Genomic DNA, 72089 nt, shown 5'->3' on the forward strand with positions numbered 1-72089 from the left:
TAGGCTGAGATAAATATACAATATCATGGGAGTAAGGACCATAGACATTTGGACCACTTAACTCATGTAACTCACCTGTACCTCCATGGCCTGCTTGATCCCGATCAGCTACACAATATATTTATTTGGTGATAGAGTGATGTTATGTGAGCCCAGGTGTATGACTTTGTGTGGATAATAGTTTATAATGGCAGCTCAGGTCACATGTATCTGGTTGTCTATTGTCAAGCATTCAGACTCTCTAAACCCAGTGAAAAGACTATGGCTGTTTCTCAAAAGGAGAGTAGTTATCTTTGGGTGATAACAGGACCTGGGATCAAATTTTGAAATCCTGCACTGCCATTACTTATACAGGCTGCCAAAGGCTCCAAACATGATCCATAGCTGTCTATGAAACTTCAAGAACCGTTAGATTTCCTCTAATTTATGGCTCAAATATTAGAACACTTTGCACAATGTACTGAAATTGTGCAACTTTCTCTCATTTCTCTCATGTCCCACACAAAACTAGAAGCTTTTTTGAATTAGTAAATGCATGAGTCAAAGTAATACCCCAAATGAGAAATATTTTGTCTCCAAAACCCAAAGGAATCCACCAGATTTTTTTTTCTTTCTGAGTTGTAGAAGAGGCCAGATGCAACAACCTCTCCTTCACCTTAAAAATGATATCTGGACAAATTTTAGTACTCTGTCTTTAGATTTTACTAAGATAGAAGACCCTGGATTTTCATTGGATTCATTCTCCACCCTCTACTATGAAAATGTATTACCAATAAATCTGTAGTGGTTGCTATTCTTTCTTACTAGGCCCAGTCAGCATAATGTCATGAATGTAATGGGTCAGTGTCATAAGTAATGGAAGAGAAAAGCAATCAGTATAACTGTAAACTAAAAGGTGACATAGAATTAAAAAGTTTACAAGCCCCTGACAAAGTATCTTTAATTTGTTTACTACCTTTTTTAGCTAGGGAGAAACACTTCAGTGAGCACTGTGGATAGGTAAGGAGCAAAAGGCATTTGCTAGATCAATAGCTTCATACTGGGTACTAGGGATGTGTGAATTTGTTCAAGCTATGAAAATACATCTACTACAACAGCTGCAGTTTAAGTCAATACTAAGTTAAGCTTGGAATAATCCACTTTCTCTGAGGTCTATCTGTATTCTGCATGGGCCAAATAAAAAAGATGGCTGAGGATGTAATGAGAATCAGCTCTTCTGCACCTTCAGGTCCTTGATGATATCACTAATATATGCAGTTCCTTCAGGAATGTAGTTCTTTTTTTGAATTACTAATTTCACAGGCAGAGAAAGTTCTGATAGTTTCTATATGCCCTTTCTCACTACAGTATCCATAATCCCACAGGCCAAGGGATCATTGACAGCTTCTTTCATTTTCTGTTTATCTCTATTACAATTATGCATCCAAGAACTGGGGAATTACAGGGATGCTTGGGTGGCTCAGTTGGTTAAGCCACTGCCTTCAGCTCAGGTCATGATCCCAGGGTCCTGGGACCAAGTCCCGCATTGGGGTCCTTGTTCAGCAGGGAGCCTGCTTTTCTCTCTCTGTCTCTGCCTGCCACTCTGCCTGCTTGTACTCTCTCTATCTATCTCTCTCTCTCTCTCTCTCTCTGACAAATAAGAAATCATTAAAAAAAGGAACTGGAGAAATACCACACAATGTTTCTTTAGAACACTGGACACACTGTGAGACTGACATGAGTTAAAGGGTATAGATCACTTGAGCCCCCCAAACCCCTACTCTGACTAAAGGGCTACAATGACATTTTGGTTCCCCTAGGAACAAAGTTAGCTCTTAACTGGTCTCCAGTAGTCTCTAAAAAAAGTCTTATTATTTTCTTACCCAATGCATATTAACCCTGGTAAATAGTTGTAATTCATTTTTGGATGGCTAGGAGAAAGTTTAACTCTGTAACCATTTGTTCATGTACTGGTTTGCTGCATCAAGGGGACCTGATCTACCCTTAATTCAAGAGGTCTTGAATCTGTAAATTGTCTTAGGTCTGGGTATTGTTTGAGGGTCTCTGAAATTCTTTTTTTTTTATCATTTAAGTTGGGCTTTTGTTCAACTTACCCTAGCCTTTTACTATTTATACATATTAAGTAGGAATTTAGCAAGCTCTCTGCCTCTTTCATTTATAGGCACTGTGATTAGTTACCAAAGTCACAGGCTGGTGCTAGTCAGACTATTCTGAATGCTTTCACTCTGCTGTCAATTACCATAGCCATACTTATTTTTTTAATAATCAAAATTTTAATTTTTGTTATATCATACAAAAGAAATAAGTTTTACAAGTAGATATTAACATCTGGAAAAACTATCTACCTAATTAATATTTCATTTTTATTATGTTCAGTTAGCCACAGTATAGTGCATCATTAGTTTTTGATGATTCATTAGTTACATATAACACCTAGTGCTCATCACAACACATGCCCTCCTTAGTACCCATCATCTTGTTACCCCATCTCCCCCACCTCTCCCCCTGATATCCTCAGTTTGTTTCCCTGGGTCTTACTTTGACATTAGGAGGTGAGAAAACTGCTTTATCCTTTCAAATCTATCATCCATTTACTCCCACTGCATTTAGATATTCCATCTGAGTGGCTGCCATTCTTACTATTAGGTCTTGCCTAGAAAGAAGAGCAATCACAGAGCACTTCCAAAATATTTTTCTCCATTCCTTAACTTATTTCTAAGAGTAATGAAAGGTATGTCTTCTTGTCCATTCTAGTGTAGGTGAGTAGGTCATTAATGAAAAGTACTATAACCTTCCAGTCTCTATTTTGAATCTACACCAACCAAAGAGACATCCAACATATTTATTTTGTTCCTGGTAGGTCATCTTTTGATCCATATTTCTACCAACAAACCCAATGAACTGTTAAAGGCACTTTCTCTTCCCAGGTTGCAAAATTAAATGCAGAATATCTACTTACTGGCACTAAATCAATAAATTCAGCCTGATCCAACTTTATATTCCTTCTTTCATTATTTCACACCTTTAATATACATACCAGCACATATTTGTTAGACTTTTGCTTGTACCAGTTATCAAACTCAAATAATTCTTTTGGAGTGTAATGCACTTCCTTGTGGGACACACTATGCACCTCACCTTAGTGGCCTTTAGGACTTGGCTCTAGTTATAGGAGACAACTGTCTCAATGGAGATCATTGTCATTTTCTAAGGCAATGCAAAATTAATCCCTTCAGACTGAGATGGAAAGGCTGATACTACTGAAGAATCAGATACTGCTATCACTGAAGTTGAGGAGGTTGCTTTTTCAGGGAGTAGGAAGGCCACTTCCAGTAGTGATTGGGAGATCTCTTCTACTGGCAGAGAAGACTCAGCAAAATTTAGGTAATGACTATCCCCAGGATTTTCAGAATCATCCCACAGTACTCTTCCACAATACAGGATCCTACTGTTTCTGAATCAACTCCCTCACTTTTAGAGTAGACACCCTAGGAGTGTTAGGAGCTGTGAGTTCCACGATGTGGAATTCAAACAGTTACAGATTGATTTACAGCCATTTTGGTCCTTCTATGAGATAAAGCTCTCCTTCAAGCATATCTACAAGCTCTTAAGTCATTGATGTAAGCTTGAACTTTTAATTCAAACCAAGAGTTCCTTTTTTTCATGACTTCATCTAGAGACATAAGGAAGAACCAACTAATATCATTATATCCTTAGTTTCCCAAAAATGTAGAAAACATAATATAGTTATTTAATTCTTTTTTATTTTTTATTTAAAAATATTTTTATTTAAATTTAATCAGATATGTATAGTATATCATTAGTTTCAGATGTAGTGTTCAATAATTTATTATTTGCATATAACACCCAGCACTCATCATACCATGTACCTCCTTAATGTTCATCACCCAGTTACCCCGTCGCCCTGCCCATCTCCTCTCTAACAAACCCTCAGTTTGTTTCCTATAGTTAAGAGTCTCTCATGGTTTTTCTCCCTCTCTGATGACTTCCCATTCAGCTTTGCTTCCCTTCCCCTAGTATCCTCTGTGCTGTTTTTTTTTTAATACTCCATATATGAGTGAAACTATATAATAATTGTTTTTCTCTGATTGACTTATTTCTCTCAGCATAATACACTCTAGTTCCATCCATGTCGATGTAAATGTTAAGTATTCATCCTGTCTGATGGCCGAGTAATATTTCTGTGTGTGTGTGTGTGTGTGTGTGTGTAACATCTTCTTTATCCATTCATCTGTCAATGGACATCTCAGCTCCTTCCACAGTTTGGATATTGTGGATCTGAACAGTGGGCTGCATGTGCCCCTTCTTTTCACTACATCTGTATCTTTGGGGTAAAGACCCAGTAGTGCAATTCCTGGGTCATAGTGTAGCTCTATTTTTAACTTCTTGAGGAATGTCCATACTGTTTTCCAGAGTGGCTGTACCAACTTGCATTCTCACCACCAGCATGAGAAGGTTCCCCTTCATCTGCATCCTCACCAATATTTGTTATTTCCTGTCTTATTAATTTTAGCATTCTGACTGGTGTAAGGTGGTATCTCATTGTAGTTTTGATTTGTATTTCCCTGATGCCAAGTGATGTGGAACATTTTTTCATGTGTCTGTTGTCTATTTGTATGTCTTCTTTGGAGAAGTGTCTGTTCATGGCTTCTGCACATTTTTCAACTGCATTATTACTTTTTGAGTAAGGATTGTTAACTTTGATAAATTCTTTATAGATTGTGGATACTAGCCCTTTATCTGATATGTCATTTGTCAATATCTTCTCCATTCCGTAGGTGCCCTTTTAGTTTTGTTGACTGTTTCTTTTGCTGAGCAGAAGCTTTTGATCTTGATGAAGTCCCAAAAGTTCATTTTTACTTTAGTTTCTCTTGCCTTTGGAGACATGTCTAGGAAGAAGTTGCTGGAGCTGAGGTTGAAGAGGTTGCCTGTCTTTAGGATTTTGATAGATTCCTGTCTCAGATTCAAGTCTTTCATTCATTTTGAGTTTGTTTATGGTGTAAGAAAAATGTCCAGCTTTATAAAAAATATTTTAATTGAGGTATAATTGATATATAATATATTAATTTCAGGTGTACAATATAATAATTAGGTATTTATAAACATTGTGAAATGATTACCACAGAAGTCTAATTAACATCCATCACCTTATATAGCTAACAATTTTTTTCCTTCTGATGAGTTCTGTTAAGATTTATTTTCTTAGCAACTTTTTAAATATGCAATAAAGCATTATTTACTATAGTCACTATGCTATACATTACATCCCCATGACATATTTATTTTGTAACTAGAACTTTATACCTTTTGGTCTTTTTCCCTCATTTCTCCCACCTGCAACCCTGCCTCTGACAGCCACCAATCTGTTCTCTGTATCTGAGCTTGTTTTGTTCTATTTTTATATTCAAATATAATTTAAATCATATGATATTTGTCTGACTTATTTTACCTAACATGTCATTGAAGTTCATCTCTGTTTTCATAAATAGCAAAATTTAATTGCTTTTATGTGTGAATAATATTTCCTACACATCTTTTCACAATAGTGTTTTCATTTTCTTCAGATAAATACCCAGAAGTGGAATTGCTGCATCATGTAGCAGGTTTATTGGGTTTTGGGTTTAGTTCACTTTAGTTTGTTTGTTTGTTTGTTTGAGGAACCTCTGTACTGTTTTCCATAGTGGCTGCACCATTCTATATCCCCACAAGAGAACACAGGATTTCCTTTCTCCTTTCCTCATCCTTGTCAACACGTATTTCTTCTCTTTTTGATAATAGCCATTCTACAGGTGGGATGTGATATCTCCTTATCATTTTGATCTGCATTTCCTTGATGATTAGTGATACTGAGCATCTTTTTATGTACCTATTAGCAATTATGTCTACTTAAGAAAAATGTCTATTCAGAGCCCCAACTTATTTATAATTGAATTGTGTTTTTTCAATTTAGTTGTATGAATTATTTTTTGGATATTAATTATTTTGGATATTAATTATCAGATATATGCTTTACAAACATCGTATCCCATTAAGTAGATTGATTTTCCTTTTGTTTGTTTGTTTGTTTGATCATTTCCTTTCCTCTGTAGATGCTTGGTTGGTTTATAGTATTATGTGATTACACACTTATTTTTGCTTTTGCTACTTTTGCTTTTGGTGTCATGTTCAAAAATAATTGTAAGCCTAATGTCAAGGAATTTACTGCCTATGCTTTCTTCTAGGAGTCTTATGTTCAAGTCTTTAACCCATGTTGAGCCAATTTTTATGTATGCTGTAAGATAGAGATCTTCCATTCTTTTGTATGTTGTTGTTTAGGTTTTTTTTTAACAGCATTCACTGAAGAGATTGTCTTTTCCTTATCATATATTCATGGCTCCTTTGTCATGCATTAATTGCCCATATATGTATGGGTTTATTTCTGGTCTCTCTGTTCTGTTTGGCTGATCTATGTGTCTACATTTGTGCAAGTACTATACTGTCTTGATTATTATAGCATGGTCATATAGCTTGAAATTTGGGATTATTATACCCCCAGCTTTGTTCTGCTTTCTCAAATTTGCTTCAATATTCAGGGTCTTCTGTAATAAATATCATTGGAATTTTAATAAAGACTGCATTGAATCTGTAGATTAATTGGATAATATCACTTTTTAACAATATTAATTCATCTTATTTATGAGCACAAAATACCTTTCCACTTGCATGTTTCTTCTTCATTTTTTATTAATATTTGTAGTATTGGTTGTACAGATTTTTTAATTCCTTGGTTAAATTTATTATTAGAAATTTTATTCTTTTTTATGAAAATAAACAAATGGATTGTTTCCATAACTTATTTTTCCAACAATTTGTTGTTAGTTTTTAGAAATGCAAACAAGTTTTAGATTGACATTGTGTCCTGCAACTTAACTGAATTAATATACATTGTAACAATTTTTATGGAGTTTTTAAGATTTCCTATATGTAATATTATGTGATATGTAAATAGAAACAATTTTACTTCTTACCGGATTGGATGCCTTATTTTTCTAATATAATTGCTCAGGGTGGGAACTCCAATAATATATGCTGAATGAAAATGATAATAATAGGCGTTCCGACCTTTGTGTTCTCTAAGATTCATCATTTCACTACTGAGTTGTGGTAGATTTGTATTTCCCTGATGCCAAGTAATGTGGAACAATTTTTCATGTGTCTGTTGTCTGTATGTCTTCTCCCTTGTATTAGGCTTATATTATATTGAGATATGTTCCCATTATACCCACTTTTTTATAAGTTTTTATCAAAAATGGATGTTGAATTTTTGTTTAAATGCCTCTGTGAAAGAAAAGCTGGAGACATCATAATTCTGAAATTCAAGTTCTATTGCAAAATGATAATAATCAAAACAGTATGATACTGGCACAAAAATAGACAGATAAATCAATAGAACAGAATGGAAAATCCAGAAACAAACCCACAGTTATATGGTTAACTAAATTGTGAAAAAGCAGGAGAAAATATTCAATGAGAAAAAGACAGTCTTTTTAACAATGGTGTTGGTGAAACTGGACAGCAACACGCGTAAGAATGAAACTGGACTATTATACCATATGCAAAAATAAATTCAAAATGGATTAAAGACCTAAATATGAGACACTAAACCAGAAAAATCCTAGAAGAGAGTACAGGCAACAACTTCTCTGACATCAGCCATAGCAGCTTCTTTCTAGATATGTCTCTTGAGGCAAGGGAAATTAAAGCAAAAATAAAATATTGGAACTTCATCAAATAAAAATCTGCAGAATGAAGAAAACAACCAACAAAACTGAAAGGCAACCTATGAAATGGGAGATATTTACAAATGACATGTCTGATAAAGGATCAGTATCAAAATATGTAAAGAACTCATAAGGGGCACCTCAATGGCTCAGTGGGTTAAGCCTCTGCCTTCAGCTCAGGTCATGATCTCAGGGTCCTGGGATCAAGCCCTGCATTGGGCTCTCTGCTCAGCGGGTAGCCTGCTTCCCCCTCTCTCTCTGCTTGCCTCTCTGCCTACTTGTGACCTCTGTCTGTCAAATAAATAAATAAAATCTTTTAAAAAAGGACTCATAAAACTCAAAACAACAACACTGAATAATCTAATGAAAAATAGAAAAAAGACATGAATATATATATTTTTTAGGAAGAGAGAGAGAGAATCTTAACCAGGCTCCATGCTCAGTGCAGAATTTAATGTGGGATTCCACTTCGCGACCCTGAGATCATGACCTGCACTGAAATCAAGTCAGACACTTAACTGACTGTGCTACTCAAGTACCTCATGAATAGACATTTTTGCAATAAAGACAAACAGAAAGCCAGCAGACACATGAAAGGATGCTCAATATCACTGATCATCAGCGAAATACAAATCAAAACTACAATGAGATATCACATCACACCAGTCAGAATGACTAAAATCAACCACACAAGAAACAACAGGTGTTGGCGAGGATGGGAGAAAGGGAAACAATCTTGCACTGTTGGCGGGATACAAACTGGTGCAGTCACTGTTGAAAACAGTATGGAGGTTCCTAAAATAGTTAAAAATAGAACTACTTTATGATTCATCAATTGAATTACAATGTATTTCATCAGAGAATACAAGAATACTAAATCAAAGGGATACATACACCCCAGTGTTTGTAGCAGCATTAGCTACAACAGTCTCCATCTACTGATGAATGCATAATCAATATATATGTATGTATGTAATGAAATAATGCTTAACTATAAAAATGAATGAAATCTTTCCATCTGTAATGGCATGAATGAGCTAGAGAATAATATACTAAGCAAAATAAGTCTGTCATGGAAAGGCAAATAGTATATTATTTTGCCATATGTGGAATTAAGAAACAAAACAAACAAGCAAAGGGAAAAAGAGAGGCAAACCAAGAAACGCTCTTAACAAGAAGGAACAAACTGTGGTTTCCAGAAGACAGCTGGATGGGAGGATGGGTGAAGTAGGTGATGGGGATTAAGGAGAGCACTTGTGAAGGCACAGGTCTCGTATGGAAGTGTTGTATCACTCTTGTACACCTGAAAGTAATATTAGACTGTATGTTAACTAACTGGAATTTAAATTTAAAAACAAACAAACAAAAACCCACTTGACCATATTTTTTTTATTAGAAAAAGTGGTCAAATTACACTTAAAGTAAGTATTGATGGGTATGTACTTATTGCCATTTTGTTAATTTTTATATAAGGCCTTTATTATGTTGAGATATATTCCCATTATACCTCCTTTGTTATAAGTTTTTATCAAAAATGGATGTTGAATTTTTGTTTAAATGCCTTTGTGAAAGAAAAGCAAAGCTGGAGACATAACAATTCTGAAATTCAAGTTATATTGAATTTTAAAATTCTCTTAGTTCCTTTTCTCCCCTGTTCTCTTATTTTCTCATTGGATTATTCTCTTCGATGATGTGTTTCAATATTTTACTTTTTGTATTTTGTGTATCTACTATAAGATTTTACTTTATACTTGTCATAAGGCTTACATACAACAATTTGTATCTAAGATAGTCTTATTTAACGTGATAACATAAGTTGATTGGATTCTAAAGCTCTACATTTTTAACATTCTCTAAAACTTTTATTGTTTTGATGACACATTTTACACTTTTAATCTTGTGTTTCTTTTAATTATTTTAGTTATTGTCCTTTTTACTACCTATTTCTTTTAACCTCTATATTCACTTTCTAAGTAATTAACTACATGTATGATATATTTACCTCTCTAATTAAATTTATTCATCCTTGTGTTTTCCTGTTACTGAGTAGTACCCTCTATTTTTAAATTTAAAAAGTCCCTTTAACATTTCTTGTAAGGCCAGTTTAGTGGTGATAAATTCCTTTAGTTTTCAACATCACTAGCCATTATGGAAATGCAAATCAAAACCACATTGAGATACCACCTTATACCGGTTAGAATGGCAAAAATTAACACGATAGGAAACAAGCATTGGCAAGGATGTGGAGAAAGGAGAAACCTCTTAAACTGTTGGTGGGAATGAAAGTTGGTACAGCCACATTGGATAACAGAATGTAGGTTCCCCAAAACGTTAAAAATAGAGCTACCCTATGACCCAGCAATTGCACTACTGGGTATTTACCCCAAAGAAACAGATGTAATGAAGAGAAGGGGTACATGAATCCTGATGGTCATAGCAGCAATGTCCACAACAGCCAAACTGTGGAAGGAGTTGAGATGCCCTTCAACAGATGAATGGATAAAGAAAATGTGTTTCATATACACAATGGAATATTACTCAGCCATCAGAAAGGATGAATACTTGCCATTTGCATCAACATGGATGGGGCTGGAGGGGATTATGCTAAGTGAAATAAGTCAGTTGGAGAAAGTCAATTTTATGGTTTCACTCATATATGGAACATAAGAAATAGTGTGGAGAGCCACAGGGGTGGCTGAACCACCTGTAACCAACTGAAGGTTACAGAAGGGAGGGGTGTAAGTGGATTGGGTAAGAGGGTGATGGGTATTAAGGAGGGCACCTGTGGTGATGAGTACTGGGTGCTATATCCAATTAATATATTATTGAACACTATATCAAAAACTAATGACATATTATATGTTGGCTAATTGAACATAACAAAAAATATCAGAAAATAGAAATAAATAAATTCCTTTAGCTTTTGCTTTTCTAGAAGGCTTTTTATCTCTCCTTCAATTCTGAATAATAATTTTGCTAGGTAGAATATTTTTACCTAGAAAGATTATTGTTTGTTTTTCTTTTTGTTTTCTGCCAGCAGTTTGAATATATCATTTCCCTCCCTTCTGACCTGTAAAGTTTATGCCAAAGAAATCTGCTGATAGTCTTAAGAGTGTTTTCTTGTACATAACAAGTTATTTCTTGTCTTTCATCTTCAAATTTAATTATAATGTACACTGATGTGGGTTTTGTTGAGTTCTTCTCATTTGGAACTCTCAGAGATTCCAAGATCTGGATGTCTGTTTTCTTCCTTAGCCTGGGGAAATTTTCAGCTTTGTATTTCTTCAAAAGTTTTCTGGACAAGATGGAGGAGAAGTAGGAGGTGCTGTTTCAACCTGTCCCCTAAAGTGAGCTGATTACTTACCAAAGAACTCTGATCACCCATGAAATCAGCCTGAGATAAGAATTATACACTTCTGGATCTCTACGGGGGCAGAAGATGCCAGTGGACATGTAAAGCAGAGTGGGAACATCAGACTGATATCAGAAGATAAACAAAAGGAGGAGGGAGCCAGCAGAAGCGACCCATTGGAAAGTAATACCCCAATACGAGAGTGTCCTGTGATTGAGGACTGGCATTAACTTGGATTCTGGTTGAAAGCACTCAAAAAGAACAAAAGATCTTAAGGGGAAATTGGTGAAATTGGGTGGTTAGGGACAGGGACTTAAGTCCACAGACCCAGGACTGTCACTGCCAATGAGGAATCAGAGAGCACAGCAAAGAAGCCAGGTCTTGGTCCCTGAGCCATCAGCATGCCTGAGAGCATCTGGGTGGTGGCGCCCGTGAGGGTGAAGGAGCCTGCTGTGGATACCAGCCAGCAGAACCACAGCCTTTTGCACTCTGCACACACACTGCACGATGGGGGTCTGAGTCATGCCCCACACCCCTCTCTGAGAGAGGTCCATGCAGGCGCTAGCCAGCACTCTCCAGGACCTGGAGAGTCTGAGCACTCCAGCCCAGGCTGGCGTGAAAATCTCAGTGCGCCATCTCTGGTTGGAACCTCTCTGGCAGTCTGGAGCTGCCAAGACAGCTACAGCTAGTATTTCTCATGGTTTTGGAAACAAGCAGGAGTTCGTGTGACCTGAGAGACTGTTACTAGGGAACTCTGCCAGCGGCAGAGGGGAATTTATGTGCTCTGGAGCAAACAAAGGGGAATAGACTGAGCCTTCTCACTGAGATGGAGGTCAGGATGCACTGAGATGGAGGTCAGGGTGCAGTTTGCTTTACTCTAAACCTCCAAAGAACTACCAAAAGCCACCAAGGGAAAAAAAAACCTAACAAACAAACAAACAAAAAAACCTCCAGACAACAAAAGCCTAAAAAACGGGCTTCCTCAGAGCCCAGCCCCCTGATGGGGGCAGGAGGACTCAACTCTAGCAAGACTCCCTGAAAAACCACACAGCAGGCCCCTCCCCAAGAAAGCCAGCCAAAACAACGACAACAACAACAGAGGACAGTCATCAATACTTCATAGATACAACTTTTATTTTTCATTGTTCTATTTAATTTGTTCCTACTATTCTGGTTCTTTTCATTTTTTAATATAACTTTTTAACCTATTTGCCATCACAATGAGATATTCAGTACATCAAATTCCATAATAACCATTTAACCTGGAATATTTTGATACATATACCTGTGTTTTTCTTTTACTTTTCTATTTTTTAATTTAATTTACTTTTATTTTATTTATTTTTTTTTAAATTCATATAGAAATAAACTTCAAGGTAATCCTCTTTCCCCCATCAATGCTACGCCTATATGTAAAGAAATTTTAATCCCCCTTTATTTCAGGAAAATTGAGTCTTTTTTTTTCAAGATTTAATTTATTTGACAGACAGAGATCACAAGTAAACAGAGAGGCAGGCAGAGAGAGGAGGAAGCAGGCTTCCTGCTGAGCAGAGAGCCCGACACGGGGTTCGATCCCAGGACCCTGAGATCATAACCTGAGCCAAAGGCAGAGGCCCCAACACATTGAGCCACCCAGCCACCCCAGGAAAGTTGAGTCTTTTAACAAAGATATCAAGAAACATCCAGGAAGAATCAGAATAACCTTCCTCGACCACCCTGGGAATTTATAACCACCCTCCCATTTTTACTTCTGTCAGTGTTTCTGTGTATTTATTTTTTTTCTGGTAGTACAAAAATCTTATACTTGTGGTTCATTTTGACAGTATTCTTTAATTATTTATTTTTCTTCTCTTGTCATTTACCTTTTCGGTCCTTTTGTTTGTCTGTTTTTGTTTGTATACTTTATAAATCTTACCTTTGGGGCCGATTTGGGATGGGCCTTCTCCTTTATTTTATCTTTCTTTCTTTCTTTCTTTTCTTGTCTCTCTCTCTCTCTCTCTCTCTTTCTTTTTTCTTTCTTTTTGGTGGGGACTCCCAATTTCTCAGAAGCATTGCAGAGTGCACCTTGCCTACAGCACCATTGATACATACAGCTACACATCCCTTCAGCCATCTCTCACCAAAATGACTGGGAGAAGGAATGTCCAACAGGGAAAAATTCAGAGCCTGGGCCTTCTCTATGAGAGCTTTCAGATATGGACATAAACAGTATGTTGTAAAAGGGAATTCAGGCTAACAATTATCCAGGCAATGGCTAGGTTGGAGAAAGCCTTTGATGACAAAATGGAATTGATTAGGGCAAAAGTAAAAGCCACCAGGGATGATGTTAACAGTGCTCTCAATGAGTTCCAACCTAACCTAAATTCTCTAACAGCTAGGGTAACTGAGGCAGAAGATAAAATTAATGATCTGGAGGAAAAACAGATAGAGAAAAAGGATCAGGAGGAAGCCTGGAAAAAAACAGCTTAGAATCCATGAAAACAGAATTAGGGAAATAAATGACACCATGAAAAATTCCAGCATCAGAATTATTGGAATCCCTGAGGGGGAGGAGAAAGAAAGAAGACTAAAAGATATAGTTGAACAAATTCTCCATGAAAATTTTCCCAATCTGGAAAATGGAACCAGTGGTCAAGTACTAGAGGCAGAAAGGTCTCCCCCAAGATCATAGAATCTAGAAGACCTCGAGACACCTGATTGTGAAAATGATGAATCATAATTTTAGACCAGAGCTCTAAAAGTGCTTTTAGACCAAAGCAGCCAGGGGGAAGAAATTCCTTATGTACAGAGGAAAGCCCATAAGAATAACATAATACCTGTCCACAGAAATCTGGAAGGCAGAAAGTGCTGGCAAGATGTATTCAGGGCACTAAATGAGAAGAACATTCAGCCAAAAACACTTTATCCAGCAAGACTGACATTCAAAATGGATAGAGAGATAAAGAGCTCTAAAAGAATGGCAAGGTTTAAAAGAGTATGTGACCACCAGAAAAACAAGAAATATTAAGGGGGTGTCTATAAAAGAGGAAAAAAACCCAAAAATATCACTGAACATAAATATATGGAGACAATGTATAGAAAAAAAGACGTCACAGGTAACATGATGTCAATAAAAACATATCTCCCAATAATCACTCTCAACGTGAATGGCCATAAAATGGCACAGGGTTGCATATTGGATAAAATGACAGGACCCATCCATATGTTGTCTACAACTTACCCATTTTGAACCTAAGCATACATCCAGACTGAAAGTGAGGAGATGGAGAAGCATCTTTCACCCCATTGGGCCTCAGAAGAAGGTTGGGTCGTGATTCTCATATCTGATAAATTAGATTTTAAACTGAAGAACACTACATCATTCTTTTTTTTTTTTTGCCTTTTTTTATTTTTAATAAACATATATTTTTATCCCCAGGGGTACAGGTCTGTGAATCGCCAGGTTTACACACTTCACAGCACTCACCAGAGCACATACCCTCCCCAATGTCCATAACCCCACCCCCCTTTTCGCAACCCCCCTCCTCCCAGCAACCCTCAGTTTGTTTTGTGAGATTCAGAGTCACTTATGGTTTGTCTCCCTCCCAATCCCATCTTGTTTCATTTATTTTTCTCCTACCCACTTAAGCCCCCATGTTGCATCACCACTTCCTCATATCAGGGAGATCATATGATAGTTGCTTTCTCTGCTTGACTTATTTCACTAAGCATGATACGCTCTAGTTCCATCCATGTTGTTGCAAATGGCAAGATTTCATTTCTTTTGATGGCTGCATAGTATTCCATTGTGTATATATACCACCTTTTCTTTATCTATTCACCTGTTTATGGACATCTAGGTTCTTTCCATAGTTTGGCTATTGTGGACATTGCTGCTATAAACATTCGGGTGCACGTGCCCCTTTGGATCACTACGTTTGTATCTTTAGGGTAAATACCCAGTAGTGCAATTGCTGGGTCATAGGGCAGTTCTATTTTCAACATTTTGAGGAACCTCCATGCTGTTTTCCAGAGTGGTTGCAACAGCTTGCATTCCCACCAACAGTGTAGGAGGGTTCCCCTTTCTCCGCATCCTCGCCAGCATCTGTCATTTCCTGACTTGTTGATTTTAGCCATTCTGACTGGTGTGAGGTGCTATCTCATTGTGGTCTTGATTTGTATTTCCCTGATGCCGAGTGATATGGAGCACTTTTACATGTGTCTGTTGGCCACTGGATGTCTTCTTTGCAGAAATGTCTGTTCATGTCCTCTGCCCATTTCTGGATTGGATTATTTGTTCTTTTGGTGTTGAGTTTGCTAGTTCTTTATAGATTTTGGACACTATTCCTTTATCTGATATGTCGTTTGCAAATATCTTCTCCCATTCTGTAAGTTGTCTTTTGGTTTTGTTAACTGTTTCCTTTGCTGTGCAAAAGCTTTTGATCTTGATGAAATCCCAACAGTTCATTTTTGCCCTTGCTTCCCTTGCCTTTGGCGATGTTCCTAGGAAGATGTTGCTGCGGCTGAGGTCGAAGAGGTTGCTGCCTGTGTTCTCCTCAAGGATTTTGATGGATTCCTTTCTCACATTGAGGTCCTTAATCCATTTTGAATCTATTTTTGTGTGTGGTGTAAGGAAATGGTCCAATTTCATTTTTCTGCACGTGGCTGTCCAATTTTCCCAACACCATTTATTGAAGAGGCTGTCTTTTTCCATTGGACATTCTTTCCTGCTTTGTCGAAGATTAGTTGACCATAGAGTTGAGGGTCTATTTCTGGGCTCTCTATTCTGTTCCATTGATCTATGTGTCTGTTTTTGTGCCAGTACCATGCTGTCTTGATGATGACAGCTTTGTAATAGAGCTTGAAGTCTGGAATTGTGATGCCACCAACTTTGGCTTTCTTTTTCAATATCCCTATTCGAGGTCTTTTCTGGTTCCATATAAATTTTAGAATTATTTGTTCCATTTCTTTGAAAAAGATGGATGGTACTTTCATAGGAATTGCATTAAATGTGTAGATTGCTTTAGGTAGCATAGACATTTTCACAATATTTATTCTTCCAATCCAGGAGCATGGAACATTTTTCCATTTCTTTGTGTCTTCCTCAATTTCTTTTATAAGTACTTTATAGTTTTCTGAGTATACAATCTGTGCCTCTTTGGTTAGGTTTATTCCTAGGTATCTTATGGTTTTGGGTGCAATTGTAAATGGGATTGACTCCATTATTTCTCTTTCTACTGTCTTTTTGTTGGTGTAGAGAAATGCAACTGATTTCTGTGCATTGATTTTATATCCTGACACTTTACTGAATTCCTATACAAGTTCTAGCAGTTTTGGAGTGGAGTCTTTTGGGTTTTCTACATAGAGTATCATATCATCTGCAAAGAGTGATAATTTGACTTCTTCTTTGCCGATGGATGCCTTTAATTTCCTTTTGTTGTCTGATTGCTGAGGCTAGGACTTCTAGTACTGTGTTGAATAGCAGTGGTGATAATGGACATCCCTGCCGTGTTCCTGACCTTAGTGGAAAAGCTTTCAGTTTTCTCCATTGAGAATGATATTTGCAGTGGGTTTTTCATAGATGGCTTTGATGATATTGAGGTATGGGCCCTCTATCCCTACACTTTGAAGGGTTTTGATCAGGAAGGGATGCTGTACTTTGTCAAATGCTTTTTCAGCATCTATTGAGAGTATCATATGGTTCTTGTTCTTTCTTTTATTGATGTGTTGTATCACATTGACTGATTTGTGGATGTTGAACCAACCTTGCGCCCTGGAATAAATCCCACTTGGTCGTGGTGAATAATCCTTTTAATGTACTGTTGAATCCTATTGGCTAGTATTTTGGTGAGAATTTTTGCATCTGTGTTCATCAAGGATATTGGTCTATAGCTCTCTCTCTTTTTTTTTTTAAAGATTTTTATATGTTTATTTGACAGACAGAGATCACAAGTAGACAAAGAGGCAGGCGGTGGGGGGGAAGCAGGCTCCCTGCTGAGCGGAGAGCCCGATGCGGGACTCGATCCCAGGACCCTGAGATCATGACCTGAGCCGAGGGCAGCGGCTTAACCCACTGAGCCACCCAGGCGCCCCGGTCTATAGCTCTCTTTTTTGATGGGATCCTTGTCTGGTTTTGGATCAAGATGATGCTGGCCTCATAAAATGAGTTTGGAAGTTTTCCGTCCATTTCTATTTTTTGGAACAGTTTCAGGAGAATAGGAATTAGTTCTTTAAATGTTTGGTAGAATTCCCCCCGGAAGCCGTCTGGACCTGGGCTTGTGTTTGTTTGGAGATTTTTTTTCAATTTTTTTTCAATTTATTTCTTTTCTGAAAAATAGTATTCATTATTTTTTCACCACACCCAGTGCTCCATGTAATCCATGCCCTCAATAATACCCACCACCTGGTACCCCAACCTCCCACCCCCCCACCACTTCCAACCCCTCAGATTGTTTTTCAGAGTCCATAGTCTCTCGTGGTTCACCTCCCCTTCCAATTTACCCCAACTCCCTTCTCCTCTCTAACACCCCTTGTCCTCCATGCTATTTGTTATGCTCCACAAATAAGTGAAGCCATATGATAATAGATTCTCTCTGCTTGACTTATTTCACTCAGCATAATCTCTTCCAGTCCCATCCATGTTGCGACAAAAGTTGGTTATTCATCCTTTCTGATGGAGGCATAATACTCCATAGTGTATATGGACCACATGTTCCTTATCCATTCATCCGTTGAAGGGCATCTTGGTTCTTTCCATAGTTTGGTCGACCATGGCCATTGCTACTATACTGTTTGGAGATTTTTAATGACTGTTTCAATCTCCTTACTGGTTATGGGTCTGTTCAGGCTTTCTATTTCTTCCTGGTTCAGTTGTGGTAGTTTATATGTTTCTAAGAATGCATCCATTTCCTCCAGATTGTCAATTTTTTTGGCGTAGAGTTGTTCATAGTATGTTCTTATAATAGTTTGTATTTCTTTGGTGTTAGTTGTGATCTCTCCTCTTTCATTCATGATTTTATTTATTTGGGTCCTTTCTCTTTTCTTTTTGATAAGTCTAGCCAGGGGTTTATCAATTTTATTAATTCTTTCAAAGAACCAGCTCCTAGTTTCGTTGATTTGCTCTATTGTTTTTTTGGTTTCTATTTCATTGATTTCTGCTCTGATCTTTATGATTTCTCTTCTCCTGCTGGGCTTAGGGTTTCTTTCTTGTTCTTTCTCCAGCTCCTTTAGGTGTAGGGTTAGGTTGTGTACCTGAGACCTTTCTTGTTTCTTGAGAAAGGCTTGTACCGCTATATATTTTCCTCTCATGACTGGCTTTGTTGTGTCCCACAGATTTTGAACCATTGTATTTTAATTATCATTTGTTTCCATGATTTTTTTCAATTCTTCTTTAATTTCCCGGTTGACCCATTCATTCTTTAGAAGGATGTTGTTTAGTCTCCATGTATTTGGGTTCTTTCCAAACTTCCTCTTGTGGTGAGTTCTAGCTTCAGAGCATTGTGGTCTGAAAATATGCAGGGAATGATCCCAATCTTTTGATACCAGTTGAGTCCTGACTTAGGACCGAGGATGTGATCTATTCTGGAGAGTGTTATGTGCACTAGAGAAGAATGTATATTCTGTTGCTTTGGGATGAAATGTTGTGAATATATCTGTGATGTCCATCTGGTCCAGTGTGCCCTTTAAGGCCTTTATTTCCTTGTTGATCTTTTTCTTGGATGATCTGTCCATTTCAGTGAGGGGAGTGTTAAAGTCCCCTTCTATTATTGTATCATTGTTGATGTGCTTCTTTGATTTTGTTATTAATTGGTTTATATAGTTGGCTGCGCCCATGTTGGGGGCATAGATATATAAAATTGTTAGATCTTCTTGTTGGACAGACCCTTTGAGTATGATATAGTGTCCTTCCTCATCTCTTATTATAGTCTTTGGCTTAAAATCGAATTGATCTGATATAAGGATTGCCACTCCTGCTTTCTTCTGATGTACATTGGCATGGTAAATTCTTTTCCACCACCTCACTTTAAATCTGGAGCTGTCTTCAGGCTTAAAATTAGTTTCTTGGAGGCAACATATAGATGGGTTTTGTTTTTTTTTTCCATTCTGGTACCCTGTGTCTTTTGATTGGGGCATTTAGCCCATTAACATTCAGGGTAACTATTGAGAGATATGATTTTAGTGCCACTGTATTGCCTGTAAGGTGACTGTTACTGTATATTGTCTCTGTTCCTTTCTGATCTACCACTTGTAGGCTCTCTCTTTGCTTAGAGGACCCCTTTCAATATTTCCTGTAGAGCTGGTTTGGTGTTTGCAAATTCTTTCAGTTTTTGTTTGTCCTGGAAGCTTTTAATCTCTCCTTCTATTTTCAATGATAGCCTAGCGGATATAGTATTCTTGGCTGCATGTTTTTCTCGTTTAGTGCTCTGAATATATCATGCCAGCTCTTTCTGGCCTGCCAGGTCTCTGTGGATAAGTCAGCTGCCAATCTAATACTTTTACCATTGTATGTTACAGACTTCTTTTCCCGGGCTGCTTTCAGGATTTTCTCTTTGTCACTAAGACTTGTAAATTTTACTATTAGGTGACGGGGTATGGGCCTATTTTTATTGATTTTGAGGGGCGTTCTCTGAACCTCCTGAATTTTTTTTTAAAGATTTTATTTATTTGTTTGAGACAGAGAGAGTGTGAGAGAGAGCATGAGCGAGGAGAAGGTCAGAGAGCGAAGCAGACTCCCCATGGAGCTGGGAGCCTGATGTGGGACTCGATCCCGGGACTCCAGGATCACGCCCTGAGCCGAAGGCAGTCGTCCAACCAACTGCGCCACCCAGGCGTCCCTGAACCTCTTGAATTTTGATGCTCGTTCCCTTTGCCATATTGGGGAAATTCTCCCCAATAATTCTCTCCAGTATACCTTCTGCTCCCCTCTCTCTTTCTTCTTCTTCTGGAATCCCAATTATTCTAATGTTGTTTCATCTTATGGTGTCACTTATCTCTTGAATTCTCCCCTCGTGGTCCAGTAGCTGTTTGTCCCTCTTTTGCTCAGCTTCTTTATTCTCTGTTATTTGGCCTTCTATATCACTAATTCTTTCTTCTGCCTCATTTATCCTAGCAGTGAGAGCCTCCATTTTTTATTGCACCTCATTAATAGCTTTTTTTATTTCAACATGGTTAGATTTTAGTTCTTTTATTTCTCCAGAAAGGGCTTTTATATCTCCTGAGAGGGTTTCTCTAATATCTTCCATGCCTTTTTCGAGCCCGGCTAGAACCTTGAGAATTGTCATTCTGAACTCTAGATCTGACATATTACCAATGTCTGTATTGATTAGGTCCCCAGCCTTCGGTACTGCCTCTTGTTCTTTTTTTTTTGTGGTGAATTTTTCCACCTTGTCATTTTGTCCAGCTAAGAGTATATGAAGGAGCAAGTAAAATACTAAAAGGGTGGCAACAACCCCAGGAAAATATGCTTTAACCATTCAGAAGAGATCCTAAATCGTGAGGGGGGAGAAAGGGGATAAAAAGGGGTTCAAAAATAAAGAAAGGAGGAAAAAAAGGAAAAGAATTAAAAAAAGAAAACGAATAAAGAAAAGTAAAGAAAATATATATATATATTAGATAAACTAGTTAAAAAACGTTAAAAATGAAAAAGGTAAAAGTTAAAAGAAATTTTAGCAAAAGAAGAGGAAAAAAAATGAAAAAGAAAAATTACTTTAACTGCAAGACTAAAAAATCACAGGGAGAAAGCCATGAGTTATGTGCTTTGCTTTCTCCTCCTCTGGAATTCTGCTGCTCTCCTTGGTATTGAAACTGCACTCCTTGGTAGTTGAACTTGGTCTTGGCTGGATTTCTTGTTGCTCTTCTGGCGGAGGGGCCTGGTGTAGTGATTCTCAAGTGTCTTTGCCCCAGGCGGAATTGCACCGCCCTTACCAGGGGCCGGGCTGAGTAATCCGCTCAAGTTTGCTTTCAGGAGCTTTTGTTCCCTGAGCGCTTTCCGTAGAGTTCCCGAGGACAGGAATACAAATGGCGGCCACCTTGTCTCCGGCCCGGAGGAGCCGAGAGCCTGGGGCTCCACTCCTCAGTGCGCCTTCAGAGTACAGCACCAAGTAACTCCCATCTGCCTGAACTCTGGCCGCGCTCCGAGCTCATCCAGCCTGCGACCGGTTCAAGGTAACCCAGAGCTGCGAGCTCACTGTCAGCTCTGTCTCTGTAGCCAGCTTTCCCGTTCCTCTACCTGCAAGCTCTGCGACACTCAAGACACCCCCGATCCTTCTGTGACCCTGCGGGACCTGAGGCCACGCTGACCCCGCGTGGGCTTCGCCCCGGTTTAGCCAATGGAGCGATGTCCCTCAGCGGAACAGACTTTTAAAAGTCCCGATTTTGTGCTCCGTTGCTCCGCTGCTTGCCTGGAGCCGGCCCCTCCCCCCGGGGTCTATCTCCCCATTGCTTTGGATTCACTTCTCTGCCAGTCCTACCTTTCAGAAAGTGGTTGATTTTCTGTTTCTAGAATTGCTGTTCTTCTTCTCTTCAATCTGCCAATGGATTTGCAGGTGTTTGCAATCTTTAAACAAGCTATCTAGCTGATCTCCCGCTAGCTGAAGCAGCCTCAGCCTGCTACTTCTCCGCCATCTTGACTCCTCTCTCACTACATCATTCTTAAAGGGACTATTCACCAAGAAGATCTAACATTTGTAAATATTTATGCCCCCAATATGAGAGCAGCCAACTACATAAGAAAACTGTTAATCAAGATAAATAGTCATATTGATATGAATATATTAATAGTAGGAGATCTTAACATGCCACTCTCAGTAATAGATAGATCATCCAAGCAGAAAATAAAGAAACAAGAGCATTGAATGACACATTGGACCAGATGGACCTCATAAATAGATACAGAACATTCCACCCTAAAATAACAGAATACTCATTTTTCTCGAATGCACGTGGAACATTCTCCAGAATACCACATACTACAAATCAGGGCTCAGCCAATACAAAAATATTTAGATTATTCCCTTAATATTCTCAGATCACAATGCTTTGAAACTGGAAGTCAACCACAAGAAAAAGTTTGGAAGGAATTCAAACATCTTGAAGCTAAAGACCACCTTGCTGAAGAACGCTTAGATCAACCAGGAAATCAAAGAGAACTTAAACAATCCATGGAAAACAATGAGAATGAAGACACTTAAGTCCAAAACCTATGTGATACAGCAAAGGTGGTCCTAAGAGGGAAATACATAGCCATCCAAGCCTCCCTTATTTATTTGTTTTATTTGACAGACAGAGATTACAAGTAGGCAGAGAGAGAGAGGAGGAAGCAGGCTCCCTGCTGAGCAAAGAGCCAGATGCGGGGCTCGATCCCAGGACCCTGGGATCATGACCTGAGCCAAAGGCAGAGGCTTTAACCCACTGAGCCACCCAGGTGCCCCTCAAGCCTCCCTTAAAAATTTTTAAAATCCAGTATATACCAGATGTCTTTACACCTTAAAGAACTGAAAAATCAACAACAAATTAAGCCAACTCCACACACAACAAGGGAAATAATCAAGATTAGAGGAGAAATCTATGAAATAGAAACTAGAGTTACAGTAGAATGCATCAATGAAACTAGAAGCTGGTTTTGTGAAAGAATCAATAAGATCAATAAGTCATTGGTCACACTAATCCAAAAGAAAAGAGAGAAGTCCTAAATTAATATAATTATTAATGAGAAGGGAGAGATCACAACTAACATCAAGGAAATAGAAACAAATATCAGAAATTATTATCAAGTTATGTTCCAATAAGTTAAGCAACCTAGATGAAATGGATGCATTCCTGAAAAACTATAAGCTTCCAAAATTGAACCAGGAAGAAATTGACAACCTGAATAGCCTAATATGTAGTGACAATATTGAAGCAGTGACCAAAAACCTCCCAAAAAACAAGAGCCCAGGACATGACAGATTCCCTGGGGAATTCTACCAAACTTTCAAAGAAGAAATAACACCTATCACCCTGAAGCTATTTCAAAGAATTGAAGCAGAAGAAAAATTTCCAGACTCTTTTTATGAAACCAGCATTATCCTGATCCTCAAACCAGGCAAAGACCACGCCAAAACGGAGAATTTAAAGACCAATATCCCTGATGAATATGGATGCTAAGATTCTCAACAAGATCCTAACTAATAGGATCCAAGAACACATTAAAAAGATTATCCACCATGACCAAGTGGGATTCATACCTGGGTTTCAAGAATGGTTCAACATTCACAAACCAATCAAAGTGAAAAAACAAATCAATAAGAGAGAACCACATGGTCCTCTCAATTGATGCAGAAAAAGCATTTGACAACATCCAGCGTCCGTTCCTGGTTAAAATGCTTCAAAGTATAGGGACAGAGGGAACATTCCTCAATTTCATAAAGTTCACCTATGAAAGCCCCACAGCAAATTTCATCCTTAATGGGAAAAAGCTTGCAGCCTTCCCATTGAGAACAGGAACACGACAAGTATGCCCACTCTCACCACTCTTGTTCAACATAGTATTAGAAGTCCTAACAACAACAGACAGACAACAAAGAGAAATAAAGGCTATTCAAACTGGCAATGAAGAAGTCAAACTCTCTCTCTTTGCAGATGACATGATTCTTTATATGGAAAACCCAAAAGACTCCACCCCCAAACTACTAGAACTCATACAGCAATTCAGTAAAGTGGCGGGATAAAAAAACAATGTACAGAATTCAGTTGCTTTCTTATATAATAAAAATGAAAATACACAAAGGGAAATTAGAGAATTGATTCCATTTACTATAGCACCAAGAACCATAAGATTCCTATGAATAAACCTAACAAAAGAGGCAAAGGATCTGTACTCGAGGAACTATAGAACACTCAAAAGAAATTGAAGAAGACACAAAAAGTTGGGAGACCATTCCTTGCTCATGATTGGAAAAATAAACATTGTTAAAATGTCTATACTGCCTAGAGCAATCTATACTTTCAATGCCAATCCAATTTCAATGCCATTTAAATGCCAATTCCAATCAAAATTCCACCATCATTTTTGGAAGAGCTGGAGCAAACAATCCTAAAATTTGTATGGAATCAGCAGAGACCCCAGATTTCTAGGGAAATGTTGAAAAAGAATGACAAAACTGGTGGCATCACGTTGCCCGATTTCAAGCTTTACTACAAAGCTGTTATTACCAAGACAGCATGGTAATGGCATAAAAACAGACACATAGACCAATGGAACAGAGTAGAGAGCCCCAATATGGACCCTCAACTCCATGGTCAAATAATCTTTGAAAGAGAAGGAAAAACTATACAGTGGATAAAAAGACAGTCTCTTCAATAAATGGTGCTGGGAAAATTGGACAGCTATATGTAGAAGAGTAAAACTCAACCATTCTCTTACACCATACACAAAGAAAAACTCAAAAATGGATAAAAGACCTCAACATGAGGCAGGAATCCATCAGAATCCTAGAGGAGAACATAGGCAGTAAACTCGACGATATCAGCCACAGCAAATTCTTTCAAGATATGTTTCTAAAGCCAAAGGAAAGAAAAGCAAAAATGAATTTTGGGGACTTCATCAAGATCAAAAGGTTCTGCACAGCAAAGGAAACAGCCAACAAAGCAAAGAGGCAACCCATAGAATAGGAGAAGATACTCGCAAATGACAGTACAGACAAAAGGCTGATATCCAGGATCTATAAAGAACTTCTCAAACTCAACACACACAAAACAGATAATTATGTCAAAAAATGGGGAGAAGACATGAAGAGACACTTCTCCAATGAAGACATACAAATGGTAACAGACACATAAAAAAGTGTTCATCACTAGCCATCAGGGAGATTCAAGTCAAAACCACATTGAAATACCACCTTACACCATTTAGGATGGACAAAATTAACAAGACAGTAAACAACGTGTGTTGGAGAGGATGTGGAGAAAGGGGAAGCGTGGAGAAAGGGGAAGCCTCTTACAGTGTTGGTGGGAATGCAGTTCGTGCAGCCACTTTGGAAAACAGTATGGAGATTTATTAAGAAATTAAAAATAGAGGAGGAGGAGTCAAGATGGCGGAGAAGTAGCAGGCTGAGACTACCTCAGCTAGCAGGAGATCAGCTAGAGAGCTTATCTAAAGATTGCAAACACCTGCAAATCCATCGGCAGATCGAAGAGAAGAAGAACAGCAATTCTAGAAACAGAAAAACAACCACTTTCTGAAAGGTAGGACTGGCGGAGAAGTGAATCCAAAGCGACGGGAAGATAGACCCCGGGGGGAGGGGCCGGCTCCCGGCAAGCGGCGGAGCAACGGAGCACAAAATCAGGACTTTTAAAAGCCTGTTCCGCTGAGGGACATCACTCCGGAGGCTAAACCGGGGCGAAGCCCACACGGGGTCGGCGTGACCTCAGGTCCCTCGGGGTCACAGAAGGATCGGGGGTGTCTGAGTGTCGCAGAGCTTGCAGGTATTGGAACGGGAAAGCCGGCTACAGAGACAGAGCTGACAGTAAGCTCGCAGCTCGCAGTTGCCTTGAACCGGTCACAAGCTCGGTGAGCTCGGAGCGCGGCCGGAGGTTAGGCAGACGCGTGTTACTAGGAGCTGTTCGCTGAGGGCGCACAGGGGAGCGGGGCCCCGGGCTCTCGGCTCCTCCGGGCCGGAGACCAGGAGGCTGCCATTTGTATTCCCGTCCTCCGGAACTCTACGGAAAGCGCTCAGGGAACAAAAGCTCCTGAAAGCAAGGCCAAGCAGATCACTCAGCCCGGCCCCTGGTAAGGGTGGTGTAATTCCGCCTGGGGCAAAGACACTTGAGAATCACTACACCAGGCCCCTCCCCCAGAAGATCAACAAGAAATCCAGGCAAGACCAAGTTCACCTACCAAGGAGTGCAGTTTCAATACCAAGGAGAGAGCAGAAGAATTCCAGAGGAGGAGAAAACAAACCACGGAACTCATGGCTTTCTGCCTGTGAGTTTTTAGTCTTGCAGTTTATTTAATTTTTTTCTTTTTCAATTTTTTTTTCTCTTCTTCTGCTAAAATTTTTTATAACTTTTACCCTTTTCTTTTTTAACGTTTTTTAACTAGATTATCTAATATATATATTTTTTTCTTTTTTATACTTTTGTTTATTCATTTTCTTTTTTTTAATTCTTTTTTTTCTTTCTTTCTCTTTAAACCTCTTTTTATCCCCAAATCAGAAGAGATCCTAATCTCTTCAATCTTTTTTTTTTCTTAATTCTTTTTTAAATTCTTGATTGAATTTTTAATTCAATCCCTTTTTTTAATTCTTTTTTTTCTTTTTTTTTCTTTCTTTCTTTTTGAACCTCTTTTTATCCCCAAATCAGAAGAGATCCCAATCAGAAGAGATTGGGAGATCCCAATCAGAAGAGATTGGGAGATCCCAATCAAAGGAGATCCCAATCAGGGGAGATCCCTCACCCAATCGTGAGGGGGGAGAAATCCCCCCTCAGGTCTTGGGATCTCTTCTGATTTGGTTAAAGCATATTTTCCTGGGATTGTTGCCACCCTTTTAGTATTTTACTTGCTCCTTCATATACTCTTAGCTGGACAAAATGACAAGGCGGAAAAATTCACAACAAAAAAAGAACAAGAGGCAGTACCGAAGGCTAGGGACCTAATCAATACAGACATTGGTAATATGTCAGATCTAGAGTTCAAAATGACAATTCTCAAGGTTATAGCCGGGCTTGAAAAAGGCATGGAAGATATTAGAGAAACCCTCTCCAGAGATATAAAAGCCCTATCTGGAGAAATAAAAGAACTAAAATCTAACCAAGTTGAAATCAAAAAAGCTATTAATGAAGTTCAATCAAAAATGGAGGCTCTCACTGTTAGGATAAATGAGGCAGAAGAAAGAATTAGCGATATAGAAGACCAAATGACAGAGAATAAAGAAGCTGAGCAAAAGAGGGACAAACAGCTACTGGACCATGAGGGGAGAATTCGAGAGATAAGTGACACCATAAGACGAAACAACATTAGAATAATTGGGATTCCAGAAGAAGAAGAAAGAGAGAGGGGAGCAGAAGGTATTCTGGAGAGAATTATTGGGGAGAATTTCCCCAATATGGCAAAGGGAACGAGCATCAAAATTCAGGAGGTTCAGAGAACGCCCCTCAAAATCAATAAGAATAGGCCCACACCCCGTCACCTAATAGTAAAATTTACAAGCCTTAGTGACAAAGAGAAAAACCTGAAAGCAGCCCGGGAAAAGAAGTCTGTAACATACAATGGTAAAAGTATTAGATTGGCAGCTGACTTATCCATAGAGACCTGGGAGGCCAGAAAGAGCTGGCATGATATATTCAGAGCACTAAACGAGAAAAACATGCAGCCAAGAATACTATATCCAGCTAGGCTATCATTGAAAATAGAAGGAGAGATTAAAAGCTTCCAGGACAAACAAAAACTGAAAGAATTTGCAAACACCAAACCAGCTCTACAGGAAATACTGAAAGGGGTCCTCTAAGCAAAGAGAGAGCCTACAAGTGGTAGATCAGAAAGGAACAGAGACAATATATAGTAACAGTCACCTTACAGGCAATAAAATGGCACTAAAATCATATCTCTCAATAGTTACCCTGAATGTTAATGGGCTAAGTGCCCCAATCAAAAGACACAGAGTATCAGAATGGATAAAAAAACAAAACCCATCTATATGTTGCCTCCAAGAAACTCATTTTAAACCCGAAGACACCTCCAGACTTAAAGTGAGGGGGTGGAAAAGAATTTACCATGCTAATGGACATCAGAAAAAAGCAGGAGTGGCAATCCGTATATCAGATAAATTCGATTTTAAGCCAAAGACTATAATAAGAGATGAGGAAGGACACTATATCATACTCAAAGGGTCTGTCCAACAAGAAGATCTAACAATTTTAAATATCTATGCCCCCAACGTGGGAGCAGCCAACTATATAAACCAATTAATAACAAAATCAAAGAAACACATCAACAATAATACAATAATAGTAGGGGACTTTAACACTCCCCTCACTGAAATGGACAGATCATCCAAGCAAAAGATCAACAGGAAAGTAAAGGCCTTAAATGATACACTGGATGCGATGGACATCACAGATATATTCACAACATTTCATCCCAAAGCAACAGAATACACATTCTTCTCTAGTGCACATGGAACATTCTCCAGAATAGATCACATCCTCGGTCCTAAATCAGGACTCAACCAGTATCAAAAGATTGGGATCATTCCCTGCATATTTTCAGACCACAATGCTCTGAAGCTAGAACTCAACCACAAGAGGAAGTTTGGAAAGAACCCAAATACATGGAGACTAAACAGCATCCTTCTGAAGAATGAATGGGTCAACCGGGAAATTAAAGAAGAATTGAAAAAAATCATGGAAACAAATGATAATGAAAATACAACGGTTCAAAATCTGTGGGACACAACAAAGGCAGTCCTGAGAGGAAAATATATAGCGGTACAAGCCTTTCTCAAGAAACAAGAAAGGTCTCAGGTACACAACTTAACCCTACACCTAAAGGAGCTGGAGAAAGAAGAAGAAAGAAACCCTAAGCCCAGCAGGAGAAGAGAAATCATAAAGACCAGAGCAGAAATCAATGAAATAGAAACCAAAAAAACAATAGAAAAAATCAACCAAACTAGGAGCTGGTTCTTTGAAAGAATTAATAAAATTGATAAACCCTTGGCCAGACTTATCAAAAAGAAAAGAGAAAGGACCCAAATAAATAAAATCATGAATGAAAGAGGAGAGATCACAACTAACACCAAAGAAATACAAACTATTATAAGAACATACTATGAGCAACTCTACGCCAACAAATTTGACAATCTGGAAGAAATGGATGCATTCCTAGAAACACATGAACTACCAAAATTGAACCAGGAAGAAATAGAAAGCCTGAACAGACCCATAACCAGTAAGGAGATTTACACAGTCATTAAAAATCTCCAAACAAACAAAAGCCCAGGGCCATATGGCTTCCCGGGGGAATTCTACCAAACATTTAAAGAAGAACTAATTCCTATTCTCCTGAAACTGTTCCAAAAAATAGAAATGGAAGGAAAACTCCCAAACTCATTTTATGAGGCCAGCATCACCTTGATCCCAAAACCAGACAAGGATCCTATCAAAAAAGAGAGCTATAGACCAATATCCTTGATGAACACAGATGCAAAAATTCTCACCAAAATACTAGCCAAAAGGATTCAACAGTACATTAAAAGGATTATTCACCACGACCAAGTGGGATTTATCCCTGGGCTGCAAGGTTGGTTCAACATCCGCAAATCAGTCAATGTGATACAACACGTCAATAAAAGAAAGAACAAGAACCATATGATACTCTCAATAGATGCTGAAAAAGCATTTGACGAAGTACAGCATCCCTTCCTGATCAAAACCCTTCAAAGTGTAGGGATAGAGGGCACATACCTCAATATCATCAAAGCCATCTATGAAAAACCCACTGCAAATATCATTCTCAATGGAGAAAAACTGAAAGCTTTTCCACTAAGGTCAGGAACACGGCAGGGATGTCCATTATCACCACTGCTATTCAACATAGTACTAGAAGTCCTAGCCTCAGCAATCAGACAACAAAAGGAAATTAAAGGCATCCAAATCGGCAAAGAAGAAGTCAAATTATCACTCTTCGCAGATGATATGATACTCTATGTGGAAAACCCAAAAGACTCCACTCCAAAACTGCTAGAACTTATACAGGAATTCAGTAAAGTGTCAGGATATAAGATCAATGCACAGAAATCAGTTGCATTTCTCTACACCAACAACAAGACAGAAGAAAGAGAAATTAAGGAGTCCATCCCATTTACAATTGCACCCCAAACATAAGATACCTAGGAATAAACCTAACCAAAGAGGCTAAGAATCTATACTCAGAAAACTATAAAGTACTCATGAAAGAAATTGAGGAAGACACAAAGAAATGGAAAAATGTTCCATGCTCCTGGATTGGAAGAATAAATATTGTGAAAATGTCTATGCTACCTAAAGCAATCTACACATTTAATGCAATTCCTATCAAAGTACCATCCATCTTTTTCAAAGAAATGGAACAAATAATTTTAAAATTTATATGGAACCAGAAAAGACCTCGAATAGCCATAGGGATATTGAAAAACAAAGCCAAAGTTGGTGGCATCACAATTCCAGACTTCAAGCTTTATTACAAAGCTGTCATCATCAAGACAGCATGGTACTGGCACAAAAACAGACACATAGACCAATGGAACAGAATAGAGAGCCCAGAAATAGACCCTCAACTCTATGGTCAACTAATCTTCGACAAAGCAGGAAAGAATGTCCAATGGAAAAAAGACAGCCTCTTCAATAAATGGTGTTGGGAAAATTGGACAGCCACGTGCAGAAAAATGAAATTGGACCATTTCCTTACACCACACACAAAAATAGATTCAAAATGGATTAAGGACCTCAATGTGAGAAAGGAATCCATCAAAATCCTTGAGGAGAACACAGGCAGCAACCTCTTCGACCTCAGCCGCAGCAACATCTTCCTAGGAACATCGCCAAAGGCAAGGGAAGCAAGGGCAAAAATGAACTGTTTGGATTTCATCAAAATCAAAAGCTTTTGCACAGCAAAGGAAACAGTTAACAAAATCAAAAGACAACTGACAGAATGGGAGAAGATATTTGCAAACGACATATCAGATAAAGGACTAGTGTCCAAAATCTATAAAGAACTTAGCAAACTCAACACCCAAAGAACAAATAATCCAATCAAGAAATGGGCAGAGGACATGAACAGACGTTTCTGCCAAGAAGACATGCAGATGGCCAACAGACACATGAAAAAGTGCTCCATATCACTCGGCATCAGGGAAATACAAATCAAAACCACAATGAGATATCACCTCACACCAGTCAGAATGGCTAAAATCAACAAGTCAGGAAATGACAGATGCTGGCGAGGATGCGGAGAAAGGGGAACCCTCCTACACTGTTGGTGGGAATGCAAGCTGTTGCAACCACTCTGGAAAACAGCATGGAGGTTCCTCAAAATGTTGAAAATAGAACTGCCCTATGACCCAGCAATTGCACTACTGGGTATTTACCCTAAAGATACAAACGTAGTGATCCAAAGGGGCACGTGCACCCGAATGTTTATAGCAGCAATGTCCACAATAGCCAAACTATGGAAAGAACCTAGATGTCCATCAACAGATGAATGGATCAAGAAGATGTGGTATATATACACAATGGAATACTATGCAGCCATCAAAAGAAACTAAATCTTGCCATTTCCGACAACATGGATGGAACTAGAGCGTATCATGCTTAGCGAAATAAGTCAAGCGGAGAAAGACAAATATCGTATGATCTCCCTGATATGAGGAAGTGGTGATGCAACAGGGGGGCTTAAGTGGGTAGGAGAAGAATCCATGAAACAAGATGGGATAGGGTGGGAGACAAACCATAAGTGACTCTTAATCTCACGAAACAAACTGTGGGTTGCTGGGGGGAGGGGGGTTGTGAGAAGGGGGGTAGGGTTATGGACATTGGGGAGGGTATGTGCTTTTGGGTAAATTGGAAGGGGAGATGAACCATGAGAGACTATGGACTCTGAAAAACAATCTGAGGGGTTTGAAGTGGCGGGGGGGTGGGAGGTTGGGGTACCAGGTGGTGGGTATTATAGAGGGCACAGCTTGCATGGAGCACTGGGTGTGGTGAAAAAATAATGAATACTGTTTTTCTGAAAATAAATAAATTGGAAAAAAAAAGAAATTAAAAATAGAGCTTCCCTATGACCCTGCAATTGCACTACTGGGTATTTACCAAAGATACAGATATAGTGAAAAGAAGGACCATCTGTACCCCAATGTTCATAGCAGCAATGATCTCAGTCACCAAACTGTGGAAAGAACCAAGATGTTTTAAACATCCATCTTAAATGGATGAATCGATAAGAAAGATATGGTCCATATACACTGTGGAGTATTATGCCTCCATCAGAAAGGATGAATAACCAACTTTTGTATCAGCAGGGACAGGACTGGAAAAGATTATCCTGAGTGAAATAAGTCAAGTAGAGAGAGTCAATTATCATATGATTTTACTTATTTATGGAGCATAAGAAATAACATGGAGGGCATGGGGATATGGAGAGGAGAAGGGAGGTGGGGGAAATGGAAATTGGAGGGAGAGATGAAGAGATGAGAGACTATGGACTCTGAAAAACAATCTGAGGGTTTTGAAGGGGGCAAGGGATGGGAGGTTTGGTGAGCCTGGTGGTGGGTATTATGGAGGGCACATATTGCATGGAGCACTGGGTGTGGTGCATAAACAATGAATTCTGGTACACTTAAAAGAAGTTTTAAAAATTAAAATTTTGATTAGGTAAAAATGAAAAAGTTTGCCTCAAAAATTTTTTTCTGACCCTTCAATCTCTTCATTATCTGGAACATCTATAATGTAAATGTTAATTCCCTTTTTAGTTGTCCCATAAATTCCTAAGCAATATTTTCTTTCTTTCTTTCTTTCTTTCTTTCTTTCTTTCTTTCTTTCTTTCTTTCTTTCTTTCTTTCATTCTTTCTTTCTTCCTTCCTTCCTTCCTTCCTTCCTTCCTTCCTTCCTTTCTTTTCTTTCTTTGTTTTTCCTTTTCTGATTGGGTGAGTTATGCTGCTTTGTCATTAAGTTTATTGATCCTTTCTTCTACCAATCTAGCCTGTTACTGACAGCCTGTATTGCATTTTTCCATTCTACTACATATTACTCAGTTTTGTGACCTCTATTTGGTACTTGCTCTTCATTGAAGTACTCACTGTGTTCATCTATTCCTATCTTGAGTTCACTGAGCATCTCTATGACCTATACTTTGAATTATTTTTTATGTTAGTCGCCATACAGTACATCATTAATTTTTGATGTAATATTTCAAGATTCATTATTTATGTATAACACCCAGTGATCATTACAACATGTGCTATGCTTAATGCCCATCCCCCAGCTACCCCGCCCTTCGCCCCTTCCCCTCTGAAATGCTTAGATTCTTTGCCAGAGTCCCTAGTCTCTCATGGTTCATCTACCCCTATGATTTCCCCCTTCAATTTTCCCACCCTTTCCCTATGTTTCTCCACACTATTCCTTATATTCCACAAGTGAGTGAAACCATATGATAATTGTCTTTCTCCAGCTGACTTATTTCACTTAGCATAATGCCCTACAGTCCCATTAATGTTGATGCAAATGGTGGGTATCATCCATTCTGATTATAAACATAAAAGTACCATTAGTTAAGAAGATGGGAGTGCAACTGATGTATCATTGAACAATATACCAAAAACTAATGTTGTATTATAAATTCACTAATTGAATTCAAATGAAAAAAGAAGTATTACAATTAATAAATTTGGAAAAGTCCGGGGAGGGATATGGGATCTTCCTTAGAGGATTAAAAATCCCCTCTTGAACATCTGCTGAAATCGTGCTCCACAAACTCTGTTTACTTCCTTTAATATAGGCATAATTTTACTAAAAAATGTTAAGGTCTTCTTTGAGGAGATTGAAATCTTCCCAAACTTGTCCTTTCCCACCATAGATGTTCTTGCTTCCTCCTTTCACTGGTTTGGATCTTCCTCTGAGTCCTTTGTTCCATCCCCCTTCGTGACCGTACATCATTCATCCTTCTATCCACATTGCCAAATTTTTTCCATTCCCAATTCAGCCCTCAGATCTCTACGGCCACTTGAATTTAGGTTTTTTTAAAGGCTCTCCAGAGACTAAAGGATATGAAAAACAATCTGAAAGGTTTGAAGCGGCAGGGGGTGGGAAGTTGGGGGAACCAGGTGGTGGGTATTATAGAGGGCATGGATTGCATGGAGCACTGGGTGTGGTGCAAAAATAATGAATACTGTTATGCTGAAAATAAATTTAAAAAAAAAAAGAACAAAGAAAATTCATCACCTGAGTCTGAATAAAGAATAAAAAGCTATCTGGAAATAGAACTGGATGTTTTGTCCATTCACTCAGGTTTTGAAGACATTCAGAGAGCTTCTAGATGTTTTCTCAGCACTGGCCTAAAATTTACTCCACAATCTTCATCAAATTACATGTCAGTGCTTAATAAAATATTGATCTCACAAGGTGCCTAGATAGCTTAGTTGGTTAAGCATCTGGCTTTGGCTCAGCTCATGATCTCAGGGTCCACGAATCCAACCCCACATTGGGTCCCACTTTGGGCTTTTCACTCAGTAGGAAATCTTCTCCCTCTCCCTCTCCTTCTGCCCCCTTCCCCACACATGCTCTCTCTCTCTCACAAGTAAATAAATAAGATCTTTAAAACAACAAAAGAAATAAAACATTGATATTCTCCTTCAGAAATATTAGTAAATGGGTAACTTAATTTGCCTTTTTCCAGAAACACAATCACGTAAAATTACGAAGTGGTAAACGAGTGAGATTATATTACTATGTTTTACTGATCCACAGCTAAAATTTTATAATCTTTTTTTTTTGCTTTTGTATATTTGTTGTTAAATATGCATGTATTTATGAATGCGTGTATTATTTTTTATATTTTTATTTAAATCCAAATACTTAACATATAATATATTATTGTTTTCAGAGGTACAGACCTGTGATTCCTAAGACTTATATAATACCCTGGGCTCAATACCTCACATGCCCTCCTTAAAGTCCATTATCCCTCCAAAACCACTCTCCCTTCCAGCAACCCTCAGTTTATTTCCTACAGTGGTCTCTTATGGTTTGTCTCCCTCTCTGGTTTCATCTTGTTTTCATCAGCTTACATTCCCCACCAACAGTGTAGGAGGGTTCTCCTTATTTTATATCTCTTTTTTATGATTCTCTGTTTTGTTTCTTAAATTCCACATCAGTGAGAACACATGATAATTATTTCTCTGGCTGGACTTATTTCATTTAGCATAGTACCCTCCAGTACCATCCATGTCATTGCAAATGGCAAGATTTCATTTTTTGATGGCTGTGTTTTATATATAGATAGATAGATAGATATAGATATATAGATATATATTTATTCATATCAATTTATCCATATATATATGGATATGGATAAATATCAATATTACATATATATATATATTTGGAGCTATATATATATATCTCCAATGTCTGTTTTATCCATTCATCTGCCAATGGACATCTGGGCTCTTTCTATAGTTTGACTATTGTGGACATTGCTGCTATGGACATTGGGGTGCATATGCCCTTTCAGACCACTACATTTGTATCTTTGAGGTAAATACCAAGTAGTGCAGTTGCTGGGTCATAGGGTAGCTCTATTTTCAACTTTTTGAGGAACCTCTATACTGTTTCCCAGAGCAGTTACAACAGTTTACATTCCCCACCAACAGTGTAGGAGGTTTCTCCTTTCTCTGCATCCTTGCCAACATCTGTCATTCCTGATGTTAATTTTAGAGATTCTGACTACTGTGAAATTATATCTCATTGTAGTTTTGTTTTGTATCTCCATGATACCAAATGATGTGGGCATTTTTTCATGTGTCTGTTGGCTAATTGACGTTTTTCTGGAGAAATGCCTGTTCATGTCTTCTGCCCATATTTTGGTTGGATTATCTGTTCATTGTGTGTTGATTTTAGAAAGTTCTTTATAGATCTTGGATATAGCCTGGTATCTGATATGTCATTTGCAAGTATCTTCTCCCAGTCTGTCCATTGTCTTGATTTTGTCAACTGTTTCTTTAAGTGTGCAAAAGGTTTTTGTTGTTGTTCTTTTGTTGTTGTTGTTGTTGTTGTTGTTGTTTTGTTTTTTGTTTTTTATCTAAATGAAGTTGAAATACATCATTTTGCCTTTGGAGATATATCTAAAAAGAACTTGATGCAGCTGAGATTGAAGAGGTTTCTGCCTGTGTTCTGCGCTAAGATTTTGATGGATTCCCGTCTCCCTGTCTCACATTTATTCATCCAGGTTGAGTCTATTTCTTCTGTATGGTGTAAGGAAATGGTCCAGTTTCATTCTTCTGCATCTGGCTGTCTAATTTTCCCAGCACCATTTGTTGACAAAACTGTCTTCTGCTGGGTTTAGACTTTATTTGCTGTTTTCTCCAGTTCCTTTAGGTATAGGGTTATTTTGTGTAGTTTAGACCTTTCTTATTTCCTGAGGAAGGCTTGTGTTATATATACTTTTCTCTTAATACTGCCTTTGCTGCATCCCAAAGATTTTGAGAAGTTGTGTTTTCATTTTCATTTGTTTCCATGATTTTTTAAAATTCTTCTTTAATTTCCTAATTGATCCATCATTCTTTAGTAGGATACTCTTTGCCTCCATGTATTTGAGTTCTTTCCAACTTTCCTCTTGTGGTTGATTTCTAGTTTCAAAGCATTGTTGCCTGAAAGTATGCAGGGACTGATCCCAGTCTCTTGGGACCAGTTGAGACCTGATTTGTGACCCAGGATGTGATCTTCTAGAGTATGTTCCACATGCACTGGAGAACAGTGTATTCTGTTGTTTTGGGATGGAATGTTCTGAATATATCTCTGATGTCCATCTAGTCCAGTGTGTCATTTAAAGCCTTTATTTCCTTGTTGATCTGCTTAGATGATCTGTCCATTGCAGTGTTGGGGGTGTTAAAGTACCCTCCTATTATTGTATTATTATACATGTGTTTCTTTTTTTTTTTTTTTCTTTTTTTTTTCCCCAATTTATTTATTTTCAGAAAAACAGTATTCATTATTTTTTCACCACACCCAGTGCTCCATGCAAGCTGTGCCCTCTATAATACCCACCACCTGGTACCCCAACCTCCCACCCCCCCGCCACTTCAAACCCCTCAGACTGTTTTTCAGAGTCCATAGTCTCTCATGGTTCACCTCCCCTTCCAATTTACCCAAATACCCTACTCCTCTCTAACGCCCCTTGTCCTCCATGCTATTGGTTATGCTCCACAAATGAGTGAAACCATATGATAATTGACTCTCTCTGCTTGACTGATTTCACTCAGCATAATCTCTTCCAGTCCCGTCCATGTTGCTACAAAAGTTGGATATTCGTCCTTTCTGATGGAGGCATAATACTCCATAGTGTATATGGACCACATCTTCCTTATCCATTCATCCGTTGAAGGGCATCTTGGTTCTTTCCCCACTTTGGCGACTGTGGCCATTGCTGCTATAAACATTGGGGTACAGATGGCCCTTCTTTTCACGACATCTGTATCTTTGGGGTAAATACCCAGGAGTGCAATTGCAGGGTCGTAGGGAAGCTCTATTTTTAATTTCTTGAGGAATCGCCACACTGTTCTCCAAAGAGGCTGCACCAACTTGCATTCCCACCAACAGTGTAAGAGGGTTCCCCTTTCTCCACATCCTCTCCAACACATGTTGTTTCCTGTTTTGTTAATTTTGGCCATTCTAACTGGTGTAAGGTGATATCTCAATGTGGTTTTAATTTGAATCTCCCTGAGGGCTAATGATGATGAGCATTTTTTCATGTGTCTGATAGCCATTTGTATTTCTTGATTGGAGAAGTGTCTGTTCATATCTTCTGCCCATTTTTTGATGTGTTTGTCTGTTTCGTGTGGGTTGAGTTTGAGGAGTTCATTATAGATCCTGGATATCAACCTTTTGTCTGTACTGTCATTTGCAAATATCTTCTCCCATTCCGTGGGTTGCCTCTTTGTTTTTTTGACTGTTTCCTTTGCTGTGCAGAAGCTTTTGACTTTGATGAAGTCCCAGAAGTTTATTTTCGCTTTTGTTTCCTTTGCCTTTGGAGATGTATCTTGAAAGACGTTGCTGTGGCTGATATCAAAGAGATTACTGCCTATGTTCTCCTCTAAGATTCTGATGGATTCCTGTCTCACGTTGAGGTCTTTTATCCATTTTGATTTGATCTTTGTGTACGATGTAAGAGAATGGTCGAGTTTCATTCTTCTACATATAGCTGTCCAGTTTTCCCAGCACCATTTATTGAAGAGACTGTCTTTTTTCCACTGTATATTTTTTCCTGTTTTGTCGAAGATTAATTGACCATAGAGTTGAGGGTCCATATCAGGGCTCTCTACTCTGTTCCACTGGTCTATGTGTCTGTTTTTATGCCAGTACCATGCTGTCTTGGTGATCACAGCTTTGTAATAAAGCTTGAAATCAGGTAAGGTGATGCCGCCAGCTTTATTTTTGTTTTTCAACATTTCCTTAGCGATTCGGGGTCTCTTCTGATTCCATACAAATTTTAGGGTTATTTGCTCCAGCTCTTTGAAGAATGCCGGTGGAATTTTGATCGGAATGGCATTAAAAGTATAGATTGCTCTAGGCAGTATAGACATTTTAACAATGTTTATTCTTCCGATCCAAGAGCATGGAATGGTCTTCCATCTTTTTGTGTCTTCTTCAATTTCTTTCATGAGTGTTCTATAGTTCCTCAAGTATAGATCCTTTACCTCTTTAGTTAGGTTTATTCCCAGGTATCTTATGGTTCTTGGTGCTATAGTAAATGGAATCGATTCTCTAATTTCCCTTTCTGTATTTTCATTGTTAGTGTATAAGAAAGCCACTGATTTCTGCACATTGACTTTGTATCCTGCCACGCTGCTGAATTGCTGTATGAGTTCTAGTAGTTTGGGGGTGGAGTCTTTTGGGTTTTCCATATAAAGAATCATGTCATCTGCGAAGAGAGAGAGTTTGACTTCTTCATTACCAATTTGGATACCTTTTATTTCTCTCTGTTGTCGGATTGCTGTTGCTAGGACTTCTAATACTATGTTGAACAAGAGTGGTGAAAGTGGGCATCCTTGTCTTGTTCCTGATCTCAACGGGAAGGCTGCAAGCTTTTTCCCATTGAGGATGATATTTGCTGTGGGTCTTTCATAGATAGATTTGATGAGGTTCAGGAATGTTCCCTCTATCCCTATACTTTGAAGCGTTTTAATCAGGAATGGATGTTGGATTTTGTCAAATGCTTTTTCTGCATCAATTGAGAGGACCATGTGGTTCTTCTCTCTTCTCATATTAATTTGTTGTATCACATTGATTGATTTACGAATGTTGAACCATCCTTGTAGCCCAGGGATGAATCCCACCTGATCATGGTGGATAATCTTTTTAATGTGTTGTTGGATCCTGTTGGCTAGGATCTTGTTGAGAATCTTAGCATCCATATTCATCAGTGATATTGGTCTGAAACTCTCCTTTTTGGTAGGGTCCTTGCCTGGTTTGGGGATCAGGGTAATGCTGGCTTCATAGAAAGAGTCTGGAAGTTTTCCTTCTGCTTCAATTTTTTGAAACAGCTTCAGGAGAATAGGTGTTATTTCTTCTTAGAAGGTTTGGTAGAATTCCCCAGGGAATCCGTCAGGTCCTGGGCTCTTGTTTTTTGGGAGATTTTTGATCACTGCTTCAATCTCGTTATTAGATATCGGTCTATTCAGGTTGTTGATTTCTTCCTGGTTCAATTTTGGTAGTTTATATTTTTCCAGGAATGCATCCATTTCATCTAGGTTGCTAAGCTTATTGGCATATAACTGTTCGTAATAACTTCTGATGATTGTTTCTACTTCCTTGGTGTTAGTTGTGATCTCTCCCTTTTCATTCATAATTTTATGAATTTGGGATTTCTCTCTTTTCTTTTGGATTAGTGTAGCCAGTGGCTTATCGATCTTATTGATTCTTTCAAAAAACCAGCTTCTAGTTTCATTGATACGTTCTACTGTATCTCTGGTTTCTCCCTCATTGATCTCAGCTCTAATCTTGATGATTTCCCTTCTTATGTGTGGAGTTGGTTTGATTTGTTGTTGATCCTCCAGTTCTTTAAGGTGTAGAGACAGCTGGTGTGTTCTGGATTTTTCAATTTTTTTGAGCAAGGCTTGGATGGCTATATATTTTCCCCTTAGGACCGCCTTTGCTGTATCCCATAGGTTTTGGACCGAAGTGTCTTCATTCTCATTGGTTTCCATGAATTGTTTCAGTTCTTCTTTGATCTCCTGGTTGATCCAAGCATTCTTAAGTAAGGTGGTCTTTAGCTTCCAGGTGTTTGAGTTCCTTCGGAACTTTTCCTTGTGATTGAGCTCCAGTTTCAAAGCATTGTGATCTGAGAATATGCAGGGAATAATCTCAGTCTTTTGGTATCGGCTGAGTCCTGATTTGTGACCCAGTATGTGGTCTATTCTGGAGAAGGTTCCGTGTGCACTTGAGAAGAATGAGTATTCTGCTGTTTTAGGGTGGAATGTTCTGTATATATCTATGAGGTCCATCTGGTCCAATGTGTCATTCAATGCTCTTGTTTCTTTGTTGAGTTTCTGCTTCGATGATCTGTCTAATTCTGAAAGAGGCGTGTTAAGATCACCTACGATTAGTGTATTCATATCAATATGACTCTTTATCTTGATTAACAGTTTTCTTAAGTAATTGGCTGCTCCCATATTGGGAGCATAGATATTTACAATTGTTAGATCATCTTGGTGGATAGTCCCTTTAAGGATTATGTAGTGTCCTTCTGTATCTCTGACTACAGTCTTTAGTTTGAAGTCTAATTTATCTGATATGAGAATCGCTACCCCAGCCTTCTTTTGAGTCCCATTGGCATGAAAGATGCTTCTCCACCCCTTCACTTTCAGTCTGCGTGTATCTTTAGGTTCAAAATGGGTCTCTTGTAGACAGCATATGGATGGGTCCTGTCGTTTTATCCAATCTGCAACCCTGTGCCGTTTTATGGGTGCATTTAGGCCATTCACGTTGAGAGTGATTATTGATAGATACGTTTTTATTGACATCGAGTTACCTTTGAAGTCTTTCTTTCTGTAGACTGTCTCTATATTTCTGTTCAATGCTATTCTTGGGATTTTTCCTCTTTTATAGAACCCCCCTTAATATTTCCTGCAGTATCGGCTTGGTGGTTGCATAGTCTTTTAAGCCTTGCCGGTCTTGGAAACTCTTTATCTCTCCATCCATTTTGAATGTCAGTCTTGCTGGATAAAGTATTCTTGGCTGCATGTTCTTCTCATTTAGTGCCCTGAATATATCTTGCCAGCCTCTTCTGGCTTGCCAGGTCTCTGTGGACAGGTCTGACGTTATTCTGATGGGCTTCCCTCTGTAAGTGAGGAGCCTCTTTGCCCTGGCAGCTTTCAAGAGATTATACCTACAATTATAATTTCTCAATTTGACTATCAGGTGTCGCGATGTTTTTTTGGAGTGTATAATCTTGGGTGGAGACCGTTCAGCCTCTAGTACATGAACGCTGGTTTCATTCGCGAGATTCGGAAAGTTTTCATGAAGGACTTGTTCCACGACATCTTCTAGACTTCTTTCTTTCTCCTCCCCTTCAGGAATTCCAATAATTCTGATGTTGGAACGCTTCATGGCATCATTTATTTCCCTAATTCTGCTTTCGTGGGATCTAAGCTGTTTGTTCCAGGCTTCCTCCTGATCCTTTCTCTCTATCTGTTTGTCTTCCAGATCACTAATTCTATCTTCTGTCTCAGTTACCCTAGCTTTGAGAGAGTTTAGATTGGATTGGAACTCATTGAGAGCATTGTGGACCTCCTCCCTGGTGGCTTTAAGCTCCGCCCTAACATTGTGAACATCCTGTCTGGTCGCTTTCAGTTCGGCCCTAATCAATTCTGTTTGGTCATCCATTGCTTTCTCCAACCTAGCTATTGCCTGGATAATTGTTAGCCTGAATTCTCTTTCCGACATATTGTCTATGTTGATAGCCGTTAGCTCTATTGCAGAAGGTTCATCCTCTGTATTTTTCTTCTGTTGGGCATTCCTCCTCCTAGTCATTTTGGTGGGAGAAGACTGAACAGATGTAGCTGGATGTATCAACTCTGGTGCAGTCAAGGTGCACCCTGGAACACTTCCTGATCTCCGTCTCAGAGAGAAGCCTCAGTCTGGGTGCAGAAGCTGAATAAATTCCCCCTTGGCCGCTGGCAGTGCAGGTTCCATATACATGTGTTTCTTTGATTTTATTAATTAATTGGATATATATTTGGTTGCCTCCATGTTAGGGACATAAATATATATAGTTATATCTTCTTCTTGGATAGACACTTTAAATATGATATGTTATCCTTCCTCATCTCTTAGTATAGTCTTTGGTTTAAAATCTAATCTGATGCAAGGATTGTCACCCCAGCTTTTTTTTTTTTTTACATTTATTAGCATGGTAAATGGTTTTTCACCCCCTCAACTTAAATCTGGAGGTGTCTTTGTGTCTAAAATGAGTCTCTTGCTGGCAGCATATCAATGAGTCTCCCCCCCTCCAAATCTGATACCCTGTGTCTTTTAATGGGTCATTTAGCCCATTTACATCAGAGTAACTATGAAACGGTATGAATTTAGTTCCATTGTATAATCTGTAAAGTCATTGTTTCTGTATTTTGTCTCTGTTCCTTTCTTATTCATGTTACCTTTGGCTCCCTCTTTGCTTAAAGGATCCCTTTTAATGCTTTCTGTAGGTCTGTTTTGCTGATTGCAAATTCTTTAAGTTTCTGTTCTGGAAACTTGATCTCGCTTCTGTTTTGAATGACATCCTAGATGGATAAAGTATTCTTGGGTGGATTTTTTTTTTTCATATTTAACACTCTAAATATATTATACCAGTACTTTCTGGCCTACCAGCTCTTTGTGGGTAGGTCTGCTGCCAATCTAACGTTTCTACCCCTACAAGTTACAGACCTCTTGTTCTGAGCTGTTTTCAGGATTTTACCTTTGTCTCTGAGATTTTACGTTTCACTATTATATAACAGGGTGTTGACCTCTTTTTATTGATTTTGAGGTGGAGTTCTCTGTGCCTTGTGGATTTTGATGCCAGTTTCCTTCCCCAGATTAGGGAAGTTCTCTGCTACAACATGGTCCAATATACCTTCCGCCCCTCTCTGCCTTTCCTTTTCTTCCAGGATCCCAATTATTTTAATATTCTTTTGTTTTATGGAATCATTTATGTCTCAAGATCCAGTAGTTGCTTATCTCTCATTTTCTCAGCTTCTTTATTCTACATTGTTTGGTCTTCTTATCACTAATTCCCTCTTTACCCTAATCTCTCCTAGCAGTTAGACTTTCTATTTTTTTATTTCATTTCATTAATTGCTTTTTTGATTCTAACTTGGTCAGATTTAGTCCTTTCATTTCTCCAGAAGGGGATTCTCTAGTGTCTTCTTTGCTGTTTTCAAGCCCAGCATTATATTTATAATTGTTATCTGAACTCTATTTTTTTAAAGATTTTATTTATTGGACAGACAGAGATCACAAGTACGCAGAGAAGCAGGCAGAGAGAGAGGGAGGGGAAAGCAGGGTCCCTGCTGAACAGAGAGCCCGAAGAGGGGCTCATCCCAGCACCCTAGGATCATGACCTGAGCTGAAGGCACAGGCTTTATTTATTTTATTTAATTTTTTATAAATTAATTTGTTTATTTTCAGAAAAACAATATTCATTATTTTTTCACCACACCAGTGCTCCTTGCAAACGCTGCCCTCCATAATACCCACCACCCGGTACCACAACCTCCCACCCCCCCGCCACTTCAAACCCCTAAGAATGATTTTCAGTGTCCATAGTCTCTCATGGTTCACCTCCCCTTCCAATTTACCCCAACTCCATTCTCCTCTCTAACACGCCCTGTCCTCCATGCTATATGTTATGCTCCACAAATAAGTGAGACCATATGATAGTTGACTCTCTCTACTTGACTTATTTCACTCAGCTTAATCTCTTCCAGTACAGTCCATGTTGCTAAAAAAGTTGGGTATTCCTCCTTTCTGATGGAGGCATAATACTCCATAGTGTATATGGACCACATCTTCCTTATCCATTCGTCCGTTGAAGGGCATCTTGATTCTTTCCATAGTTTGGCGACCGTGGCCATTGCTGCTATAAAGATTTGGGTACAGATGGCCCTTCATTTCACAACATCTGTATCTTTGGGGTAAATACCCAGGAGTGCAATGGCAGGGTCATAGGGAAGCTCTATTTTTAATTTCTTGAGGAATCTCCACACTGTTCTCCAAAGAGGCTGCACCAACTTGCATTCCCACCAACAGTGGAAGAGGGTTCCCCTTTCTCCACATCCTCTCCAACACATGTTGTTTCCTGTTTTGTTAATTTTGGCCATTCTAACTGGTATAGGGGATCTCTCAATGTGGTTTTCATTTGAATCTCACTGAGGGCTAGTGATGATAAACATTTTTTCCTGTGTCTGATAGCCATTTGTGTGTCTTGATTGGAGAAGTGTCTGTTCATATCTTCTGCCCATTTTTTGATGTGTTTGTCTGTTTCGTGTGGGTTGAGTTTGAGGAGTTCATTATAGATCCTGGATATCAACCTTTTGTCTGTACTGTCATCTGCAAATATCTTCTCCCATTCCGTGGGTTGCCTCTTTGTTTTTTTTGACTGTTTCCTTTGCTGTGCAGAAGCTTTTGATTTTGATGAGGTCCCAAAAGTTTATTTTCGCTTTTGTTTCCTTTGCCTTTGGAGACGTATCTTGAAAGAAGTTGCTGTGGCGGATAACAAAGAGATTACTGCCTGTGTTCTCCTCTAGGAGATTCCTGTCTCCTGATGGATTCCTGTCTCACATTGAGGTCTTTTATCCACTTTGAGTTTATCTTTGTGTACGGTGTAAGAGAATGGTCGAATTTCATTCTTCTACATATAGCTGTCCAGTTTTCCCAGAAGCATTTATTGAAGAGACTGTTTTTGTTCCACTGTATATTTTTTCCTGTTTTGTCGAAGATTAATCGACCATAGAGTTGAGGGTCCATATCTGGCCTCTCTACTCTGTTCCACTGGTCTATGTGTCTGTTTTTATGCCAGTACCATGCTGTCTTGGTGATCACAGTTTTGTAATAAAGCTTGCAATCAGGTAACGAGATGCCCAGAGATTTATTTTTATTTTTCAACATTTCCTTAGTGATTCGGGGTCTCTTCTGATTCCATACAAATTTTTGGATTATTTGCTCCAGCTCTTTGAAGAATACCAGTGGAATTTTGATTGGGATGGCATTAAAAGTATAGATTGCTCTAGGCAGTATAGACATTTTAACAATATTTATTCTTCCGATCCAAGAGCATGGAATGGTCTTCCATCTTTTTGTGTTTTCTTCAATTTATTTCATGGGTGTTCTGTCGTTCCTCAAGTACAGATCGTTTACCTCTTTGGTTAGGTTTATTCCCAGGTATCTTATGGTTCTTGGTGCTATAGTAAATGGAATCGATTCTCTAATTTCCCTTTCTGTATTTTCATTGTTAGTGTATAAGAAAGCCACTGATTTCTGCACATTGACTTTGTATCCCCCCACGTTGCTGAATTGCTGTATGAGTTCTAGTAGTTTGGGGGTGGAGTCTTTTGGGTTTTCCATATAAAGAATCATGTCATCTGCGAAGAGAGAGAGTTTGACTTCTTCATTACCAATTTGGATACCTTTTATTTCTCTCTGTTGTCTGATTGTTGTTGCTAGGACTTCTAATACTATGTTGAACAAGAGTGGTGAAAGTGGGCATCCTTGTCTTGTTCCTGATCTCAATGGGAAGGCTGCAAGCTTTTTCCCATTGAGGATGATATTTGCTGTGGGTCTTTCATAGATAGATTTGATGAGGTTCAGGAATGTTCCCTCTGTCCCTATACTTTGAAGCGTTTTAATCAGGAACGGATGCTGGATTTTGTCAAATGCTCTTTCTGCATCAATAGAGAGGACCATGTGGTTCTTCTCTCTTCTCATATTAATTTGTTGTATCACATTGATTGATTTGCAAATGTTGAACCATCCTTGTAGCCCAGGGATGAATCCCACCTGATCATAGTGGATAATCTTTTTAATGTGCTGTTGGATCCTGTTGGCTAGGATCTTGTTGAGAATCTTAGCATCCATATTCATCAGTGATATTGGTCTGAAATTCTCCTTTTTGGTAGGTCCTTGCCTGGTTTGTGGATCAGGGTAATGCTGGCTTCATAGAAAGAGTCTGGAAGTTTTCCTTCTGCTTCATTTTTTTTTAAAGATTTTATATATTTATTTGATGGAGAGAAATCACAAGTAGATGGAGAGACAGGCAGAGAGAGAGGGAAGCAGGCTCCCTGCTGAGCAGAGAGCCCGATGCGGGACTAGATCCCAGGACCCCGCGATCATGACCTGAGCCGAAGGCAGCGGCTTAACCCACTGAGACACCCAGGCGCCCTGCTTCAATTTTTTGAAACACCTTCAGGAGAATAGGTGTTATTTCTTCTTCGAAAGTTTGGTAGAATTCCCCAGGGAATCCGTCTGGTCCTGGGCTCTTGTTTTTTGAGAGGTTTTTGATCACTAATTCAATCTCGTTATTAGATATCGGTCTATTCAGGTTGTCGATTTCTTCCTGGTTCAATGTTGGTAGTTTATGTTTTTCCAGGAATGCATCCATTTCATCTAGGTTGCTAAGCTTATTGGCATATAACTGTTGATAATAACTTCTGATGATTGTTTCTACTTCCTTGGTGTTAGTTGTGATCTCTCCCTTTTCATTCGTAATTTTGTGAATTTGGGCTTTCTCTCTTTTCTTTTGGATTAATGTGGCCAGTGGCTTATCAATCTTATTGATTCTTTCAAAAAACCAGCTTCTAGTTTCATTGATACGTTCTACTGTATCTCTGGTTTCTACCTCATTGATCTCAGCTCTAATCTTGATGATTTCCCTTCTTACGTGTGGAGTTGGTTTGATTTCTTGTTGATTCTCCAGTTCTTTAAGGTGTAGAGACAGCTGGTGTGTTCTAGATTTTTCAGTTTTTTTTTGAGGGAGGCTTGGGTGGCTGTTTTTCTCCCTTAGGACCGCCTTGCTGTATCCCATAGGTTTTGGACAGAATGTCTTCATTCTCATTGGTTTCCATGAATTGTTTCAGTTCTTCTTTGCTCTCCTGGTTAATCCAAGCATTCTTAAGCAAGGTGATCTTTAGCTTCCAGGTGTTTGAGTTCCTTCTGAACTTTTCCTTGTGATTGACCTCCAGTTTCAAAGCATTGTGATCTGAGAATTTGCAGGGAACAATCTCAGTCTTTTAGTATTGGTTGAGTCCTGATTTGTGACCCCGTATGTGGTCTATTCTGGAGAAGGTTCCATGTGCACTTGAGAAGAATGAGTATTCTGTTGTTTTAGGGTGGAATGTTCTGTATATATCTATGAGGTCCATCTGGTCCAATGTGTCATTCAATGCTCTTGTTTCTTTACTGAGTTTCTGCTTCAATGATCTGTCTATTTCTGAGAGAGGCATGTTATGATCTCCTATGATTAGTGTATTCATATCAATATGACTCTTTATCTTGATTAACAGTTTTCTTAAGTAATTGGCTGCTCCCATATTGGGAGCATAGATATTTACAATTGTTAGATCATCTTGGTGGGTAGTCCCTTTAAGGATTATGTAGTGTCCTTCTGTTTCTCTGACTACAGTCTTTAGTTTAAAGTATAATTTATCAGATATGAGAATCACTCCCCAGCCTTCTTTTGAGGCCCATTGGCATGAAAGATGCTTCTCCATCCCTTCACTTTCAGTCTGAGTGTATCTTTAGGTTCAAAATGGGTCTCTTGTAGACAACATATAGATGGGTCCTGTCGTTCTATCCAATCTGCAACCCTGTGCTGTTTTATGGGCACATTTAGGCCATTCACATTGAGAGTGATTATTGATAGATACGTTTTTATTGACATTGAGTTACCTTTGAAGTTTTTCTTTCTGTAGATTGTCTCTATATTTCTGTTCAATGCTATTCTTAGGACTTTTCCTCTTTTATAGAACCCCCCTTAATATTTCCTGTCGGCTTGGCGGTTGCATAGTCTTTTAAGCCTTGCCAGTCTGAAAACTCTTTATCTCTCCATCCATTTTGAATGTCAGTCTTGCTGCATAAAGTATTCTTGGATGCATGTTCTTCTCATTTAGTGTCCTGGATATATCTTGGCAGCCCTTTCTGGCTTTCCAGGTCTCTGTGGACAGATCTGACGTTATTCTGATGGGCTTCCTTCTGTAAGTAAGGAGCCTCTTTGCCCTGGCGGCTTTCAAGAGATTATAACTACAATTATAATTTCTCAATTTGACTATCAGGTGTCATGATGTTTTTTTGGAATGTGTAATCTTGGGTGGAGACCGTTCAGCCTCCAGTACATGAACACTGGTTCCATTCGCGAGATTGGGAAAATTTTCATGAAGGACTTGTTCCACTATATCTCCTAGACTTCTTTCTTTCTCCTCCCCTTCAGGGATTCTAAATTCTGACATTGGAATGCTTCATGGCATCATTTATTTCCCTGATTCTAATTTCGTGGTTTCTAAGCTGTTTGTTCCAGGCTTCCTTCTGATCCTTTCTCTCTATCTGTTTGTCTTCCAGACCACTAATTCTATCTTCTGTCTCAGTTACCCTAGCTTTGAGAGAGTTTAGATTAGATTGGAACTCATTGAGAGCATTGTGGACCTCCTCTCTGGTAGCTTTAAGCTCTGCCCTAACATTGTGAACATACTGTCTGGTCGCTTTCAGTTCAGCCCTAATCAATTCCGTTTGGTCATGCATGGCTTTCTCCAACCTAGCTATTGCCTGGATAATTGTTAGCCTGAATTCTCTTTCCAACATATTGTCTTTGTTGATAGCCGTTAGCTCTGATGCCGAAGGTCCATCCTCTGTATTTTTGTTCTATTGGGCATTCCTCCTAGTCATTTTGGTGGGAGATGACTGAACAGATGTAGCTGGATGTATCAACTGTGGTGCAGTCAAGGTGCATCCTGGAACACTTTTGAGCAATCAGGATTCCCCACCCAAATGAGACACAAAAGAAAAGAAAAAGAAAAGAAAAGAAAAAAGAGAGAGAGAGAAAGACAGGAAACAAAGGGAAGATGAAAGAGAAGGTTCAGCCCAGATGGGCCCCAAGGTAAGATTTATGAAGTAGACAAACAAAAAGAGACAAAAATACTGATACAAGTATATGACAAGAGAAAAAAATATATATATGCAAATAAAGGAAGAACCTCGTCAAAAAGAACCCCAAGTGTAAGATTTATATGCTATCAGGACAAACACAAAATCACAGAAACACTGGTGGAAGAAGAAGATGGGAGAGTTCTTATAAATTCTCCGTGTGTGCGTGGAAGGTTGTTTTGATTCTTCCTGGATGTATCTTGATATCTTTTTTAAAGGACTCAACTTTCCTATGATAAAGGGGATTAAAAATTGGTTTACCTATAGGGGTAGTATTGATTTGGGGAAAGGGGATTACTTTGAAGTTTAACTCTATATGAATATTAGAGGATAAAAATAAAAAGGAATAAACTAGACTAAACTAAACTAAAATTTAAAAAAAGAATTCAAAAAATAAAAATGCAAAAGAAAAACATAGGTGTATGTATCAAAAAGTTCAGGTTACAAGGGTATTATGGAATTTGATGTACTGTACAACTCGCTGTGATGGTAAATAGGTTAAAAAATTACCTATGTGTAAAAAAAAAAAAAAGTGTTCCAGAATAGTAGGAATGAGTCAACAATACAAGTTTTCCTATGAAGTAGTGGTTGTTCTCTTGTAGTCCTTTTTTTTTTTTCTTTCTTGGTTTGTTTTCTGGGGGAGGGGCCTGCCACGTGAGTTGTCAGTCAATGATGTTTCCTGAGTTAAATCCTCCCACCTCCCCCCAAGGGGGTGGGCTCTGAGGAAACTGGTTGTTTTTCAGGCTTTCTCTGGCAGTTTTTATGTTTGTTCACTTTTTTTTCTCTCACCTTGACCACCTTTGATAGTTTTTGTAATTTTAGAGGAAAACAAACCACACCCTGATCTCCCTCTTAGAGAGAAGCCTCAGTCTGGGTGCAGAGTCTAAATAAGTTCCCCCTTGGCTGCTGGCAGAGCAGGTTCCAAGTTACAGACCCTGGGGGCACAGGATCTTTTGCTTGTACCCAAAGCTAAGGCAGTGGTGGCTGTCTGGGAGCTCCCGACCGCCAGAGAGGTTCCAAGCAGCAATCGCACACTGAGATTTTGTCGCTGGCCCGGGCTGGGAGTGCCTGGTCTTGCTGGTCTAAGAGTGCCCGGCTTGTGCGCACCTCTTTCAGGAGCGGTTATGGGTCTCACAGATGTCTCAGGCACTGAGAACGGGGCACAGGTCCCAGAGCACCAGGCTGGGCTTTTGCACACCTCTGTCAGGGGAGAGTTTGGGGCACGCGGCTTAGGCTTTGAAACAATGGCGTGGGTCAAAGAGTGCCAGCCCGGCCTTTCTAACTCTCTCAGGGGAGCATGAGGGGCGTGTGCGCATATCTCAGGCATTGTAGCTGGGCTCGCATGTTCTGCCCACCGGCTTGGCTCCCATCCCCTCAAAGGAGCAAGAACCCACGCATTCTCCGGGGCGTTGGCGGCTTAGGGACCAAGACCCGGTTTCTCCGCCATACTCTCTCTGCCTCAGCGCCGGGGAGGCTGTCCTGGGACTGGGGACTTAAGCCCCTGTCCCTAGCCACCCTGATTCCCACAATTTCCTCCCAAGATCCTTTGCTCCCTTTGGAGTGCTTTCAACCAGTCTCCAAGTTAATGCTGGTTCCCAGATGCAGGGCACTCTCGCTCGTATTGGGGTATTACTTTCCAACTGGTTGCCTCTGGTGGCTCCCTCCCCCTTTTGTCTATCTTCTGATATCAGTCCGCCATTCCCACTCTGCTTTACCTTCCCACTAGCGTCCTCTGCCCCTGTAGAGATCCAGACGTGTATAATTCTGATCTCAGGCTGATTTCATGGGCAAATGGAGTTCTTTGGTAGGTACCAGCTGAAAAGGCGCCTCCTCATACTCCCCCGCCATCTTGTCCCCCCCGAAGGCAGAGGCTTTAACCCACTGAGCCACCCAGGTGCCCCTGTACTCTAGTTTTGACGTCTTACTTATATCCATACTGATTAGGTCCCTGGCAGTCAGTACTACCTGTTGTTCTCTTTTTTGGGGTGAGTTTTTCCATCTTACCATCATGTCCACAAAGAATAGATAAATGGGAAAATGAAATACTAAAATGACAACAATGACCCCAGAGATATATATACTAAACAAATTAGAAGAGTACTGAAACCAGGAAAAAAAAAAAGAGAGAGAAAGATAGAGAATATAATCAGACAGGTGAACAGAGTAGAGCAATACATTGGATTCTGGATGTATTTTGGTCTGTTTTTTGTTTTTTTTTTTTTGTTAGAAAAACCATATCCAAAAATTGTCATATTTAGATATAGATATAGATAGATACAAGTGATTAAATATAATAAAAGGATAGAATGCAACTGTAAAAATGGAAATTCAAAGGTTAAAAAAAAACAAAATAGAGAAAAGAAATAAAGACCAACTACTACAAAAAAAAGGAAGTAATATATACAGATGAACAAAGCAGAGCAATACACTTTCTTTTGAGTGTATTTTGGTCAGTTTGTTAGAAGAAACTGAATATGTGACAGACAGGGCTAGGTAGGGAGTGATAGGGGTCTATGTGATAAGGTTCACAGAAATCCCAAATATGTGGAAGTGTGGGGAAACCAGTGCTAAGGGGACACATTGGACCACCTAACCCTAGGTGTGTGGGGTGGGTGCCTTTATGATAATCACCTATGACCAACAAGTAATAACCAGACCCTTAAAAGGAAGTAAGCCACTGAAGGTGTTATCTCTAGACCTTGGTCAATGGTGATGTCAATAGAAATGTTAAAAGGATTTAAGTTCCCTTGTTAGCTTTCTATAAAAGAGCAATTCTAAAGACCATCATTAGCAACCCTGTTGGGACCCTTTTCACGCTTGAGAACTTTTTCTGTATCTTCACTTAAACTTCTATCACTTTACTCATTCTCCTTTGTCCATAAGATTCATTCTTTGACTCTGTGAGACAAGAATGTAGCTCTTTCTCCTCAAAAGTACATCTCAAAATTGTAAAGAAGAAAAAATATATATATACATATATGTATGTGTATATATATATAACATATATTACATTGAAAGGATAGAATATAACTACAAAGATGAAAATGGAAGAAACGGGAAAAAAAGAGAGAGAGAGAGAGAATATGATCAGGCAGGTGAATAGAACAAAGTGATGCAGTCGATTTTGGGTGTATTTTGTTCTGTTTGAAGAAACTGGATCCCAAAATTGTAAAGAGAGGAAAACGTATATATCCAAAAGTAAGATTAGATACAAAGACGGGATATGGTGCAACTGTAAAATGAAAATTTAAAAAGATTTTAAAAAGTTGACAAGAAATTGGTTGAAAAAGTAAAGGAAAAAAAAACTAAAAAAAAATTTTTTGAAACACTAAAGAATCATGGGGGGAAAGCCATGAATTCTATATGCTGTATTCCACTAGCAGTGGAGTTTTGCTGTCTTGGGTGGATGCTCTTGCTGATTTTCTGGAGGAGGGGCCTGTTGCATTGCTTCTCAAGTGTCTTTGCCCCAGGTGAAATTGCACCACCCTTGACAGGGTGACAGGCTAAATTCTGCTCAGGCTAACTCTTTGTGACTTATGTTCCCTGAAAGCTTTCTGTGTAGCTTTAGAGGATGAGAATGAAAATGGTGACCTCCCAAACTCTGGTTTTGGAACTGAGAGCTCAGGGCCTCACTCCTCAGTGAGCCCTCAGAGAAAAGCAGTCAATCACCCCTGTCTCCCTGGTCTCTGTCCAGACTCCATGCTCATCTGGTCTGTGACTGAGCATTTCTATCTCAAGCACATGACCCAATTTTGAGTCTCTAAACCCTGCAGACTCCTATGGCATGCTTTTGCGGCTCTCCTGCACATGGAGGAAGGGACTATCTTGTTGATTCTCCTCCTTGTTGTGGTATTGCAGCTATTCTTTTCTTTGACTCCATTTGAGTTTGCAGGTGTTCATAATGATTTGGTAGCTATCCAGCTGAATTCCTGGGACCTCAAAAAATTAAGGTCTCCTACTCCTCCACCATCTAGGACTGTCTCTCTGGCCTGCATGTACTGTTTTTAATATTAATTGTTTTACTTTTACTTTGTTGGAAACTTCCCCTCATTAAATTCCTGACAGCGAGGACCATCCAGGAAATACCCTCTACTACCTGATATCAACAGATGATTTAGCCAGTTCTTAATGAAAAAAAATATAGTTCACCAAAAATGGGATTATACTTATCAAAAGAAAAACAAATCTCTTCTTTAAAAAAAAAAAAGAGGAGGGACTCACAAAATTGATTGCAAAATTTTAGTCAAGAGCCTGAAAGTTCTATCAGGTCAATCTGTACACTTCTCTGTAAAATCCTTCCCAAGGATGCTGCTAAGCCCATTTAGTAAGTTTCCCATGTTGTTCATATCTGATAACTCTTGATATCCAATAAGATTATCCTTCTCTTTCATTCACCAGCTGGTATCTGAGTATCCTGGCCCCCTTCAGCAAGAAAACACCCTACCCAGGGTGCCTGGGTGGCTCAGTTGGTTAAGTGGCTGCCTTCAGCTCAGATCATGATCCCAGGGTCCTGGGATCAAGCCCTGCATAGGGCTCCCTGCTCAGCAGGAAGCCTGTTTCTCCCTCTCCCTCTGTCTGCCGCTCTGCCTAATGTGATCTCTCTCTGTCAAATAAATAAATAAAATATTTTAAAAAAGGGAAAAAAACACCCTACCCATAATATTTCAGTTTAGCATTTTTACAACCACTGATCTCCATCAGGATCCTTGGTTATAAATTCTCACTTGTCTATACTGTATTCAGAATTGAATAGGGATATATGCCGAGTTATTTTCCCCATTACAGTACTTCTGAGCAAATTCTTTTTTTTTTTGCTTTAATTACTTTGTAACTATGGTTTTTAGTTGACAGTATATAGAAAATTTCACTGAAGCTAAAACAGTAACACCCCTTTCCCCCTGCCCTTTGATTCAAAAGCATGAGGAACCCAAAGTGAGCAGATGGAAGTTTTAATTCCCATTATGAGATTTTAAAAAGTCTCCTTCTAGAGTAATTCCTTCATATGGAACTAAGACCTCAATGTCTGCAGAGCATAAAGTCAATTAAAACAGGAAGAACAAATTTTAATAGTGGATCATGGGATTACACTGAGTGGTGCCTCTCTCATTCCCACCCCTTATTTCCTGGACCTATGAATTAAGGTACTTGGTGAAACAGCATCATATATTGGGTGTTGATTTAGAACATATAGAGCCTCCTAGAGACTTCTGCTACTGCCCCACAACATGTTGGCACCTAGTTGGCACAGTTCCTAAGTTTTCAAAAGTCTTTCCATCATTTTATCAAGTTAGCTTCTTCAAGTTGGAGGGAACATGGTAAAATCAGTGAAACCCATGGTAATGGGGCCTTGCCACACTTCTTTTCTTTTGACATGAGGCCCTTAACTTCAAACAATGCTGTGTATAATATGATGCCACTAGATAAGGACTTCTATAAATCAGTGGATGGTAGTTATGTCAAAAAGATTATATGCACATAAGGAAAATGTGTATTCAGAATATCTGTGTATTGAAATAAGAACAAAATGTTGTTCCTTCCATGAAGTGGTCCAGTATAAACACCCTGCCACCAGGTAGCTCAGTGAACACCTTTTGGAGTTGTATCATATAAAGGAAACACTGTTCTATCTGCTGCTGGCATTTGGGGCATTCAGCTTGGGTGAGTGAAATGCCATGTTTCTAAGACCATGAAAACACTTAATCTTGCCAACAAGCCATCCTGTTTACGTGTCCATTGGGCAATGACAAGGGTTGTTGGGAAGAGGCTGACTGGTACCCATAGAACATTTCATCTAATCTACATGGTTTTTTAAAAAGATCTTATTTTTTATTTATTTGACAGAGAGAGATCACAAATAGGCAGAGAGGCAGGCAGAGAGAGAAGAGGAATCAGGCTCTCCACCTAACATAGACCCTGATGTGGGGCTTGATCTCAGGACCCTGAGATCATGACCCAAGCTGAAGGTAGAGGCTTAACCCACTGAGCCACCCAGGTACCCCATTTACGTGATTTTTAAAATATTTTTCTGCTGAATTCATCATTTGGTGAAAATTCAAATAAGACACAAATATCTATATTTTCTGAATTATGATAGATGTATATCTGTATGCTTCCTCCTCAAACTTAATTATCACCAATTTTCTAATCATGTTCAAGTCTCTGTCCAGCAAAACTGACCATGGCCACAGCCCAGTAATCACTGTATAATTCCATGTCTGGCCATTTATCCTTATAAGCAATGGTACAGATTTATATTCTGTGGTACAGATTTATAATCCATGGAAGGATTTCCATCTGCCACTATCCTTCATGGAAATCCCAGGGAAAGGATGTACTGCAGTAGCTGTCCACTTTCATTAATACCTATATATCATGCAGAATCATCTGTAAATCAGGGCCACATTTTGTTTTGTTTTGTTTTGTTTTCTGTCAAATGATCTTAGCTAGTTCCCCATTAAGACCTGGTTTGGGGCTGGAAGAAGGCAACAGGAGTGGAAACCATAGATATTTGGGTCACTTCCTTATTAACTTCCTTACTACACAAGCCTAATCATGTATACCACTTTGATTTTATAATGAAATACCAGTGTGCAACCATGTATTTATGTCTCAATTTGTTAGATAATATCTGGTTAATTATGGGAAGCTTGAGTCACATGGTATCTTGGTACCCATGGACAACATTCAGTCTCTGCTAAGGCCCAGTAGAACACCAAAAATTGCTTTAGAAAGGAAAGTAGTTAACTGTGGAAGATATTAAAGTCTTCTCCAATGTCCTAAATATCTGTCCTTTGATTCATCTATAGCATCTACCAAGGCTCCAAACAGCATAATTATCTGCCAGTGAAACTCAGAAATTATAGGCTCTGATGGAGTATATGATTCAAATGTCAGAATAGCTTCAGAATAGCTTCAACAACAACATTGAACTATTTAAGAGCCTTCTTTCTTTCTAGGCCCAACTTGAAACTAAAAGCTTTTCAGCTTTTTAGTAAAAAAGCCAGTATAGTACATCTTAATGAAAAAAATATTTCCTCCAAAATACGAAGAATTCTACTAAGCATTACACCTCTTTCAGTGTGTTGGAAAAAACAAATAAAACATATTGCTCTTCACCTTGCAATTGATATCCACACATGCCCCAAACTGTGGAACCCTAAACATTTCTCTGGGGTAGTAGACTGCTAAATTTTAGTTGGATCTATTCTCCACTCTCACACGCAATGTCTTATCTATAGGTCTAGTGTAGTTGCTATTCTCGCTCATTAGGTACATGCACGGTAATGTCTTCAACATGATGGACCAGTATGATATATTATGTATATCATATGATATATTATGTAAGATATATTATGATATATTATGTAAGATCCCTGAAAATCAAAGGTAATATAATGTTGAGAAATGTCACAGACATTGTAGGACAGTGCAGGTGTATTTCTTCCCTTATTATCTGAAACATAACTGCTTCTTATAGACAGGTATGGAGAGAAAGCCAGGTACCAGATCAATAGCTTCTTAGAGACCACCAGAAGATGTGTGAATTTGCTCACAACAAAACCATACCTGGAACAATAGCTGCAATTAGTGTGAAACTCGGATAAGATATCCTTAATCTACTATTTTCCTCCTTTTATTTTTAAATTTTTATTAACATATAATGTATTATTTGTCAGTGATTCATCAGCCTCACAGCACTCACTATAGCATATACCCTCCCCAATGTCCATCACCCAGCTACCCTAGCACTCCCACTGCCCCTCCCCTCCAGCAACCCTCAGTTTGAGGCACAATCCTAGGACCCTGAGATCATGACCTGAGGTGAAATGAAGAGTTGAATACAACTGCTTGAGCCACCCAGGCACCTCTCTACTATTATTTTCTAGGAGCTGTCTGTTCTGTACAGGCCAAATGGAAGATTTTAAAGGGAAGTCATAGGAATAATCACTCCTGCATCTTCCAGTTTACTGATGGTAGCATGGATCTCTGCAGTTCCTCCAGGAGTGCAGTATTGCTTTTGATTTAATATTTTACTAGATAAGGTCATTATTTATGGCTTCCATATAGTCTTACCCAGTATAATAGCCATCACTCCTCAAACTGAGAAACCAATAAAGGGATTCTGCTAGCTTCTAAGTATCTATATTCCAAAAATGCATACTTGATCTAGGAAATAACCACAGTATGTGTTAGGGCAACCTCTGAACTCATTGTGAAATAGACCTTAGATAATACTCCATTGAATACATGAGTCCCCATAATCTCTTCCTCTGATGGAGTGACAAAATGATGTTTTAGGTCTCCTGGAAACAATGTCAGTTCAAAGCCAGTGTCCAAATACTCCTTCAAGTAATTCTCCCCCCAATACACTGTTCTCCTGGCAAGAGGCCATAGGTCCCTTTAGGGATTAGTGGGAGCAACATTGACAGGAAATTGTTGTCACTTTAATGAGGACATTCTTTAAGTAAACATGGCCTCCCTTTATTCGGAGAATTATGTGTTGATAAATAGTTCAAGTAGAGGAATTGATTGAGGGGTTATGACTCTTCATTTATCTTATGTCTGAGAATTGAATGATGGGCTGTGGATATATGTTTATGATTGAAGTTATACTTTGATTCACCTGACACAAAACTTCTCTCCTTATGCAGATCATTTTCACTTTCTTCTCTTAGACTTTTTAAGATTTTAGTCAATTATTTCTTTCACATTTAGGAAGACCATGATTAACTAGCCAACACCATAGGTCTGTGTCAGTCAGTATTCTGATTGCTACTTTGTGTCTACTTTCCTTTACAAGAATTATGCCTACCTTTCCTTTACAATAATTATGCTTACCTTGTCTTTGGTATTTGAGTGATGCCAGATGGCCACCTTTATCCCAGAATTGTATTACTTACACTGCATTTAAACTTTGCAACTGAGTGGCTCTTGTTCCCACTATAATGTCTCAAGAGAAGATATATCACAAAATGCATCATGATGCTAGGGCTCCACTTCCAAATTTATTTCTGAAAGTATTTATGTTTCCTGGTCTCCCCCTGTATGGGTGAGTAGCTTCAATGACAAATCCACTCTAATCTTCCTATCTCTCTAATATTTTGAAAACCCCTCCTCACATTAAACAAAGGAAGATCAAACACTTTCATTTCACTCACAATGGACCATCTTTTCATTCATGGTTGTAGTCCTTTCCAGATCCCTGAACTGCAACATTAAATTCAGGATACCTACTTAGTGGACTCATATCAATAAATTCACCTGATCCAAGTTTGTTTTCTACCACCATTATCCAAAACGCCTGTTAAATATTTGCACACATGTTCCCCACATTTCTGCTTGTATAAATTAGAAAACTCAAGTAGTTCTTTTGAGGTGCAACACAACTTCTAATGGGTAACACTTTGTGCCTCCTATTAATTAGCCTGTTGACACTTGGGTCTAGTCATAGGTGAACACTGTCTCAGTGGAAATCACTATGATTTTCTCAGGTAATGCAAGGCAATTCCCCTCAGACAGAGGAAGGATGATCCCATGTGGATTAGATGGTTGCTGCTACTTGGGATGGTGTTGCTACAAATGGTGTTTGTAAGATTACTTCCACTGGGTGCTGGGAGACCACTTCCATTGGCAAAGCAGACTCATAATAATTTAGCAGCTCTGTGTTCCCAGCATATTGGGATCCTCCCACACCCCAATTTAATACACAAGGTGCTAATTGCGGGCAATCAATTTAACAGTAGAAATTCTAGGATTCTGGGAGTTCAACTTGTTAAAATTCATCCAGTCACAGTTTTATCTGTAGCAGTTTCAGCCCTGAAAGGAGATAAATTTCTCCCTTAGGACACACTTTTTAGTTCTTAGGTTATTGATGCAATGATTGAGCAGAGAATCCAAATTCCTGTGATTATCACCTTTTACCACTTCACTGAGAAAAAATAAGAGCAAACCAATACCATTTATTATATTTCTTAATTTTCCACCAAATATTCAAAAGCATTCTCTACAGGGGTACCTGGGTGGCTCAGTTGGTTAAACTTCTGACTTTGACTCAGGTCATGATCTCAGGGTCCTGGAATCGAATCCTAATTTGAGCCTTCACTCCCTCTTTCTCTTTTTCTCTCTCTCTCTCAAATAAATAAATATTTATTTTTAAAAATCCTATACAGAGTTACTTAGCTCCTTCCTTCTTTTTTTTAAGATTTTATTTATTTATTTGACAGAGAGAGAGCACAAGCAGGCAGAGAGGCAGGCAGAGAGAGAGGAGGAAGCAGGCTCCCTGCTGAGCAGAGAGCCCGATGCGGGCCTCGATCCCAGGACCCTGAGATCATGACCTGAGCCGAAGGCAGCGGCTTAACCCACTGAGCCACCCAGGCGCCCAGCTCCTTCCTTCTTGAATGGAACTTTTATTGTTGATGTATGGTTGACATTATCATGTCATATTAGTTTCAGATGTGCAACCTGGTGATTTGAGAATTCTATACATTTTGGAGTGCTTACCACAATAAGTGTAGTTAGGATATGTCACTATACATGTTATTACAATATTATCAACTATATTCTCTATGCTGTACTTTTATCTCTGTGACTTATTTTATAGCAAGTGGTTTTGTTCATTGCAACATTATAATAACCAAGATATATAAACCTCAGTGTCCATTGATAGATAAAGGGATAAAGAAGTTTATAGATAGATAGATAGATAGATATAGATATATTTATATAGAGAGAGTATAAAGATAGATAAAGGGATAAAGAAGTAGACATATATATGCATATATATATATATATACACACCCCATTGTGTATACACACACACATACATATACACAATGGAATATAACTCAATTAAATAATGAGTGAGATCTTGCCATTGGCAATAAAACAGATGGACCTAGAGGGTATTACACTAAGTAGAATAAGTTAGAGAAAGACAAATACTATATAATTTTACTTACAGTTAAAATCTAAGAAACAAGTGTATAAACAAACAAACAGAAACAGACTCATTAATACAGAGAACAAACTGATGGTTTGCCAAAGGGGAAGAAGGAAGAAGTATGAGTGATATACATGAAGGGGATTAAGGAGTACAAGCTTCTTGCTTCTTATAAGTGGTTAATAAGAAATATCTAATGCAAGTATTTTGTGTACCTCTATAATCAGTTCACACCGTGGACAATGAAGGCTTTGATTACTAATGGAAATAGATTCACTAGCACTTTAAAATATAATTAGGGGTGCCTGGGTGGCTCAGTTGGTTGGGCATCTGACTCTTAGTAGGCTCAGGTCATGACCTCACGGGTCATGAGATCGAGCCCTGCCTCAGGTTCTGTGCTCAGCAGGGAATCTGATTGAATATTCTCTCCCTCTATCCTTCCCTCAACTCTCCCTCTCTCTCTTTCTTTCTAAAATAAATAAATATTTAAAACTAAAAGATAAACTGTGGAAAGAACCAAGATGCCCTTCAACGGACGAATGGATAAGGAAGATGTGGTCCATATACACGATGGAGTATTGTGCCTCCATCAGAAAGGACGAATACCCAACTTTTGTAGCAACATGGACGGGACTGGAAAAGATTATGCTGAGTGAAATAAGTCAAGCAGAGAGAGTCAATTATCATATGGTTCCACTTATTTGTGGGGCATAACAAATAGCATGGAGGACATGGGGAGATAGAGAGGAGAAGGCAGTTGGGGGAAATTGGAAGGGGACGTGAACCATGAGAGACTATGGATTCTGAAAAACAATCTGAGGGTTTTGAAGCAGCGGGGGGTGGGAGGGCAGGGTACCAGGTGGTGGGTATTATAGAGGGCACGGATTGCATGGAGCACCGGGTGTGGTGCAAAAATAATGAATACTGTTTTGCTGAAAATAAAAAATAAATTTAAAAAAGAAGAAGACAATAGGGAAAGGGAGGGGAAAAAATAAGAGATAATATAATTAGAGAATTCCAGAAACTTCAGAACCAATTAAAAAAAACTCATCTTTAAAATTATTTTCTCTATAAGACAAGAACAGACATTTCTGCAAAGAAGACATCCAAATGGCCAACAGACACATGAAAAAGTGCTCAACATTCCTCAGCATCAGGGAAATACATATCAAAACCACAGAGATACCACCTCACCCCAGTCAGAATGGCTAAAATTAACAAGTCAGAAAATGAAAGATGTTGGCAAGGATGCAGAGAAAACTGAACCCTCCCACACTTCCACACTTTTGGTGGGGATGTCAGCCGGCACAGCCACTCTGGAAAACAGGGTGAAGGTTCCTCAAAAAGTTGAAAAGAAAGCTACCTTTTGACCCAGTAATTGCCCTACTGGGTATTTACCCCAAAGATACAAATGTAGTGATCCGAAAGGGTACACATGCCTCAAGGTTTATAGAGCAATGTCCACAATAGTCAAACTATGGAAAGAGCCTAGTTGTCCATTGACAGATGTCTGGATAAATACTATATATATATATATATATATATAGAGAGAGAGAGAGAGAGAGAGTATATGTGTGTGTGTGCGCGCGCACACACGCGCACACATGCACTGGAATATTATGCAGCCATCAAAAAATGAAATCTTGCCATCTGCAATAACGTGGATGGAACTAGAGGATATTATGCTAAGCAAAAATAAGTCAATGAGAGAAAGACAACTATCATATGGTCTCACTGATATGTGAAATTTGAGAAACATGGGAGAGAATGATAGGGAAGAGAGGAAAAACTGAAACAAGATGAAACTCGAGAGGGATGCAAGCCATAAGAGATTAATCTCAGGAAACAAACTGTGAGTTGCTGAAGAGGAGGGGGGTGGGAGGGATGGGTGGCTGGGTGATGGACATTGGGGAGAGTATGTGCTATGGTGAACACTGTGAATCATGTATGACTGATAAATCACAGATCTATACCCCTGAAAAAATAAATTATATGTTAATAAACAAAGAAATCAATAAAATAAAATAAAAAATAAAATTATTTTCTCTAAAACTACTATCTCTTCCAAAGTCTATATTAAGTCAAGGTTCACCAGACAAACAGCTTATGAAATATAAATAGATATGCAGATATATATGTGGGAATTTTTCATAGGAACTTTTCAGGTGGTTATGGAAGACTGAAGTCCCATAATATGTCATCTGCTAGCTTGAAAGCCAGGAAAACCAATGATATAATAATTGGTTCTCAGTCCAAAGACCTGAGAATCAGGCCAGCTCAGATATAACTGCTAGTCTATGTGAAAGGTCCAGTGAAAACAGATCTCTTTATGTAGTCTACTGAATTTAATGCTAATTCCTCCTGAAACACCTTCAGAACAAAAATATTTGGAATGTTTAACCAATTACCTGCAATTCCCTTAGACCAATCAAGCTAGCATTTAACAAAATTAACCATCACAAGTCCACCCCTTTTCACCCTGACACCTATAAACATTGCCATAAACTATTCTCATCTTCAAGTAAAGAAAATTGCAAGGTTATCATACTGTCTATAAGGATAAAAGTATGCTGCATATTACCCAAAACAGACCAACTTCTTCACCCATACAGGAGTTAAAGATTAAAATGTGTTTGCTCTTCTCACAGATATTCTATTTTTTATAATAGGATGATGTAAAGGTAAAATACTCAAATACTCTTATATGAAGATAATACATCTCATAATATATAATGGGGAATAAAAGAAGATAGAAAACAAAGACATTCGCTGAGTATCAATACATGTGTACACACAAATATATTCATTAGAGATAAAGAGCAGGGGAACCTGGGTGGCTTAGTTGCTTAAGCATCTTGGGTTATGATCCTGGGGTCTTGGGATCAAGCTCCTCGTGGGGATCCCTGCTCATTCATGGAGTCTACTTCCTTCTCCCCACCACCTCCTGACTTCTCTTCCTATCTCTCCCAAATAAATAAATAAACATCTTTAAAATTTTTAATAAAATAATAAATAAAAATAAAAATAACAGGCAAATACTCATAACACTTACAGTCCTATTTGAATTGATCATGTGATAGTAGATGGTGTATGTAAATATCTTATATTATTCTAATGAATTCCCTTTGCATCAGCCAGTACCTCAGCTGCTGTTGAGTTGACTCAAATCTTTTTTTTTTCCCTCTACCCCAGAAAAGTTCTGGGCTGTTACTAGTTATGTTGGTATTTGGTTGTGCTAATTTTTTATTGACCACAATTACAGGGCATGGTAACACTAAGAGGTACCCTAAGGGATTGTCTGTATTACATACATACTCTTCTTTAGCTCTGTCACAGAGTGGTTGTCAAATTTCCCCTTGGTTGTGATGGAGATTCCTTGCTTCAACAAACTTTAGTCAAACACCTGAAACTTTTCCTAGGATCATCAGTACAATACCTTTTAAAATTGATAACACAAACCTTTTTAAGATGGCTAGGCAAGGACTGCTCATCCTCAAAGTCTGATTACCTAAAATATCTAATCAAGATTATCATTTTCCACCATCCATACATGATGTAGGTCACTTGGCCTGTATTCAGAAAAGAACCATGTTAGGTCACATTAGTCAGGATGTCCCTTAACCCTGATGTTTCCTCTTAATATGTTCTATACACTGAAACCCACCAGTCTCCATGACTATAAATTATAATCTGCCCAAACTGGGGGATTAAGTTACCAGGGCTGAGGTTCACAATGCTCTCAAGGAGTTCTAATCTAATCTAAATTCTCTCAAACCTAGGGTAACTGAGACAGAAGATAGAATTAGTGATCTGGAGGACAAACAGATAGACAGAAAGGATCAGGAGGAAGCCTGGAAGAAACAGCTTAGAAGCCACGAAAACAGAATCAGGAAAATAAATGATGCCATGAAACGTTCCAACGTCAGAATTATTGGAATCCCTGAAGGGGAGGAGAAAGAAAGAAGTCTGGAAGATATAGTGGAACAAGTCCTTCATGAAAATTTTCCGAATCTCGCGAATGGAACCAGCGTTCATGTACTAGAGGCTGAATGGTCTCCACCCAAGATTATACACTCCAAAAAAACATCACGACACCTGATAGTCAAATTGAGAAATTATAATTGTAGGTATAATCTCTTGAAAGCTGCGAGGGCAAAGAGGCTCCTTACTTACAGAGGGAAGCCCATCAGAATAACGTCAGACCTGTCCACAGAGACCTGGCAAGCCAGAAGAGGCTGGCAAGATATATTCAGGGCACTAAATGAGAAGAACATGCAGCCAAGAATACTTTATCCAGCAAGACTGACATTCAAAATGGATGGAGAGATAAAGAGTTTCCAAGACCGGCAAGGCTTAAAAGACTATGCAACCACCAAGCCGATACTGCAGGAAATATTAAGGGGGGTGCTATAAAAGAGGAAAAATCCCAAGAATAGCATTGAACAGAAATATAGAGACAGTCTACAGAAAGAAAGACTTCAAAGGTAACTCGATGTCAATAAAAACGTATCTATCAATAATCACTCTCAATGTGAATGGCCTAAATGCACCCATAAAACGGCACAGGGTTGCAGATTGGATAAAACGACAGGACCCATCCATATGCTGTCTACAAGAGACCCATTTTGAACCTAAAGATACACGCAGACTGAAAGTGAAGGGGTGGAGAAGCATCTTTCATGCCAATGGGACTCAAAAGGAGGCTGGGGTAGCGATTCTCATAACAGATAAATTAGACTTCAAACTAAAGACTGTAGTCAGAGATACAGAAGGACACTACATAATCCTTAAAGGGACTATCCACCAAGATGACCTAACAAATGTAAATATCTATGCTCCCAATACGGGAGCAGCCAATTACTTAAGAAAACTATTAATCAAGATAAAGAATCCTATTGATATGAATACACTAATTGTAGGAGATCTTAACACGCCTCTTTCAAAATTAGATAGATCATCGAAGCAGAAAATCAATAAAGAAACAAGAGCATTGAATGACACATTGGACCAGATGGACCTCATAGATATATACAGAACATTCCACCCTAAAACAACAGAATACTCATTCTTCTCAGGTGCACACGGAACCTTCTCCAGAATAGACCACATACTGGGTCACAAATCAGGACTCAACCGATACCAAAAGACTGAGATTATTCCCTGCATATTCTCAGATCACAATGCTTTGAAACTGGAGCTCAATTACAAGGAAAAGTTCCGAAGGAACTCAAACACCTGGAAGCTAAAGATCACCTTGCTTAAGAATGCTTGGATCAACCAGGAGATCAAAGAAGAACTGCAACAATTCATGGAAACCAATGAGAATGAAGACACTTTGGTCCAAAACCTATGGGATACAGCAAAGGCGGTCCTAAGGGGAAAATACATAGCCATCCAAGCCGCCCTCAAAAAAACTGAAAAATCTAGAACACACCAGCTGTCTCTACACCTTAAAGAACTGGAGAATCAACAACAAATCAAACCAACTCCACACATAAAGAAGGAAAATCATCAAGATTAGAGCTGAGATCAATGAAGGAGAAACCAGAGATACAGTAGAACGTATCAATGAAACTAGAAGCTGGTTTTTTGAAAGAATCAATAAGATCGATAAACCATTGGCCACACTAATACAAAAGAAAAGGGAGAAAGCTCAAATTCATAAAATTATGAATGAAAAGGGACAGATCACAACTAACACCAAGGAAGTAGAAACAATCATCAGAAGTTATTATCAACAGTTATATGCCAATAAGCTTAGCAACCTAGATGAAATGGATGCATTCCTGGAAAGATATAAACTACCAAAATTGAACCAGGAAGAAATCAACAACCTGAATAGACCGATATCTAATAACAAGATTGAAGCAGTGATCAAAAACCTCCCAAAAAACAAGAGCCCAGGACCTGACGGATTCCCTGGGGAATTCTACCAAACCTTCCAAGAAGAAATAACACCTATTCTCCTGAAGCTGTTTCAAAAAATTGAAGCAGAAGGAAAACTTCCTGACTCTTTCTATGAAGCCAGCATTACCCTGATCCACAAACCAGGCAAAGACCCTACCAAAAAGGAGAATTTTAGACCAATATCACTGATGAATATGGATGCTAAGATTCTCAACAAGATCCTAGCCAACAGGATCCAAGAGCACATTAGAAAGATTATCCACCATGATCAGGTGGGATTCATCCCTGGGCTACAAGGATGGTTCAACATTCTCAAATCAATCCATGTGATACAACAAATTAATATGAGAAGAGAGAAGAACCACATGGTCCTCTCTATTGATGCAGAAAGAGCATTTGACAAAATCCAGCATCCGTTCCTGATTAAAACGCTTCAAAGTATAGGGATAGAGGGAACACTCCTGAACCTCATCATATCTATCTATGAAAGACCCACAGCAAATATCATCCTCAATGGGAAAAAGCTTGCAGCCTTCCCATTGAGATCAGGAACAAGACAAGGATGCCCACTCTAACCACTCTTGTTCAACATAGTATTAGAAGTCCTAACAAAGCAATCAGACAACAGAGAGAAATAAAAGGTATCCAAATTGGTAATGAAGATGTCAAACTCTCTCTCTTCGCAGATGACATGATTCTTTATATGGAAAACCCAAAAGACTCCACCCCCAAACTACTAGAACTCATACAGCAATTCAGCAACATGGCAGGATACAAAGTCAATGTGCAGGTATCAGTGGCTTTCTTATACACTAACAATGAAAATATAGAAAGGGAAATTAGAGAATCGATTCCATTTACTATAGCACCAAGAACCATAAGATACCTGGGAATAAACCTAACCAAAGATGTAAAGGATCTGTACTCAAGGAACTACAGAACACTCTTGAAAGAAATTGAAGAAGACACAAATAGATGGAAGACCATTCCATGCTCTTGGACCGGAAGAATAAACATTGTTAAAATGTCTATACTGCCTAGAGCAATCTATACTTTTAATGCCATCCCAATCAAAATTCCACCGGCATTCTTCAAAGAGCTGGAGCAAATAATCCAAAAATTTGTATAGAATCAGAAGAGACCCCGAATCTCTAAGGATATGTTGAAAAACAAAAATAAAGCTGGCGGCATCACTTTACCTAATTGCAAGCTTTACTACAAAGCTGTGATGACCAAGACAGCATGGTACTTGCATAAAAACAGACACATAGACCAGTGGAACGGAGTAGAGAGCCCAGATATTGACCCTCAACTCTATGGGCAAATAATCTTCGACAAAACAGGAATAAATATACAGTGAAAAAAGACAGTGTCTTCAATAAATTGTGCTGGGAAAACTGGACAGCTATATGTAGAAGAATGAAACTCGACCATTCTCTTTCACCATACACAAAGATAAACTCAAAATGGATAAAAGACCTCAACGTGAGACAGGAATCCATCAGAATCCTAGAGGAGAGCATAGGCAGTAATCTCTTCTATATCAGTCACAGCAACTTCTTTCAAGATACGTCTCCAAAGGCAAAGGAAACAAAAGCAAAAATAAACTTCTGGGACTTCATCAAAATCAAAAGCTTCTGCACAGCAAAGGAAACAGTCAAAAAAACAAAGAGGCGACCCACGGAATGGGAGAAGATATTTGCAAATGTCAGTACAGACAGAAGGTTGATATCCAGGATCTATAATGAACTCCTCAAACTCAACCCACACGAAACAGGCAAACATATCAAAAAATGGGCAGAAGATATGAACAGACACTTCTCCAATCAAGACACACAAATGGCTATCAGACACATGAAAAAATGTTCATCATCATTAGCCCTCAGGGAGATTCAAATAAAACCACATTGAGATATCACCTTATACCAGTTAGAATGGCCAAAATTAACAAAACAGGAAACAACATGTGTTGGAGAGGATGTGGAGAAAGGGGAACCCTCTTCCACTGTTCGTGGGAATGCAAGTTGGTGCAGCCTCTTTGGAGAACTGTGTGGAGATTCCTCAAGAAATTAAAAATAGAGCTTCCCTATTACCCTGCAATTGCACTCCTGGGTATTTATCCCAAAGAGCAGATGTCGTGAAAAGAAGGGCCATCTGTACCTCAATGTTTATAGCAGCAATGGCCACGGTCGTCAAACTATGGAAAGAACCAGATGCCCTTCAACGGATGAATGGATAAGGAAGATGTGGTCCATATACACTATGGAGTATTATGCCTCCATCAGAAAGGATGAATACCCAACTTTTGTAGCAACATGGACGGGACTGGAAGAGATTATGTTGAGTGAAATTGGAAGGGGAGGTGAACTATGACTGTTTTTCAGAGTCCATAGTCTCTCATGGTTCACCTCACCTTCCAATTTACACAAATTCCCTACTCCTCTCTAACGCCCCTTGTCCTCCATGCTATTTGTTATGCTCCACAAATAAGTGAAACCATATGATAATTGACTCTCTCTGCTTGACTTATTTCACTCAGCATAATCTCTTCCAGTCCCGTCCATGTTACTACAAAAGTTGGGTATTCATCCTTTCTGATGGAGGCATAATACTCTATAGTGTATATGGACCACATCTTCCTTATCCATTCGTCCGTTGAAGGGCATCTTGGTTCTTTCCATAGTTTGGCGACTGTGGCCATTGCTGCTATAAACATTGGGGTACAGATGGCCCTTCTTTTCACGACATCTCTGTCTTTGGGGTAAATACCCAGGAGTGCAATTGCAGGGTCATAGCGAAGTTCTATTTTTAATTTCTTGAGGAATCTCCACACTGTTCTCCAAAGAGGCTGCACCAACTTACATTCCCACCAACAGTGGAAGAGGGTTCCCCTTTCTCCACTTCCTCTCCAACACATGTTTTTCCTGTTTTGTTAATTTTGGCCATTCTCACTGGTGTAAGGTGATATCTCAATGTGGTTTTAATTTGAATCTCCCTGAGGGCTAGTGATGATGAACATTTTTTCATGTGTTGAATGCCATTTGTATGTCTTGATTGGAGAAGTGTCTGTTCATATCTTCTGCCCATTTTTTGATATGTTTGCCTGTTTCGTGTGGGTTGAGTTTGAGGAGTTCATTATAGATCCTGGATATCAACCTTCTGTCTGTACTGTTATTTGCAAATATCTTCTCCCATTCCGTCGGTTGCCTCTTTGTTTTTTTTGACTGGGAAACCAAGAACTTAATACTTAAAATAATCTCCTGGCTTCTTGATGTCCTTATTTGGAAAGGTCCTTATTGATTATTTAATATAATTCATTTCTCAATATTAAAAGTTTTCTATTTTTTTTTGTTTGTTTTACAACTACATAACTTTCTGTGTTTGCCTTTGAAATATTTTAATTGTCACTTTGATTAAATGGATAACTAAGTGTAGTTTCACAGTGATTTGTGGTCTCATGTACTCAGGGTTTAGACTTTTACATTTTAGCAATTTCCGCAAATCAAATTCTAAATAGAATATTTTTTATCACAAAGTAACTTTCCCAAATGCCCCTGGAAAATATAAAAGGATTTGTCTCTTGCCTTATGAAAGTGGTAAGGTAAAATAATTAGATTTATTTATGATGATAAATTATGTCAGAAGTGGGGCACCTGGGTGGCTCAGTCAGTTAAGTGTCTGCCTTTGGCTCAGGTCATAATCCCAGCATCCTGGGATTGAGCCCCATATTAGCCTCCCTGCTGAACAAGAAACTGTTCTCCCCCTCTCCCTTTGCCTGCCACTGCCCTTGCTTGTGTTCTCCCTCTCTTTCTCTCTCTGTCAAATAAATAAATAAAATCTTTTTAAAAATTATGTCAGAAGCATTGTCAAATAAGAAGTTAAAATAAATTTTCTCTCTTTATCTCTATATGTATGCATGCATGTATGTATGTATATGTATATAATATATGTATAATATATATGTATTATATATATATTGCTAATACAGATATTCTAGAAATTATATGTTCATAGAAGTTAACTTTTCTATTTTCTAGAAAATTTAGGTTTTCTTGTTTTCTAGTTATTATCCTTAGATATTGTATGCCACTGAAATAATTAAGTTTTGTTTTGTTTTGTTTTCTTGTCCAATGAAAGAAGTTTAGCCTGGCCTTTCACATTTATTTTTTATTCAGTTATTTTTTGCTCTGATTCTTCTCCAAAAGGATTTACAATCAGCTACAGGCATTAATACTACCTGATGATAAAACTGTGACAATTTTGAGACTATGCTTCTGGAATTTCCAGAAGTAATAAAGGAGGTAATGGATCCCTAAAACTACTGGCCCAAAAGCTAACTGAACAAAACTTAATTACATAGGTCTTAATAAACTGATGGAGACAATTATAATTAATAAAAACAGCTTTCTTTGAACATTCAGTTTTTTAAAGTTTTATTTTCCACAAGGAAGGAAAACTTTTTCTCTTAAGCTGCATATAAATTATAGAATTTGGTAAAACATAATTCTGTGGAAAAAGATAAAACAACTTTTCTCCCCAACTGAATCCTCTGGAATTTGAAAACTCTTATTGAGTATTTTTATTTTTATGGCAATATAGTCTCATAATCTCAACTCTGTTATTATAATAGAACCCAATTTAAAACATTGGTTATATTGACAATACTCTGAATGGAAGATCGTATTTGAGAATAAGTACACTAAATGAGATAAGGCCTGACAGCTTGTGAACTAAGTAAGGAGTCAATGCTTGTACCCATCTTGGGAAAAAACAAAACAAAACAAAACAAAACAAAACCTGAATCTGTCTTATATCTTATAGGTTTTTTCATTTTAAAAGTCAATAAGAGGGGAGACAAGATGGCAGGGAAGTAGGAGGAGGCGCCCTTTCAACCTGTACCCTAAAGTGTGCTGATTACCTTCCAAAATCACCCATGAAATCAGCCTGAGATCAGAATTATACACGTCTGGATCTCTACCAGAGCAGAAGATGCCAATGGGCAGGTAAAGCAGAATGGGAAAGTCAGACTGATATCGGAAGATAAACAAAAGGGGGAGGGAGCCACCAGAGGTGACCCATTGGAAAGTAATATCCCAATACAAGAGTGCCCTGCATCTGGGGACCAGCATTAACTTGGGAGTCTGGTAGAAAGCACTCAAAAAGAGCAAAGGATCACTGGGGGGAAATTGCGGGAATCGGGGTGTTAGGGTCAGGGGCTTAAGTCCCCAGACACAGGACAGCCACCCCTGGAGCAGAGCCAGAGAGAGCGACGCAGAGAAACCAGGTCTCAGTCCCTGAACCACCAGCAGGACTGAGAGTGCCTGGCACCCAGCTCCCTAGAGGGGCTGGGAGCCGCGCCAACCAACAGAAGCACAGCCTTTTTGCAGTCCCCACGCCCTGCTGTGCCATCAGAGTCCGAGTCATGCCCCGCGCCCTCCCCTGAGAGAGGTGCACAGAGGTGCTAGCCAGGTGCTCTCAGACCGGAAAGACCAGGCACTACCAGCCTGGGCCAGAGGGAAATCTCAGTGTGCGATCACTGCTTGGAACTTCTCTGGCAGTCTGGAGTTGCCCAGACAGCCGCCGCTTCCCTGGTTTTGGGTACAAGCAAAAAATCCTGAGTCCCCAGGGACTGCGACTGGGAACCTGATCTGCCAGCGGCCAAGGGGGGATTTATTTGGGCTCTGCAGCCAGACTGAGGTCAGGGTGCAGTTTGCTTTCCTCTAACCTACAAACGCCATCAAAAGCGGTCAAGGCGAGAGGGAAAAACAAAAGCAAACAAATATAAAAACCTCCAGAGAACAAAAGCCTGAAAAAAACAGTTTCCTCAGAGCCCACCCCCTTGAGGGGGGCGGGAGGACTTAACTCAGAGAACATCATTGACTGAAAACCCACGTGGCAGGCCCCTCCCCCAGAATACCAACCAGGAAAGGAAAAAAAAAAAAAGACGACAAGAGAACAACCACCACTACTTCATAGGACAATTTTTATTATTAATTCGATCCCATATTCTGGCTCATTTTTTATATAGATAATTTTTTATTATTATATAGATAAATTTTTAACCTATTTACCGTCACAGTGAGATGTCCAGTACATCAAATTCCATAATAACCTTCTAACCTAAACTTTTTGATACATACACCTGTGTTGTCCTTTTGCATTTCTATTTTTTAAATTTCTTTTTTTAAATTTTGGTTTAGTTTAGTCTAGTTTGATCCTTTTTTAAATTTTTATTTTCTAA

This window comes from Neovison vison, chromosome 13 (genome assembly GCF_020171115.1).
Source record: "Neovison vison isolate M4711 chromosome 13, ASM_NN_V1, whole genome shotgun sequence".
Classification (NCBI taxonomy): domain Eukaryota; kingdom Metazoa; phylum Chordata; class Mammalia; order Carnivora; family Mustelidae; genus Neogale; species Neogale vison.